This window comes from Phyllobates terribilis, unplaced genomic scaffold (genome assembly GCF_046119375.1).
Source record: "Phyllobates terribilis strain yellow unplaced genomic scaffold, ASM4611937v1 Scaffold_14__1_contigs__length_39327217, whole genome shotgun sequence".
NCBI lineage: Eukaryota > Metazoa > Chordata > Amphibia > Anura > Dendrobatidae > Phyllobates > Phyllobates terribilis.
The window spans coordinates 22808885-22880973 of NW_027362774.1; positions in this window are offsets into that span (position 1 = coordinate 22808885).

Sequence of the window (72089 nt, forward strand, 5' to 3'; positions counted from 1 at the left end):
AGGAGCAGTATTATAGTAGTTATATTATTGTACATAGGGGCAGTATTATAGTAGTTATATTATTGTACATAGGGGGCAGTATTATAGTAGTTATATTCTTGTACATAGGAGCAGTATTATAGTAGTTATATTCTTGTACATAGGGGACAGTATTATAGTAATTATATTCTTGTACATAGGAGCAGTATTATAGTAGTTATATTCTTGTATATAGGAGCAGTATTATAGTAGTTATATTCTTGTACATGGGAGGCAGTATTAAAGTAGTTATATTGTTGTACATAGGAGCAGTATTATAGTAGTTATATTCTTGTTCATAGGAGCAGTATTATAGTAGTTATATTCTTGTACATAGGGGCAGTATTATAGTAGTTATATTCTTGAACATAGGGGGCAGTATTATAGTAGTTATATTCTTGTACATAGGAGCAGTATTATAGTAGTTATATTCTTGTGCATAGCAGCAGTATTATAGTAGTTATATTCTTGTACATAGGGGGCAGTATTATAGTAGTTATATTCTTGTACATAGGAGAAGTATTATAGTAGTTATATTCTTGTACATAGCAGCAGTATTATAGTAGTTATATTCTTGTACATAGCAGCAGTATTATAGTAGTTATATTCTTGTACATAGCAGCAGTATTATAGTAGTTATATTCTTGTACATAGGGGGCAGTATTATAGTAGTTATATTCTTGTACATAGGAGAAGTATTATAGTAGTTATATTCTTGTACATAGGGGGCAGTATTATAGTAGTTATATTCTTGTACATAGGAGCAGTATTATAGTAGTTATATTCTTGTACATTGGAGCAGTATTATAGTAGTTATATTCTTGTACATAGGAGCAGTTTTATAGTAGTTATATTCTTGCACATAGGGGGCAGTATTTTAGTAGTTATCTTCTTCTACATAGGGGCAGTATTATAGTAGTTATATTCTTGTACATAGGGGCAGTATTATAGTAGTTATATTCTTGTACATTGGAGGCAGTATTATAGTAGTTATATTCTTGTACATAGGGGCAGTATTATAGTAGTTATATTCTTGTACATAGGGGCAGTATTATAGTAGTTATATTCTTGTACATAGGGGCAGTATTATAGTAGTTATATTCTTGTACATAGGGGCAGTATTATAGTAGTTATATTCTTGTACATAGGGGCAGTATTATAGTAGTTATATTCTTGTACATAGGAGGCAGTATTATAGTAGTTATATTCTTGTACATAGGGGCAGTATTATAGTAGTTAAAGTCTTGTAGATAGGGGCAGTATTATAGTAGTTATATTCTTGTACATAGGGGCAGTATTATAGTAGTTATATTCTTGTACATAGGGGCAGTATTATAGTAGTTATATTCTTGTACATAGGGGCAGTATTATAGTAGTTATATTCTTGTACATAGGGGCAGTATTATAGTACTTATATTCTTGTACATAGGAGGCAGTATTATAGTACTTATATTCTTGTACATAGGGGCAGTATTATAGTAGTTATATTCTAGTACATAGGGGCTGTATTATAGTAGTTATATTCTTGTACATAGGGGACAGTATTATAGCAATTATATTCTTGTACATAGGGGACAGTATTATAGTAGATATATTCTTGTACATAGGGGCAGTATTATAGTAGTTATATTCTTGTACATAGGAGCAGTATTATAGTAGTTATATTCTTGTACAAAGGGGACAGTATTATAGTAGATATATTCTTGTACATAGGGGCAGTATTATAGTAGTTATATTCTTGTACATAGGAGCAGTATTATAGTAATTATATTCTTGTACATTGGAGCAGTATTATAGTAGTTATATTCTTGTATATAGGAGCAGTATTATAGTAGTTATATTCTTGTACATAGGAGGCAGTATTAAAGTAGCTATATTCTTGTACATAGGAGCAGTATTATAGTAGTTATATTCTTGTACATAGGAGCAGTATTATAGTAGTTATATTCTTGTACATAGGAGCAGTATTATAGTTGTTATATTCTTGTACATAGGGGCAGTATTATAGTAGTTATATTCTTGAACATAGGGGGCAGTATTATAGTAGTTATATTCTTGTACATAGGAGCAGTATTATAGTAGTAATATTCTTGTACATTGGAGCAGTATTATAGTAGTTATATTCTTGTACATAGCAGAAGTTTTATAGTAGTTATATTCTTGTACATAGCAGCAGTATTATAGTAGTTATATTCTTGTACATAGCAGCAGTATTATAGTAGTTATATTCTTGTACATAGGGGGCAGTATTATAGTAGTTATATTCTTGTACATAGGAGAAGTATTATAGTAGCTATATTCTTGTACATAGCAGCAGTATTATAGTAGTTATATTCTTGTACATAGGGTGCAGTATTATAGTAGTTATATTCTTGTACATAGGAGCAGTATTATAGTAGTTATATTCTTGTACATTGGAGCAGTATTATAGTAGTTATATTCTTGTACATAGGAGCAGTATTATAGTAGTTATATTCTTGTACATAGGGGGCAGTATTATAGTAGTTATATTCTTGTACATAGGGGCAGTATTATAGTAGTTATATTCTTGTACATAGGGGCAGTATTATAGTAGTTATATTCTTGTACATAGGGGCAGTATTATAGTAGTTATATTCTTGTACATAGGAGCAGTATTATAGTAGTTATATTATTGTACATAGGGGCAGTATTATAGTAGTTATATTATTGTACATAGGGGGCAGTATTATAGTAGTTATATTCTTGTACATAGGAGCAGTATTATAGTAGTTATATTCTTGTACATAGGGGACAGTATTATAGTAATTATATTCTTGTACATAGGAGCAGTATTATAGTAGTTATATTCTTGTATATAGGAGCAGTATTATAGTAGTTATATTCTTGTACATGGGAGGCAGTATTAAAGTAGTTATATTCTTGTACATAGGAGCAGTATTATAGTAGTTATATTCTTGTACATAGTAGCAGTATTATAGTAGTTATATTCTTGTACATAGGAGCAGTATTATAGTAGTTATATTCTTGTACATAGGGGCAGTATTATAGTAGTTATATTCTTGAACATAGGGGGCAGTATTATAGTAGTTATATTCTTGTACATAGGAGCAGTATTATAGTAGTTATATTCTTGTACATTGGAGCAGTATTATACTAGTTATATTCTTGTACATAGCAGCAGTATTATAGTAGTTATATTCTTGTACATAGCAGCAGTATTATAGTAGTTATATTCTTGTACATAGCAGGAGTATTATAGTAGTTATATTCTTGTACATAGGGGGCAGTATTATAGTAGTTATATTCTTGTACATAGGAGAAGTATTATAGTAATTATATTCTTGCACATAGGGGGCAGTATTATAGTAGTTATATTCTTGTACATAGGGGCAGTATTATAGTAGTTATATTCTTGTACATAGGGTCAGTATTATAGTAGTTATATTCTTGTACATAGGGGCAGTATTATAGTAGTTATATTCTTGTACATAGGAGCAGTATTATAGTAGTTATATTATTGTACATAGGGGCAGTATTATAGTAGTTATATTATTGTACATAGGGGGCAGTATTATAGTAGTTATATTCTTGTACATAGGAGCAGTATTATAGTAGTTATATTCTTGTACATAGGGGACAGTATTATAGTAATTATATTCTTGTACATAGGAGCAGTATTATAGTAGTTATATTCTTGTACATAGCAGCAGTATTATAGTAGTTATATTCTTGTACATAGGGGGCAGTATTATAGTAGTTATATTCTTGTACATAGGAGCAGTATTATAGTAGTTATATTCTTGTACATTGGAGCAGTATTATAGTAGTTATATTCTTGTACATAGGAGCAGTTTTATAGTAGTTATATTCTTGCACATAGGGGGCAGTATTTTAGTAGTTATCTTCTTCTACATAGGGGCAGTATTATAGTAGTTATATTCTTGTACATAGGGGCAGTATTATAGTAGTTATATTCTTGTACATAGGGGGCAGTATTATAGTAGTTATATTCTTGTACATAGGGGCAGTATTATAGTAGTTATATTCTTGTACATAGGGGCAGTATTATAGTAGTTATATTCTTGTACATATCGGCAGTATTATAGTAGTTATATTCTTGTACATAGGAGCAGTATTATAGTAGTTATATTATTGTACATAGGGGCAGTATTATAGTAGTTATATTCTTGTACATAGGGGGCAGTATTATAGTAGTTATATACTTGTACATAGGAGCAGTATTATAGTAGTTATATTCTTGTACATAGGGGACAGTATTATAGTAATTATATTCTTGTACATAGGAGCAGTATTATAGTAGTTATATTCTTGTATATAGGAGCAGTATTATAGTAGTTATATTCTTGTACATGGGAGGCAGTATTAAAGTAGTTATATTCTTGTACATAGGAGCAGTATTATAGTAGTTATATTCTTGTACATAGGGGCAGTATTATAGTAGTTATATTCTTGAACATAGGGGGCAGTATTATAGTAGTTATATTCTTGTACATAGGAGCAGTATTATAGTAGTTATATTCTTGTACATTGGAGCAGCATTATAGTAGTTATATTCTTGTACATAGCAGCAGTATTATAGTAGTTATATTCTTGTACATAGGAGCAGTATTATAGTAGTTATATTCTTGTACATAGCAGGAGTATTATAGTAGTTATATTCTTGTACATAGGGGGCACTATTATAGTAGTTATATTCTTGTACATAGGAGAAGTATTATAGTAGTTATATTCTTGCACATAGGGGGCAGTATTATAGTAGTTATATTCTTGTACATAGGGGCAGTATTATAGTAGTTATATTCTTGTACATAGGGGCAGTATTATAGTAGTTATATTCTTGTACATAGGGGCAGTATTATAGTAGTTATATTCTTGTACATAGGAGCAGTATTATAGTAGTTATATTATTGTACATAGGGGCAGTATTATAGTAGTTATATTATTGTACATAGGGGGCAGTATTATAGTAGTTATATTCTTGTACATAGGAGCAGTATTATGGTAGTTATATTCTTGTACATAGGGGACAGTATTATAGTAATTATATTCTTGTACATAGGAGCAGTATTATAGTAGTTATATTCTTGTACATAGCAGCAGTATTATAGTAGTTATATTCTTGTACATAGGGGGCAGTATTATAGTAGTTATATTCTTGTACATAGGAGCAGTATTATAGTAGTTATATTCTTGTACATTGGAGCAGTATTATAGTAGTTATATTCTTGTACATAGGAGCAGTTTTATAGTAGTTATATGCTTGCACATAGGGGGCAGTATTTTAGTAGTTATCTTCTTCTACATAGGGGCAGTATTATAGTAGTTATATTCTTGTACATAGGGGCAGTATTATAGTAGTTATATTCTTGTACATAGGAGGCAGTATTATAGTAGTTATATTCTTGTACATAGGGGCAGTATTATAGTAGTTATATTCTTGTACATAGGGGCAGTATTATAGTAGTTATATTCTTGTACATAGGGGCAGTATTATAGTAGTTATATTCTTGTACATAGGGGCATTATTATAGTAGTTATATTCTTGTACATAGGGGCAGTATTATAGTAGTTATATTCTTGTACATAGGAGGCAGTATTATAGTAGTTATATTCTTGTACATAGGGGCAGTATTATAGTAGTTATATTCTTGTACATAGGGGCAGTATTATAGTAGTTATATTCTTGTACATAGGGGCAGTATTATAGTAGTTATATTCTTGTACATAGGGGCAGTATTATAGTAGTTATATTCTTGTACATAGGGGCAGTATTATAGTAGTTATATTCTTGTACATAGGGGCAGTATTATAGTAGTTATATTCTTGTACATAGGGGCAGTATTATAGTAGTTATATTCTTGTACATAGGAGGCAGTATTATAGTAGTTATATTCTTGTACATAGGGGCAGTATTATAGTAGTTATATTCTTGTACATAGGGGCTGTATTATAGTAGTTATATTCTTGTACATAGGGGCAGTATTACAGTAGTTATATTCTTGTACATAGGGGCAGTATTATAGTAGTTATATTCTTATATATAGGGGCAGTATTATAGTAGTTATATTCTTGTACATAGGAGGCAGTATTATAGTAGTTATATTCTTGTACATAGGGGCAGTATTATAGTAGTTATATTCTTGTACATGGGGGCAGTATTATAGTAGTTATATTCTTGTACATAGGGGCAGTATTATAGTAGTTATATTCTTGTACATAGGAGGCAGTATTATAGTAGTTATATTCTTGTACATAGGGGCAGTATTATAGTAGTTATATTCTTGTACATAGGGGCAGTATTATAGTAGTTATATTCTTGTACATAGGAGGCAGTATTATAGTTGTTATATTCTTGTACATAGGGCAGTATTATAGTAGAGTTATATTCTTGTACATAGGGGACAGTATTATAGCAATTATATTCTTGTACATAGGGGACAGTATTATAGTAGATATATTCTTGTACATAGGGGCAGTATTATAGTAGTTATATTCTTGTACATAGGAGCAGTATTATAGTAGTTATATTCTTGTACGAAGGGGACAGTATTATAGTAGATATATTCTTGTACATAGGGGCAGTATTATAGTAGTTATATTCTTGTACATAGGAGCAGTATTATAGTGATTATATTCTTGTACATAGGGAGCAGTATTATAGTAGTTATATTCTTGTATATAGGAGCAGTATTATAGTAGTTATATTCTTGTACATAGGAGGCAGTATTAAAGTAGCTATATTCTTGTACATAGGAGCAGTATTATAGTAGTTATATTCTTGTACATAGGAGCAGTATTATAGTAGTTATATTCTTGTACATAGGAGCAGTATTATAGTAGTTATATTCTTGTACATAGGGGCAGTATTATAGTAGTTATATTCTTGAACATAGGGGGCAGTATTATAGTAGTTATATTCTTGTACATAGGAGCAGTATTATAGTAGTTATATTCTTGTACATTGGAGCAGTATTATAGTAGTTATATTCTTGTACATAGCAGCAGTATTATAGTAGTTATATTCTTGTACATAGCAGCAGTATTATAGTAGTTATATTCTTGTACATAGCAGCAGTATTATAGTAGTTATATTCTTGTACATAGGGGGCAGTATTATAGTAGTTATATTCTTGTACATAGGAGAAGTATTATAGTAGTTATATTCTTGTACATAGGGGGCAGTATTATAGTAGTTATATTCTTGTACATAGGAGCAGTATTATAGTAGTTATATTCTTGTACATTGGAGCAGTATTATAGTAGTTATATTCTTGTACATAGGGGCAGTTTTATAGTAGTTATATTCTTACACATAGGGGGCAGTATTTTAGTAGTTATCTTCTTCTACATAGGGGCAGTATTATAGTAGTTATATTCTTGTACATAGGGGCTGTATTATAGTAGTTATATTCTTGTACATAGGAGGCAGTATTATAGTAGTTATATTCTTGTACATAGGGGCAGTATTATAGTAGTTATATTCTTGTACATAGGGGCAGTATTATAGTAGTTATATTCTTGTACATAGGGGCAGTATTATAGTAGTTATATTCTTGTACATAGGGGCAGTATTATAGTAGTTATATTCTTGTACATAGGGGCAGTATTATAGTAGTTATATTCTTGTACATAGGAGGCAGTATTATAGTAGTTATATTCTTGTACATAGGGGCAGTATTATAATAGTTATAGTCTTGTACATAGAGGCAGTATTATAGTAGTTATATTCTTGTACATAGGGGCAGTATTATAGTAGTTATATTCTTGTACATAGGGGCAGTATTATAGTAGTTATATTCTTGTACATAGGGGCAGTATTATAGTAGTTATATTCTTGTACATAAGTGCAGTATTATAGTAGTTATATTCTTGTACATAGGGGCAGTATTATAGTACTTATATTCTTGTACATAGGAGGCAGTATTATAGTAGTTATATTCTTGTACATAGGGGCAGTATTATAGTAGTTATATTCTTGTACATAGGGGCTGTATTATAGTAGTTATATTCTTGTACATAGGGGCAGTATTATAGTAGTTATATTCTTGTACATAGGGGCAGTATTATAGTAGTTATATTCTTGTACATAGGGGCAGTATTATAGTAGTTATATTCTTGTACATAGGAGGCAGTATTATAGTAGTTATATTCTTGTACATAGCGGCAGTATTATAGTAGTTATATTCTTGTACATAGGGGCAGTATTATAGTAGTTATATTCTTGTACATAGGGGCAGTATTATAGTAGTTACATTCTTGTACATAGGGGCAGTATTATAGTAGTTATATTCTTGTACATAGGGGCAGTATTATAGTAGTTATATTCTTGTACATAGGAGGCAGTATTATAGTAGTGATATTCTTGTACATAGGGGCAGTATTATAGTAGAGTTATATTCTTGTACATAGGGGACTGTATTATAGCAATTATATTCTTGTACATAGGGGACAGTATTATAGTAAATATATTCTTGTACATAGGGGCAGTATTATAGTAGTTATATTCTTGTACATAGGAGCAGTATTATAGTAGTTATATTCTTGTACAAAGGGGACAGTATTATAGTAGATATATTCTTGTACATAGGGGCAGTATTATAGTAGTTATATTCTTGTACATAGGAGCAGTATTATAGTAATTATATTCTTGTACATAGGGAGCAGTATTATAGTAGTTATATTCTTGTACATAGGAGCAGTATTATAGTAGTTATATTCTTGTACATAGGAGGCAGTATTAAAGTAGCTATATTCTTGTACATAGGAGCAGTATTATAGTAGTTATATTCTTGTACATAGGAGCAGTATTATAGTAGTTATATTCTTGGACATATGAGCAGTATTATAGTAGTTATATTCTTGTACATAGGAGCAGTATTATAGTAGTTATATTCTTGTACATAGGGGCAGTATTATAGTAGTTATATTCTTGAACATAGGGGGCAGTATTATAGTAGTTATATTCTTGTACATAGGAGCAGTATTATAGTAGTTATATTCTTGTACATTGGAGCAGTATTATAGTAGTTATATTCTTGTACATAGCAGCAGTATTATAGTAGTTATATTCTTGTACATAGCAGCAGTATTATAGTAGTTATATTCTTGTACATAGCAGGAGTATTATAGTAGTTATATTCTTGTACATAGGGGGCAGTATTATAGTAGTTATATTCTTGTACATAGGAGAAGTATTATAGTAGTTATATTCTTGCACATAGGGGGCAGTATTATAGTAGTTATATTCTTGTACATAGGGGCAGTATTATAGTAGTTATATTCTTGTACATAGGGGCAGTATTATAGTAGTTATATTCTTGTACATAGGGGCAGTATTATAGTAGTTATATTCTTGTACATAGGAGCAGTATTATAGTAGTTATATTATTGTACATAGGGGCAGTATTATAGTAGTTATATTATTGTACATAGGGGGCAGTATTATAGTAGTTATATTCTTGTACATAGGAGCAGTATTATAGTAGTTATATTCTTGTACATAGGGGACAGTATTATAGTAATTATATTCTTGTACATAGGAGCAGTATTATAGTAGTTATATTCTTGTACATAGCAGCAGTATTATAGTAGTTATATTCTTGTACATAGGGGGCAGTATTATAGTAGTTATATTCTTGTACATAGGAGCAGTATTATAGTAGTTATATTCTTGTACATTGGAGCAGCATTATAGTAGTTATATTCTTGTACATAGCAGCAGTTTTATAGTAGTTATATTCTTGTACATAGCAGCAGTATTATAGTAGTTATATTCTTGTACATAGCAGCAGTATTATAGTAGTTATATTCTTGTACATAGGGGGCAGTATTATAGTAGTTATATTCTTGTACATAGGAGAAGTATTATAGTAGTTATATTCTTGTACATAGCAGCAGTATTATAGTAGTTATATTCTTGTACATAGGGGGCAGTATTATAGTAGTTATATTCTTGTACATAGGAGCAGTATTATAGTAGTTATATTCTTGTACATTGGAGCAGTATTATAGTAGTTATATTCTTGTACATAGGAGCAGTATTATAGTAGTTATATTCTTGCACATAGGGGGCAGTATTATAGTAGTTATATTCTTGTACATAGGGGCAGTATTATAGTAGTTATATTCTTGTACATAGGGGCAGTATTATAGTAGTTATATTCTTGTACATAGGGGCAGTATTATAGTAGTTATATTCTTGTACATAGGAGCAGTATTATAGTAGTTATATTATTGTACATAGGGGCAGTATTATAGTAGTTATATTCTTGTACATAGGGGACAGTATTATAGTAATTATATTCTTGTACATAGGAGCAGTATTATAGTAGTTATATTCTTGTATATAGGAGCAGTATTATAGTAGTTATATTCTTGTACATGGGAGGCAGTATTAAAGTAGTTATATTCTTGTACATAGGAGCAGTATTATAGTAGTTATATTCTTGTACATAGTAGCAGTATTATAGTAGTTATATTCTTGTACATAGGAGCAGTATTATAGTAGTTATATTCTTGTACATAGGGGCAGTATTATAGTAGTTATATTCTTGAACATAGGGGGCAGTATTATAGTAGTTATATTCTTGTACATAGGAGCAGTATTATAGTAGTTATATTCTTGTACATTGGAGCAGTATTATAGTAGTTATATTCTTGTACATAGCAGCAGTATTATAGTAGTTATATTCTTGTACATAGCAGCAGTATTATAGTAGTTATATTCTTGTACATAGCAGCAGTATTATAGTAGTTATATTCTTGTACATAGGGGGCAGTATTATAGTAGTTATATTCTTGTACATAGGAGAAGTATTATAGTAGTTATATTCTTGTACATAGCAGCAGTATTATAGTAGTTATATTCTTGTACATAGGGGGCAGTATTATAGTAGTTATATTCTTGTACATAGGAGCAGTATTATAGTAGTTATATTCTTGTACATTGGAGCAGTATTATAGTAGTTATATTCTTGTACATAGGAGCAGTTTTATAGTAGTTATATTCTTGCACATAGGGGGCAGTATTTTAGTAGTTATATTCTTGTACATAGGGGCAGTATTATAGTAGTTATATTCTTGTACATAGGAGCAATATTATAGTAGTTATATTGTTGTACATAGGGGCAGTATTATAGTAGTTATATTCTTGTACATAGGGGCAGTATTATAGTAGTTATATTCTTGTACATAGGGGCAGTATTATAGTAGTTATATTCTTGTACATAGGGGCAGTATTATAGTAGTTATATTCTTGTACATAGGGGCAGTATTATAGTAGTTATATTCTTGTACATAGGAGGCAGTATTATAGTAGTTATATTCTTGTACATAGGGGCAGTATTATAGTAGTTATATTCTTGTACATAGGAGCAGTATTATAGTAGTTATATTCTTGTACATATGAGCAGTATTATAGTAGTTATATTCTTGTACATAGGAGCAGTATTATAGTAGTTATATTCTTGTACATAGGGGCAGTATTATAGTAGTTATATTCTTGAACATAGGGGGCAGTATTATAGTAGTTATATTCTTGTACATAGGAGCAGTATTATAGTAGTTATATTCTTGTACATTGGAGCAGTATTATAGTAGTTATATTCTTGTACATAGCAGCAGTATTATAGTAGTTATATTCTTGTACATAGCAGCAGTATTATAGTAGTTATATTCTTGTACATAGCAGGAGTATTATAGTAGTTATATTCTTGTACATAGGGGGCAGTATTATAGTAGTTATATTCTTGTACATAGGAGAAGTATTATAGTAGTTATATTCTTGCACATAGGGGGCAGTATTATAGTAGTTATATTCTTGTACATAGGGGCAGTATTATAGTAGTTATATTCTTGTACATAGGGGCAGTATTATAGTAGTTATATTCTTGTACATAGGGGCAGTATTATAGTAGTTATATTCTTGTACATAGGAGCAGTATTTTAGTAGTTATATTATTGTACATAGGGGCAGTATTATAGTAGTTATATTATTGTACATAGGGGGCAGTATTATAGTAGTTATATTCTTGTACATAGGAGCAGTATTATAGTAGTTATATTCTTGTACATAGGGGACAGTATTATAGTAATTATATTCTTGTACATAGGAGCAGTATTATAGTAGTTATATTCTTGTACATAGCAGCAGTATTATAGTAGTTATATTCTTGTACATAGGGGGCAGTATTATAGTAGTTATATTCTTGTGCATAGGAGCAGTATTATAGTAGTTATATTCTTGTACATTGGAGCAGTATTATAGTAGTTATATTCTTGTACATAGCAGCAGTTTTATAGTAGTTATATTCTTGTACATAGCAGCAGTATTATAGTAGTTATATTCTTGTACATAGCAGCAGTATTATAGTAGTTATATTCTTGTACATAGGGGGCAGTATTATAGTAGTTATATTCTTGTACATAGGAGAAGTATTATAGTAGTTATATTCTTGTACATAGCAGCAGTATTATAGTAGTTATATTCTTGTACATAGGGGGCAGTATTATAGTAGTTATATTCTTGTACATAGGAGCAGTATTATAGTAGTTATATTCTTGTACATTGGAGCAGTATTATAGTAGTTATATTCTTGTACATAGGAGCAGTATTATAGTAGTTATATTCTTGTACATAGGGGGCAGTATTATAGTAGTTATATTTTTGTACATAGGGGCAGTATTATAGTAGTTATATTCTTGTACATAGGGGCAGTATTTTAGTAGTTATATTCTTGTACATAGGGGCAGTATTATAGTAGTTATATTCTTGTACATAGGAGCAGTATTATAGTAGTTATATTTTTGTACATAGGGGCAGTATTATAGTAGTTATATTCTTGTACATAGGGGACAGTATTATAGTAATTATATTCTTGTACATAGGAGCAGTATTATAGTAGTTATATTCTTGTATATAGGAGCAGTATTATAGTAGTTATATTCTTGTACATGGGAGGCAGTATTAAAGTAGTTATATTCTTGTACATAGGAGCAGTATTATAGTAGTTATATTCTTGTACATAGTAGCAGTATTATAGTAGTTATATTCTTGTACATAGGAGCAGTATTATAGTAGTTATATTCTTGTACATAGGGGCAGTATTATAGTAGTTATATTCTTGAACATAGGGGGCAGTATTATAGTAGTTATATTCTTGTACATAGGAGCAGTATTATAGTAGTTATATTCTTGTACATTGGAGCAGTATTATAGTAGTTATATTCTTGTACATAGCAGCAGTATTATAGTAGTTATATTCTTGTACATAGCAGCAGTATTATAGTAGTTATATTCTTGTACATAGCAGCAGTATTATAGTAGTTATATTCTTGTACATAGGGGGCAGTATTATAGTAGTTATATTCTTGTACATAGGAGAAGTATTATAGTAGTTATATTCTTGTACATAGCAGCAGTATTATAGTAGTTATATTCTTGTACATAGGGGGCAGTATTATAGTAGTTATATTCTTGTACATAGGAGCAGTATTATAGTAGTTATATTCTTGTACATTGCAGCAGTATTATAGTAGTTATATTCTTGTACATAGGTGCAGTTTTATAGTAGTTATATTCTTGCACATAGGGGGCAGTATTTTAGTAGTTATATTCTTGTACATAGGGGCAGTATTATAGTAGTTATATTCTTGTACATAGGGGCAGTATTATAGTAGTTATATTCTTGTACATAGGAGCAGTATTATAGTAGTTATATTCTTGTACATAGGGGCAGTATTATAGTAGTTATATTCTTGTACATAGGGGCAGTATTATAGTAGTTATATTCTTGTACATAGGGGCAGTATTATAGTAGTTATATTCTTGTACATAGGGGCAGTATTATAGTAGTTATATTCTTGTACATAGGGGCAGTATTATAGTAGTTATATTCTTGTACATAGGGGCAGTATTATAGTAGTTATATTCTTGTACATAGGGGCAGTATTATAGTAGTTATATTCTTGAACATAGGGGGCAGTATTATAGTAGTTATATTCTTGTACATAGGAGCAGTATTATAGTAGTTATATTCTTGTACATTGGAGCAGTATTATAGTAGTTATATTCTTGTACATAGCAGCAGTATTATAGTAGTTATATTCTTGTACATAGCAGCAGTATTATAGTAGTTATATTCTTGTACATAGCAGCAGTATTATAGTAGTTATATTCTTGTACATAGGGGGCAGTATTATAGTAGTTATATTCTTGTACATATGAGAAGTATTATAGTAGTTATATTCTTGTACATAGCAGCAGTATTATAGTAGTTATATTCTTGTACATAGGGGGCAGTATTATAGTAGTTATATTCTTGTACATAGGAGCAGTATTATAGTAGTTATATTCTTGCACATTGGAGCAGTATTATAGTAGTTATATTCTTGTACATAGGAGCAGTTTTATAGTAGTTATATTCTTGCACATAGGGGGCAGTATTTTAGTAGTTATATTCTTGTAGATAGGGGCAGTATTATAGTAGTTATATTCTTGTACATAGGGGCAGTATTATAGTAGTTATATTCTTGTACATAGGAGGCAGTATTATAGTAGTTATATTCTTGTACATAGGGGCAGTATTATAGTAGTTATATTCTTGTACATAGGGGCAGTATTATAGTAGTTATATTCTTGTACATAGGGGCAGTATTATAGAAGTTATATTCTTGTACATAGGGGCAGTATTATAGTAGTTATATTCTTGTACATAGGGGCAGTATTATAGTAGTTATATTCTTGTACATAGGAGGCAGTATTATAGTAGTTATATTCTTGTACATAGGGGCAGTATTATAGTAGTTATATTCTTGTACATAGGGGCAGTATTATAGTAGTTATATTCTTGTACATAGGAGCAGTATTATAGTAGTTATATTCTTGTACATATGGGCAGTATTATAGTAGTTATATTCTTGTACATAGGGGCAGTATTATAGTAGTTATATTCTTGTACATAGGGGCAGTATTATAGTAGTTATATTCTTGTACATAGGGGCAGTATTATAGTAGTTATATTCTTGTACATAGGGGCAATATTATAGTAGTTATATTCTTGTACATAGGAGGCAGTATTATAGTAGTTATATTCTTGTACATAGGGGCAGTATTATAGTAGTTATATTCTTGTACATAGGGGCAGTATTATAGTAGTTATATTCTTGTACATAGGGGCAGTATTATAGTAGTTATATTCTTGTACATAGGGGCAGTATTATAGTAGTTATATTCTTGTACATAGGGGCAGTATTATAGTAGTTATATTCTTGTACATAGGGGCAGTATTATAGTAGTTATATTCTTGTACATAGGGGCAGTATTATAGTAGTTATATTCTTGAACTTAGGGGGTGGGTGGCCAAGATTGCCAAAGTAATTGTGAAGACAGATTCGTGGTAGCCTCTTATATTGCTAGCTTTACATCCAGCTCGTTATACTATATTTATAAACAAGACAGATTACGACCTCCTACATAAATGAACCATTTGTTGTTTGGTGTCCATTAGTTATAATATATGAATGGATGTAAGAAAAAAAATCCTCATGTGCACCTATTAAGTTATATAGAAGACACAAGGAAGAAGCCAGAAGACAGCCGTCTATGTATGACAAGGCTGGCATTACAAGTTTCCCCGCAGCTGGCCGCCTGGCTAGGTTCAGCTTGCCCCAACTCACAGTTAATTGTGAAGAAGCTAATGATTAGATTATTGCTCTGGTTGAATCCTTTTTTAAAGGAATTATCTTGATAAAACCCATTTATTGAGTTTATCCACATGCCCAATAACAATGTGATACTAGAGGATTTGTGTTTCCATTATTACTATTCTTCGTACTGCAAACCAGAGAACACTTGGTCGGTTTCTCATGAACTTGGTTGAATTCCCAGGATACATAAAGGAAAAACGTAATTTATAGAAAAAAAAAGTTCTAGATTAATACAATAGCAGCTCATGGAGGTAATAGAGGTTAATAGAGTTTGGGAATTCAAAATATGTTTGTGTTAAACCCAAGGCCATACAGACCTGCAGAGAAGCAGAAGAATACCTATTCTGTATGTGTGTGGGTTACAAGTATTAGAACAAATTGTTTCAGCTTTCATGTTATTCTACATGATAAACGTGCCTAGTTTCAGGCAACTTCATTTCAAAATATGTCTAGAAAATTACATGAAAAAAACAATTCCAGTCACTACTGATATCTACATAAACGGAGAAGTCAACAGACAAGGTAAAGACTTTACAAAAACAGATTTCTGAGAAATACCTTTTAGTTTTCTTATTTTTCACATCAGTCATGAGTAAGAAAGGATAACGTAAAATGACAAATGCTCTGTGCACATTTCATAACCTGTACTTAGCGGAATATAATAATAATAATCAATTATTATTATTATTATTATTATCAATTAAGTATTATAACACTCCCCCTTATGTACAAGATTATAACTATTATAATACTGCCCCATGTACAAGAATATAACTACTATAATACTGCCCCTACGTACAAGAATATAACTACTATAATACTGCCCCTACGTACAAGAATATAACTACTATAATACTGCTCCTATGTACAAGAATACTATAATACTGCTCCTATGTACAAGAATATAACTACTATAATACTGCTCCCTATGTACAAGAATATAACTACTATAATACTGCCCCTATGTACAGAATATAACTACTATAATACTGCACCCTATGTATAAGAATATAACTACTATAATACTGCCCCCTATGTACAAGAATATAACTACTATAATACTGCCTCCTATGTACAAGATGTAACGGGTCTGGGAGGCGGAACCTCTGAGCTACTATACAAGGGGGCGGTCCTTGTAAGGAAGCGGGTGGCGACCAGGCAGGCAGTCACAGCAGGTGACCGGGACAGTCTCTGGGTGTACGGGCAGGAGGTCACGGCAAGTGACCGGGACAGTCTCTGGATGAACGGGCTGGAGGTCACGGCAAGTGACCGGGGCAGTCTCTGGGTGAACGGGCTGGAGGTCACGGCAAGTGACCGGGGCAGTCTCTGGGTGAACGGGCTGGAGGTCACGGCAAGTGACCGGGGCAGTCTCTAGGTAAAGGGTAGGTACGACCTGTGATGGCTGAACCTCCAGGTAGGCTAGCAAGGCAGATGGAGGATGTGTGCTCCCAGGTGAGCAAGCGAGAGTCTCTGGAATAGCAGGTGGTCACAGCACGTGACGGCGAAGCCTCCAGGTAGGCAAGCAGGCAGGTAGCGGAGAAGCGCTCCCAGGTGAGCGGGCAAGAGTCTCTGGAATAGCTGGTGGTCACAGCACGTGACGGCGGAGCCTCCGGGCAGGCAAGCAGGCAGGTAGCGGAGAAGCGCTCCCAGGTGAGCGGGCAAGAGTCTCTGGAATAGCTGGTGGTCACAGCACGTGATGGCGGAGCCTCCGGGCAGGCAAGCAGGCAGGTAGCGGAGGAGCGCTCCCAGGTGAGCGGGCAAGCTGGTCCATAGACAGACTGACAGGAGTAGAAAGGCAGACCGTCGGACCTCAGGCTAGCAAGCAGGCAGGTAGCTGATGTGCGCTCCCAGGTGAGCGGGCAAGCTGGTCCTTAGACAGACTGACAGGAGTTGTAAGGCAGACCGTCGGACCTCAGGCTAGCAAGCAGGTAGCAGGAATAACAGGCAGGAAACAGACAGCAAACTGGCAGGAATCTGGCAGGAATCAGGCAGGTAACTGGCAGGTAACTGGCAACGGGACCTGAGGGCTGAAGCAGAGTAGAACAGTGCAACAACATTGCTCGGGCACCTCCATTTTGGAGGAGGTGCCTTATATATGGTGAAGTCCTCCGGCCATTGGCCGGGGACTCCTTAGGACGGCGCGCGCGGCCCCTTTAAGAGGAAGGGAGAGCGCGCGCGCGCGCCCTAAGCACAGTGGCCGGGAAGGAGCGCGCGCTGCCAGCAGAGCGGGAGGAGGACGCCGGGCACGGAGCAGGGAGGTGAGGGGAACAGCGTCCCTGCCTAGCAGAGGGCAGGGACGCCGGCGCTACAGTACCCCCCCCTTTAGGCCCCCCCTTTTTTAGGCCAGACAGAAATTTAGCAAGGATAAGAGGGGCATGGATGTTCTCCCGGGGCTCCCACGTTCTCTCCTCAGGACCAAACCCCTTCCAATCTACTAGAAAAAAGGTCTTTCCTCTTACCCTTTTGGTGGCAAGAATGTTCTCTACCTCAAACTCGTCCTCAGCAGAAACCGGAGCAGGAGGCGTACCTGTAGACTTGGAAAAAGAGTTAAGTACCACAGGTTTGAGGAGAGATACATGGAAGGAGTTAGGGATCCGTAAGTTGGCCGGGAGTTTCAATTTATAGGCCACCGGGTTGATCTGACTGATGACCTCCAGGGGGCCGATGAACCGAGGCCCTAACTTGTAAGAAGGTATCTTGAGTCGGACATATTTAGATGAGAGCCAGAATTTATCTCCGGGACGAAATTGTGGAGGATCCAGGCGTTTTTTGTCAGCGTGTCTTTTCATCCGTTCGGACGACTGAAGGAGTGCGGATCGGGTACTCTCCCAAATGGAGGAAAATTTGCCAACGAGAGATTCCGCAGCCGGGTTGTCCACAGAGGTGGAGACAGGAAAAGGAATCCGAGGATGCTGACCGAAGACTACAAAAAACGGGGATTTGGAGGAGGATTCGCTCTCGTGATTGTTATAAGAGAACTCGGCCCATGGTAGGAGATCCACCCAGTCTGAATGATGGGCATTAACGAAGTGCCGGAGGTAACTGGTCAGGTTCTGATTGATCCGCTCCACTTGACCATTGGACTGTGGGTGGTAAGCGGAAGAGAAGTCCAGGGTGACGTCTAGCAGTTTACAAGTGGCTCTCCAGAAGCGTGAGGTGAACTGTACCCCACGATCCGACACGATGTGGAGGGGCAGGCCATGAAGACGGAAGATGTGACGAATAAAGTCTTTAGCTAGCTCGGGTGCAGACGGGAGGCCTGGCAGGGGAACGAAATGAGCCATCTTGGAGAAGCGGTCAGCGACCACCCAAATGACCGTACAACCGGCAGAGACTGGGAGGTCTGTTATAAAGTCCATTGCTATATGCTGCCAGGGGGCAGCAGGTACTGGGAGCGGAAGGAGGCGACCGGCTGGCAGATGTCTCGGAACCTTGTTGCGGGCGCAGGACACACAGGCAGAAACAAAGTCTATTACGTCCTTGTGCAGGGTAGGCCACCAGTAGTGCCGGGTAATAAGCTGGAGGGTCTTTTTCTGACCGGCATGGCCAGCCAGTTTAGACGAGTGACCCCAGTGAAGGATCTTCTCCCGATCAGGTACTGATACGAACGTCTTTCCGGGAGGGAGACGATTTAGACTCACGGGAGCCACCTGCATTACTCTGGCGGGATCGATGATGTGTTTCGGATCTTCCTCGAGATCAGACACCAGAAAGGATCGAGACAAGGCGTCCGCCTTGACGTTTTTGTCAGCCGGGCGAAAATGAAGAACAAAATCAAAGCGAGCAAAAAACAAGGACCACCGGGCTTGGCGCGGGTTAAGTCTCTGGGCATGCTGGAGATAAGCCAAGTTCTTGTGGTCAGTGTAAATTATTACCGGGTGAAGAGCCCCCTCGAGCAGGTAACGCCACTCCTCCAATGCCAGTTTGATGGCCAATAACTCTCGGTCTCCTATGGAATAATTGCGCTCTGAGGAGGAGAAGAGTTTAGAGAAGAAGCCGCAAGTTACCATCCTCCCGGAAGATGATTTTTGAGTAAGTACCGCTCCGGCTCCAGAGGAGGAGGCGTCAACTTCCAGGAAGAACTGCTTGTTGCCGTCCGGGCGATGCAGCACCGGGGCGGAAGAGAAGGCCTGTTTTAAGGAAAGAAAGGCCTCCTCTGCTTCGGGCGGCCACTCTTTGGGATTAGTACCCTTACGGGTGAGCGCGGAAATTGGGGCAGTCCGGGAAGAGAAGTGTGGTATGAAGAGGCGGTAGTAGTTGGCGAAGCCCAGGAACCGCTGAATGGCCTTCAACCCCTCCGGTCGAGGCCATTTCTCGATGGCAGACAGTTTCTCTGGATCCATTCGTAGGCCGGTCTGAGAAATAATGTAGCCCAAAAACGGAAGCGAGGTCTGCTCAAAGAGGCACTTCTCGTATTTAGCGAAGAGGTGATTCTGCCTGAGCCTGAGCAGGACCTGACGAACGTCCCTCCGGTGAGTCTGGAGATCCGGAGAGAAGACCAAGATGTCGTCCAGGTACACCACTACGCAGGAGTAGAGAAGATCCCGGAAGATGTCATTGACCAACTCTTGAAAGACGGCAGGAGCGTTACAGAGACCAAAGGGCATTACCAGATATTCATAGTGGCCGTCCCGGGTGTTGAATGCCGTCTTCCATTCATCCCCCTGACGGATACGAACCAGGTTGTACGCCCCACGGAGGTCCAGTTTGGTGAAGATTCTAGCCCCTCTCAGACGATCAAATAACTCCGGAATGAGCGGAAGGGGGTACTTATTCTTCACCGTGATTTGGTTAAGGCCTCTATAGTCTATACAGGGACGGAGAGAGCCGTCCTTCTTTTTTACGAAGAAGAAGCCTGCTCCCGCCGGGGAGGTAGATTTCCGGATGAATCCCCTGGCCAGATTCTCCTCAATATATTCGGACATCGACCGGGTCTCAGCAGCGGATAATGGATAAATACGCCCACGGGGAGGAGTAGTACCGGGTAACAGGTCGATAGGGCAGTCGTATGGTCTATGAGGGGGTAGTGTCTCTGCTTCCTTTTTATTAAAGACATCAGCATAAGACCAATAAGGAATCGGAAGTCCAGGTAGATTAGCTGGGGTAGGAGAAGGACGGACGGGATGGACGGGAACCAGACAGGTCTTATGGCAGTCCTGTCCCCAGCGAAGGACTTCTCCGGTCTGCCAGTCAAGCACGGGTGCATGTCTCTGGAGCCAAGGTAGACCTAGCAAGAGGGCGTGAGAGAGTCCAGGCAGAACATGAAAGGAGATACTCTCAGAATGCAGCATTCCCACCTGTAGAGTAATGGATTCGGTGATGAGTTGGATGGGGCGTGGTAAGAGACCCCCATCCACGGCAGCAACAGACAAGGGTACAGCCAGAGGTTTGGTGGGGATGCGGTATTTCTCTACCAGGGACTGTGAAATAAGATTCCCGGCTGCTCCAGAGTCCAGTTGGGCTAGTTCGAAATAACGTTTCTCCCCGCAGACGATTGAAACTGACAGCAGCAGAGATGGAGAGGATTTATTCTTGTCTAGGTCGACCTCTCTGAGCGAACCTAGACACAGGCATTTCCCGACCTCTCTGGGCAGGCACGGATCCGGTGCTCCTTACTGCCACAGTAGAAGCAGCTCCCCTCGGCATGGCGTAAGTCCTGACGGGTTTTGACCATCTTGGTCTGGTCGACCTGCATAGACTCAGGAGAGTGTACCTGGGGAGAGACGGAGGGAGTGACGGGTTTCTGAAAGGTAGGAGCTAGACGTGGAAACCTCCTCTCACGGGTGACCTCTTTGGCACGCTCCTGGAACCGTAGGTCAATCCGGGTGGCAAGAGTTATTAGGTCATCGAGAGTGGTAGGAATGTCCCGACCGGCAAGTTCATCTTTAATACGGCCGGACAGACCCTCCCAGAAGACGGATACCAGAGCGTCGTTATCCCAGGCCAGCTCCGAGGCAAGGGTACGGAACCGTATGGCATATTGGCCCACGGTGAGACTTCCCTGACGGAGGCGTAGCAGAGATGATGCGGATGAGGTCTTCCGTCCGGGTTCGTCGAAGACTTTCCGGAAAGCCGTGAGGAAGGCAGGCAAGTCGGACACCAGGGGGTCTCCTCTCTCCCATAGAGGATTTAGCCAGGCCAGGGCCTCCCCGGTGAGATGGGACATGATGAAGGCAATTTTGGCCCGGTCGGAGTTAAACTGGTGGGACAATAGTTCAAAGTGCAGGGTGCACTGATTTATGAAGCCCCGAGCCTGGGCGGAGTCGCCTCCGAAGCGAGGAGGTGCAGAAAGCCGGGGTCCGGGGTAGGATACCATGGTATTGGTGGGCAGCGGAGCTGCCGGGTTGCGAGTCATGGCACTGGCGGAGGTTGCTGGTGGAGCAGTCAGAGTATCCAGGCGAGAATTGACATTCCGCAGGTGACCCAGGATGGACTCCTGTTGGGAACTCTGACGGGACAGTTCATGACAGAGGTCCGAGAGCGAGGGAGCTTGGGTGCCACCGGGTTCCATGGCCCGAGCAAACTGTAACGGGTCTGGGAGGCGGAACCTCTGAGCTACTATACAAGGGGGCGGTCCTTGTAAGGGAGCGGGTGGCGACCAGGCAGGCAGTCACAGCAGGTGACCGGGACAGTCTCTGGGTGTACGGGCAGGAGGTCACGGCAAGTGACCGGGACAGTCTCTGGATGAACGGGCTGGAGGTCACGGCAAGTGACCGGGGCAGTCTCTGGGTGAACGGGCTGGAGGTCACGGCAAGTGACCGGGGCAGTCTCTGGGTGAACGGGCTGGAGGTCACGGCAAGTGACCGGGGCAGTCTCTAGGTAAAGGGTAGGTACGACCTGTGATGGCTGAACCTCCAGGTAGGCTAGCAAGGCAGATGGAGGATGTGTGCTCCCAGGTGAGCAAGCGAGAGTCTCTGGAATAGCAGGTGGTCACAGCACGTGACGGCGAAGCCTCCAGGTAGGCAAGCAGGCAGGTAGCGGAGAAGCGCTCCCAGGTGAGCGGGCAAGAGTCTCTGGAATAGCTGGTGGTCACAGCACGTGACGGCGGAGCCTCCGGGCAGGCAAGCAGGCAGGTAGCGGAGAAGCGCTCCCAGGTGAGCGGGCAAGAGTCTCTGGAATAGCTGGTGGTCACAGCACGTGACGGCGGAGCCTCCGGGCAGGCAAGCAGGCAGGTAGCGGAGGAGCGCTCCCAGGTGAGCGGGCAAGCTGGTCCATAGACAGACTGACAGGAGTAGAAAGGCAGACCGTCGGACCTCAGGCTAGCAAGCAGGCAGGTAGCTGATGTGCGCTCCCAGGTGAGTGGGCAAGCTGGTCCTTAGACAGACTGACAGGAGTTGTAAGGCAGACCGTCGGACCTCAGGCTAGCAAGCAGGTAGCAGGAATAACAGGCAGGAAACAGACAGCAAACTGGCAGGACTCTGGCAGGAATCAGGCAGGTAACTGGCAGGTAACTGGCAGGTAACTGGCAACGGGACCTGAGGGCTGAAGCAGAGTAGAACAGTGCAACAACATTGCTCGGGCACCTCCATTTTGGAGGAGGTGCCTTATATATGGTGAAGTCCTCCGGCCATTGGCCGGGGACTCCTTAGGACGGCGCGCGCGGCCCCTTTAAGAGGAAGGGAGAGCGCGCGCGCCCTAAGCACAGTGGCCGGGAAGGAGCGCGCGCTGCCAGCAGAGCGGGAGGAGGACGCCGGGCAGGGAGCAGGGAGGTGAGGGGAACAGCGTCCCTGCCTAGCAGAGGGCAGGGACGCCGGCGCTACACAAGAATATAACTACTATAATACTGCTCCTATGTACAAGAATATAACTACTATAATACTGCTTCTATGTATAAGAATATAACTACTATAATACTGCCCCCATGTACAAGAATATAACTACTATAATACTGCCCCTATGTACAGAATATAACTACTATAATACTGCTTCTATGTATAAGAATATAACTACTATAATACTGCCCCCTATGTACAAGAATATAACAACTATAATACTGCTCCCTATGTACAAGAATATAACTACTATAATACTGTCCCCTATGTACAAGAATATAACTACTATAATACTGCTCCTATGTACAAGAATATAACTACTATAATACTGCCCCCTATGTACAAGAATATAACTACTATAATACTGCCCCCTATGTACAATAATATAACTACTATAATACTGCTCCTATGTACAATAATATAACTACTATAATACTGCTCCTATGTACAAGAATATAACTACTATAATACTGCCCCTATGTACAAGAATATAACTACTATAATACTGCCCCTATGTACAAGAATATAACTACTATAATACTGCTCCTATGTACAAGAATATAACTACTATAATACTGCCCCTATGTACAATAATATAACTACTATAATACTGCTCCTATGTACAAGAATATAACTACTATAATACTGCCCCTATGTACAAGAATATAACTACTATAATACTGCTCCTATGTACAAGAAAATAACTACTATAATACTGCCCCTATGTACAAGAATATAACTACTATAATACTGCTACCTATGTACAAGAATATAACTACTATAATACTGCTCCTATATACAAGAATATAACTACTATAATACTGCCCCTATGTACAAGAATATAACTACTATAATACTGTCGCTATGTACAAGAATATAACTACTATAATACTGCTCCTATGTACAAGAATATAACTGCTATAATACTGCCCCTATGTACAAGAATATAACTTCTATAATACTGCTCCTATGTACAAGAATATAACTACTAGAATACTGCTCCTATGTACAAGAATATAACTACTATAATACTGCCCCTATGTACAAGAATATAACTACTATAATACTGCCCCTATGTACAAGAATATAACTACTATAATACTGCTCCTATGTACAAGAATATAACTACTATAATACTGCCCCTATGTACAATAATATAACTACTATAATACTGCTCCTATGTACAAGAATATAACTACTATAATACTGCCCCTATGTACAAGAATATAACTACTATAATACTGCTCCTATGTACAAGAAAATAACTACTATAATACTGCCCCTATGTACAAGAATATAACTACTATAATACTGCTACCTATGTACAAGAATATAACTACTATAATACTGCTCCTATATACAAGAATATAACTACTATAATACTGCCCCTATGTACAAGAATATAACTACTATAATACTGCCGCTATGTACAAGAATATAACTACTATAATACTGCTCCTATGTACAAGAATATAACTGCTATAATACTGCCCCTATGTACAAGAATATAACTTCTATAATACTGCTCCTATGTACAAGAATATAACTACTAGAATACTGCCCCTATGTACAAGAATATAACTACTATAATACTGTTCCTATGTACAAGAATATAACTACTATAATACTGCCCCTATGTACAAGAATATGACTACTATAATACTGCCCCTATGTACAAGAATATAACTACTTGCTAGAGATGGGGTGCACCTTACGAAGACTGGAAAACATGTATTTGGAAGTCGCCTTGCTGCACTCATCAGAAGAGCTTTAAACTAGAACAATGTGGGAAGGGAAGAAAAAGGCCAGAAAAAGCCATACAGCTGACAAATACTATTGAGATCTCTGCTACTGGAAGTGGAAAGAAAGAACAAAGACAAAACAATTTAAATAATTAAAATATGGGAGGAAGAGAAACCAATCACAAACTAAAATGTTTTTATACAAATGCACAAAGCATGGGCAACAAACAAGGAGAATTGGAACTACTAATGCAGGAAAATGAATATGATGTCATTGGAATCACTGAAACTTGGTGGGACGATACACATGATTGGAATAAAAGGCTAAAAGGATACAACTTATTTGCAAGAAACAGAATTGATAAACGAGGAGGAGGTGTCGCATTGTATGTTAGAAAAGCGTATATCTGCACAGAGATTGAAGCTTCAGAGACTGGGAGTTCTGTGGAAACTGTTTGGGTAAGAATACAAGGAGAGAACAACGGAAAGGACACCATTGTAGGCATTTACTACAGGCCACCTGGGCAAGCTGAAGATATGGATGAACTCTTTATGCATCAAATGACCAAGTTCTCCAAAAAATATGACGTAGTGGTCATGGGAGATTTCAACTATCCAGACATTTGTTGGGAATCTCTCTCAAGTAAAACTAACAGGTCAAGCAAATTCTTATCCTCTCTTGCTGACAACTTTATCTTCCAAAAGGTAGGAGAGAAAACAAGGGGATCTGCTACTTTGGATCTGATCCTTATAAACAGGGAGGAAATGGTTGAGGAGGTAAAGGTGGCTGGGACCCTAGGAGGCAGCGATCATGCTATTATAGAATTTTGGATAACTAGAGGAGGAAGACATGTGAAGACTCAAACTTCAAGGTTAGATTTTAGAAAGGCAGATTTTAAGAGACTCAGAAAGAGAATAGGAGGGATCCAATGGCTGGATGTCCTTAAGGACAAAAATGTCCAGGAAGGATGGGAAATTTTTAAAAAATGAGATTCTCAAAGCACAATCGTTAACAATCCCGAAAAGTAGGAAGAATGGGAAGCATTTAAGGAAACCAGGATGGATGAACACAGAACTTAAACACATGCTAAAAAGAAAGAAAGAAATGTTTATTAAATGGAAAGAGGGAGGCATATCTAAAGAAGATTATAATGCAGTCTGCAGATCCTGCAGGGCACGTATCAGGTTAGCTAAAGCTGACAATGAATTAAGGCTTGCAAGAGATGTCAAAAGCAATAAAAAAGGATTTTGGGGGTATGTCAAAAGTAAAAGAAAAGTCAAAGATGCTATAGGATTTTTACAGGATGAAAATGGAGAAATGGTAAGAGAGGATGTTGAGAAGGCCGAACTTTTTAATTCCTATTTTGCATCTGTTTTCTCTCAGAAAGAAAATGTAATATCAACTGATCTTCACTGTCCTTTTAAAGGAATAGAAGAATCAAAGTTATCTGTAAACAGAGAGATTGTGAGGGAACATTTAGCTAACATAAATGAGTTCAAGTCTCCAGGTCCAGATGAATTACACCCCAGAGTACTGAAGGAGATCGTAGAAGAAATTTTAGAACCACTCTCCATAATCTTTGAAAATTCTTGGAGAACAGGAGAAGTCCCAGAAGACTGGAGAAGAGCAAATGTTGTTCCTATCTTCAAAAAGGGGAAGAAGGTGGACCCAGGGAACTATAGGCCGGTGAGTCTGACTTCTATACCAGGAAAGATCTTTGAACAAATTATTAAACAACATGTATGTAAGTACATGGATAAGAATGAAGTGATTAACCAGAGTCAGCATGGGTTTGTAACTAACAAGTCATGTCAGACTAACTTAATTTCCTTCTATGACAGAATCACTGACTCGGTGTATCAGGGAAATGCTGTAGATATAGTATATCTTGACTTCAGCAAAGCATTTGACAAAGTATCTCACACCATCCTTATTGAAAAAATTACCAAGTATGCAATGGACCAGGCAACTGTTAGGTGGATTCATAACTGGCTTAGTGATCGGACTCAAAGAGTGGTCGTAAATGGCTTCACATCCAGCTGGATGAATGTCTCAAGTGGGGTACCACAGGGCTCCGTCCTGGGACCTGTATTGTTCAACATCTTTATCAATGATTTAGATGAAGGAATTGAGGGTAGACTGATTAAATTTGCTGATGACACAAAGCTAGGAGGGATAGCTAATACTAGAGAAGAGAGAGAGAGGATTCAAAAAGACCTAAATAAACTGGAGCAGTGGGCAGCAACCAACAGAATGGTTTTTAACAGGGAAAAATGCAAAGTACTACATCTGGGCAATAAAAATGAAAAAAAGCATATACAGAATGGGAGGAATAGAGCTAAGCAACAGTACATGTGAAAAAGACTTAGGTATATTAATAGATCATAGACTGAACATGAGTCAACAGTGTGATGCAGCAGCAAAAAAGGCAAATACAATTCTGGGATGTATTAACAGAAGCATACAGTCTAGATCACGTGAAGTCATTATCGGTCTTTACTCCTCTTTGGTCAGACCTCATCTGGAATACTGTGTACAGTTTTGGGCACCACATTTTAAAAAAGACATAGACAAACTGGAGCAAGTTCAGAGAAGAGCGACCAGAATGGTGACTGGTCTGCAAACCATGTCCTATGAGGAACGGTTGCAGGATTTGGGAATGTTTAGCTTGAAAAAAAGAAGACTGAGAGGAGACTTAATAGCTGTCTACAAATATTTCAAGGGCTGTCACATTGTAGAAGGATCATCTTTATTCTCATTTGCACAAGGAAAGACTAGAAGCAATGGGATGAAACTAAATGGGAGGAGACACAGATTAGATATTAGAAAAAACTTTTTGACAGTTAGGGTGATTAATGAGTGGAACAGGCTGCCACGAGAGGTGGTGAGTTCCCCTTCAATGGACGTCTTCAAACAGAGGCTGGACAGACATCTGTCTGAGATGATTTAGTGAATCCTGCTTTGAGCAGGGGGTAGGACCAGATGACCCAGGAGGTCCCCTCCAACTCTACCATTCTATGATTCTATGATACTATAATACTGCTCCCTATGTACAATAATATAACTACTATAATGCTGCCCCCTATGTACAATAATATAACTACTATAATGCTGCCCCCTATGTACAAAAACATAACTACTATAATACTGCCCCCTATGTACAAGAATATAACTACTATAATGCTGCCCCCTATGTACAAAAATATAACTACTATAATACTGCCCCCATGTATAAGAATATAACTACTATAATACTGCCCCCCATGTACAAGAATATAACTACTATAATACTGCTCCCTATGTACAATAATATAACTACTATAATGCTGCCCCCTATGTACAAGAATATAACTACTATAATGCTGCCCCCATGTACAAGAGTATAACTACTATAATACTGCCCCTATGTACAAGAATATTACTACTATAATACTGCCCCCCATGTACAAGAATATTAATACTATAATACTGCCCCCTATGTACAAAAATATAAATACTATAATACTGCCCGTATGTACAAGAATATAACTACTATAATACTGCCCCCCATGTACAAGAATATAACTACTATAATACTGCCCCCCATGTATAAGAATATAACTACTATAATACTGCCCCTATACACAAGAATATAACTATTATAATACTGCCCCATGTACAAGAATATAACTACTATAATACTACCCCCCATGTACAAGAATATAACTACTATAATACTGCTCACTATGTACAATAATATAACTACTATAATGCTGCCCCCTATGTACAAGAATATAACTACTATAATCCTGCTCGTATGTGCAAGAATATAACTATTATAATACTGCCCCATGTACAAGAATATAACTACTATAATACTACCCCTATATACAAGAATATAACTACTATAATACTGCCCCTATGTACAAAAATATAACTACTATAATACTGCCCCCTATGTACAAGAATATAACTACTATAATACTGCCCCCCATGTACAAGAATATAACTACTATAATACTGCCCCCATGTATAAGAATATAACTACTATAATACTGCCCCCCATGTACAAGAATATAACTACTATAATACTGCTCCCTATGTACAATAATATAACTACTATAATACTGCCCCTATGTACAAGAATATAACTACTATAATACTGCCCCCCATGTACAAGAATATAACCACTATAATACTGCCCCCATGTACAAAAATATAACTACTAGTGTTGAGCGGGTGCTCGGGCCGAGCTCGCCGTGATACTCGGGTGCTCGACCCGAGCAACGAGCCCAATGTTAGTCTATGCTCGACCCGAGCATTTTTGCGGTGGCACCCCCGGCAGTCTTTTAAAAGCCTAACAAGTGCCCAAAAAGGTAGTGACAGTGCTCAAATGACATAGGGACAGCATGGGGATCGCCCCAGGAAGCATTTCTGACCCCCAGGTCACTGTTGTCAACAACGTGGTCAGAGGTATTAAGCCACTTTTACAGGCTCATAATAAAACGTTCAAAAAAGAAAGTGAAACTTTTTTCCTGTGAAATATGTTAAGGAATTTCTTTTCCTGGGTAAAGACTTGGGTATAAGGTAAAATAAACAACCAAAAACAAAAATACTCCTCCACACCTTGGGCTATGTTCACAAGTAGCATTTTTTATGCGTTTTTGCACTTTTGTATTGCTTTCAACTGTGACAGATGCATTCACCGGGAAATGTCATTTTAACATTTTATAACCTTATCATGTGCTGTGTGACACATGCATACAGTGCTGAAAAGACATGGGGACAGCATGGGGAAGACCCCTGGAAGCATCTCTGACTCCCAGGTCACTGCCTAAAAGTGTGCCCATCAGAAGTGATCCTTGCCGCATCAGAAGATGCAGACTTGCAACTATCCCCGTGCAAGTCCTTGTCCCAGGGCAGTGTTCAATTGTACCTCCCCTAATCCTTGCAATGCAAGGGCAAATATGCAGCCAACCACCCACCCACCCGCAGGCTGCAGTACCATACTGCTAGCTTGCACTTGAAATGGGGCCTGTTAGTTTTGAGGAGGCCAAAGCTGGCCACTACCTCATGGCTGCTTCGGCAGCGAGGTATCCATACTCAGTCCCCAGCCGCCCGGCGGCCTGGTGTCCACGCTCGGTCCCCAGCCGCCAGGGGGTGGCCGGGTGTCCACACTCAGTCCCCAGCCGCCCCGCGGCCGGGTGTCCACACACGTTCCATAAACGGTCCCCAGCCGCCCCGATTTCTCCGCGGAACATCCCCACTAGAGATGAGCGTTGTTCGACTCGAACTGTTCGCCAATCTCAAATTCGAGCTGTTTTGGGCGGTGTTCGAGCCGTTCGGCGAGCACGAACGATTTGAGAAAAATTCGGCTGTTCGAGGTTATGTTCGATAACTGTTCGTGCACCAAAATCATAACTGGATTTTTTCTCAGTAACGATAAAAATTAATGTTAATACGCAGTTTGAGTGTACAGCGGGGCGGGGGGAGGGGCAGGGGATGGATCTCTGCAAGAATAATGAAGATCTCCATTTTTTTTTCTCTTTCCCGCATTTACAGTGGGGAGGTGCAATCTGTCAGCCTATCAGCAGCGCACACACGGAGCGAAGTGCTTTTTTTCACACAAGCAAGGGCATGTGTCATTGGCAGTGTATGTCACATGTCCTTGCCCTATAAGACCCAGCCATTTTCCCCGTCGCCACCATTTTCTCACTGCTGCAGCTGCGTGTTAGACGGCACCGCTGTTGCTGTGTGCGCTATACCTTGTTAATTTCAAGCCAATTTTCGCACAAATCTACAGATAGCTTGGGAGTAGGGAATAGTTGTGATTGCAGTCCTTTTAAGGACTACGTTACATCATTTCCTACGACTTTTATCAGGCAGGTCTGTGCTCTTAAATAGATAGGTTGGGAGTAAAGACTAATTGTAATTGCAGTCCTTTTCAGGACTAAGTTACATCAGTTCCTATCAGTTTTTTCCAGGCAGGTCTGTGCCAGTGCTGTGCAAGTTTTTTTCACAGCATTTGGCTGAATCTAGCAAAGCTAATCCTTTTTGGCCTATTGCAGAGTGTGTTAGTCAGTGGAGTAGCCTATCTGTGTTGCAAGATATACCACCTGTGTACAGAATACCAATTTTTTTACTGCACCTAGTGAAGTAAAACCTTTTGGGCATAGCATCATTCTATTAGTCCATCTATACTGACCTCCATCAGGTTGCAAATTAAAAATATTTTTTTGTCTGCATCTAGCTCTGAAAAAATATTTAGCCTTCTAGCAGTGTGTGGGACTTGTTCTATTAGTCCATCTATACTAACCTCCATCAGGTTGCAAATTGAATATAATTTTTTTCTGCATCTAGCTCTGAAAAAATATTTGTCCTTCTAGCAGTGTGTGGGACTTGTTCTATTAGTCCATCTATACTGACCTCCATCAGGTTGCAAATTCAAAATAATTTTTTGTCTGCATCTAGCTCTGAAAAAATATTTGGCCTTCTAGCAGTGTGTGGGACTTGTTCTATTAGTCCATCTATACTGACCTCCATCAGGTTGCAAATTAAAAATAATTTTTATCTGCATCTAGCTCTGAAAAAATATTTGGCCTTCTAGCAGTGTGTGGGACTTGTTCTATTAGTCCATCTATACTGACCTCCATCAGGTTGCAAATTAAAAATATTTTTTTGTCTGCATCTAGCTCTGAAAAAATATTTGTCCTTCTAGCAGTGTGTGCGACTTGTTCTATTAGTCCATCTATACTGACCTCCATCAGGTTGCAAATTGAATATAATTTTTTTCTGCATCTAGCTCTGAAAAAATATTTGGCCTTCTAGCAGTGTGTGGGACTTGTTCTACTAGTCCATCTATACTGACCTCCATCAGGTTGCAAATTCAAAATAATTTTTTGTCTGCATCTAGCTCTGAAAAAATATTTGGCCTTCTAGCAGTGTGTGGGACTTGTTCTATTAGTCCATCTATACTGATCTCCATCAGGTTGCAAATTGAATATAATTTTTTTCTGCATCTAGCTCTGAAAAAATATTTGTCCTTCTAGCAGTGTGTGGGACTTGTTCTATTAGTCCATCTATACTGACCTCCATCAGGTTGCAAATTCAAAATAATTTTTTGTCTGCATCTAGCTCTGAAAAAATATTTGGCCTTCTAGCAGTGTGTGGGACTTGTTCTATTAGTCCATCTATACTGACCTCCATCAGGTTGCAAATTGAATATAATTTTTTTCTGCATCTAGCTCTGAAAAAATATTTGTCCTTCTAGCAGTGTGTGGGACTTGTTCTACTAGTCCATCTATACTGACCTCCATCAGGTTGCAAATTGAATATATTTTTTTTCTGCATCTAGCTCTGAAAAAATATTTGGCCTTCTAGCAGTGTGTGGGACTTGTTCTATTAGTCCATCTATACTGACCTCCATCAGGTTGCAAACTGAATATAATTTTTTTCTGCATCTACCTCTGAAAAAATATTTGGGCTTCTAGCAGTGTGTGGGACTTGTTCTATTAGTCCATCTATACTGACCTCCATCAGGTTGCAAATTCAAAATAATTTTTTTCTGCATCTAGCTCTGAAAAAATATTTGTCCTTCTAGCAGTGTGTGGGACTTGTTCTACTAGTCCAGCTATACTGACCTCCATCAGGTTGCAAATTGAATATAATTTTTTTCTGCATCTAGCTCTGAAAAAATATTTGTCCTTCTAGCAGTGTGTGGGACTTGTTCTACTAGTCCATCTATACTGACCTCCATCAGGTTGCAAATTGAATATATTTTTTTTCTGCATCTAGCTCTGAAAAAATATTTGGCCTTCTAGCAGTGTGTGGGACTTGTTCTATTAGTCCATCTATACTGACCTCCATCAGGTTGCAAACTGAATATAATTTTTTTCTGCATCTACCTCTGAAAAAATATTTGGGCTTCTAGCAGTGTGTGGGACTTGTTCTATTAGTCCATCTATACTGACCTCCATCAGGTTGCAAATTCAAAATAATTTTTTTTCTGCATCTAGCTCTGAAAAAATATTTGTCCTTCTAGCAGTGTGTGGGACTTGTTCTACTAGTCCAGCTATACTGACCTCCATCAGGTTGCAAATTGAATATAATTTTTTTCTGCATCTAGCTCTGAAAAAATATTTGTCCTTCTAGCAGTGTGTGGGACTTGTTCTACTAGTCCATCTATACTGACCTCCATCAGGTTGCAAATTCAAAATAATTTTTTGTCTGCATCTAGCTCTGAAAAAATATTTGGCCTTCTAGCAGTGTGTGGGACTTGTTCTATTAGTCCATCTATACTGACCTCCATCAGGTTGCAAACTGAATATAATTTTTTTCTGCATCTACCTCTGAAAAAATATTTGGGCTTCTAGCAGTGTGTGGGACTTGTTTTATTAGTCCATCTATACTGACCTCCATCAGGTTGCAAACTGAATATAATTTTTTTCTGCATCTACCTCTGAAAAAATATTTGGGCTTCTAGCAGTGTGTGGGACTTGTTCTATTAGTCCATCTATACTGACCTCCATCAGGTTGCAAATTAAAAATAATTTTTTGTCTGCATCTAGCTCTGAAAAAATATTTGGCCTTCTAGCAGTGTGTGGGACTTGTTCTATTAGTCCATCTATACTGACCTCCATCAGGTTGCAAATTAAATATAATTTTTTTCTGCATCTAGCTCTGAAAAAATATTTGTCCTTCTAGCAGTGTGTGTGACTTGTTCTACTAGTCCATCTATACTGACCTCCATCAGGTTGCAAATTCAAAATAATTTTTTTTCTGCATCTAGCTCTGAAAAAATATTTGTCCTTCTAGCAGTGTGTGGGACTTGTTCTACTAGTCCAGCTATACTGACCTCCATCAGGTTGCAAATTAAAAATAATTTTTATCTGCATCTAGCTCTGAAAAAATATTTGTCCTTCTAGCAGTGTGTGGGACTTGTTCTATTAGTCCATCTATACTGACCTCCATCAGGTTGCAAACTGAATATAATTTTTTTCTGCATCTACCTCTGAAAAAATATTTGGCCTTCTAGCAGTGTGTGGGACTTTCTCTATTAGTCCATCTATACTGACCTCCATCAGGTTGCAAATTAAAAACAATTTTTATCTGCATCTAACTCTGAAAAAATATTTGGGCTTCTAGCTGTGTGTGGGACTTATTCTATTAGTCCATCTATACTGACCTCCATCAGGTTGCAAACTGAATATAATTTTTTTCTGCATCTAGCTCTGAAAAAATATTTGGCCTTCTAGCAGTGTGTGGGACTTTCTCTATTAGTCCATCTATACTGACCTCCATCAGGTTGCAAATTAAAAATAATTTATATCTGCATCTAGCTCTGAAAAAATATTTGGCCTTCTAGCAGTGTGTGGGACTTTCTCTATTAGTCCATCTATACTGACCTCCATCAGGTTGCAAATTAAAAATAATTTTTTGTCTGCATCTAGCTCTGAAAAAATATTTGGCCTTCTAGCAGTGTGTGGGACTTTCTCTATTAGTCCATCTATACTGACCTCCATCAGGTTGCAAACTGAATATATTTTTTTTCTGCATCTACCTCTGAAAAAATATTTGGGCTTCTAGCTGTGTGTAGGACTTGTTCTATTAGTCCATCTATACTGACCTCCATCAGGTTGCAAACTGAATACAATTTTTTTCTGCATCTACCTCTGAAAAAATATTTGGGCTTCTAGCTGTGTGTGGGACTTGTTCTATTAGTCCATCTATACTGACCTCCATCAGGTTGCAAATTGAATATAATTTTTTTCTGCATCTAACCCAGCCAATAGTTTTGGCCTAATACCACAGTTTGGCCACTCAGCTCTGCTCAGTTCCCATCCATTGTTTTTTTGTGCAAACAACTCCAGAGTTGTGAATTAGTTAACCACCAAAATGAGTGGAAAAAGGCCTGCTGCTGGTGGAAAGGGGAATAGGCGTGTTGGGAAGGGGAAAAAAGGTTGTGTCCATGGGGTAGGTGTTAAAGCAACAGTAACATCTGCAGAAGAAAGACCATCTTCCAGCCAAACTAAAATGTCTACTTCTTTTAGCGGACAATGTGATAAGATCCCTTTCTTACGGCCACGCCAATCGCTACAAATTCCAGATGAGGCACAAAAACAGCAGGTGCTTCAACGGATATCAAGTGTTCCTTTAAGTGGGCTCTCCTCCACATCAACTTCAACATCACAAATACTCCAGTCCTCAAAGGTGTCACCCCAATCGCACTTGCTTCCTCACAGCTCCCAAATCTCCAGCTCCCCGTCTGAGTATGAGGTAGAACAGATGGTTGAGTCTGCAGAGCTGTTTACTCATACTATAGCCTGGGAATCAGAGGTCGACTCCAGCGCTTCTGTGAATCCAGACGAGGAAATGATCTGCACTGATGCCCAGAATCTTTATGAGTCGGATCCAGTACCAGACGCTGAAGGTTCTGACCATAATGTAGACCCTCGTTCCCAAACTGTAACTCCTGTTGGTGGAGACAATGAGGAAGACGATGATGAGACTCAAATACCTGATTGGAGCGACAACTTTAGTTTTTTGTCAGGGCAGGAACAGGTTGGCTCTGAGGACGACGGGTGTGATAACGCACAGGGTGATGATGATGAGGTTGGAGATCCCACTTACTGTCAACCCACAGTCAGCCAAGAGATGAGGTCAGCAGAGGAGGTGGAGGAGAATGCTAGTGATGACGAGGTCAGGTTGCGCCTTCCTGGACAGAGACGTAGTACTGGAAGCACGTCAACAACTGCATCCTCAAACACAACTCTGCCTCTCACCACAAGTCGTGGTGGCTCTTCAGGTCGCATGGGTGCTAAGCCTTGCATAGCCTGGGCATTTTTTCAGATTGATAAAGATGACCCAACTCCTGTTATCTGTAACATTTGTCAGCAAAAGCTAAGTAGAGGCCAAAAAATACATAGTTTGAGTACTTCATGCATGAACCGGCACATGGACATGAAGCATAAGTTGCAGTGGGAAGCTCACTGTGCTACAATGTGGCCTAGCCGGCCGGGCCAACCACCGTCTGCCATATCTTGTGCATCCGCGGCCTCTTCATCCTCTGTGACTGGGGGGACAGCGGTCACACCTGTTTTGGGGCGCAGACCTGCCACCTCTTTACCCGCAACAGCCAGCGTGATTGGCAGGTCATCATTTTCTTTGGAGGTGGTAACACCAGCTGGTGTTGAGCGCTGTCTGACATAGATAGCACCACCTTTGGATCAAGGCAACTTAACATGTCCGCCTGCATCTTCCTCACAGACCGGCAGTTTGCCGGGGACACCCTTATCAACCCCGTCTAAGCACAATAGCCAGCCCTCGGTCCCTCAGATGTGGACAAGTAAAAGACCATTTCCTCCTAGCCATGAGAAAGCTAAGAGGTTGTGTAGCACCCCGAGGGCTCGGCTGCTACAGGGGTATTGCACCTCGAACCAGAGGTGTGGTATTCCACTCCCGGGTAAGGATGGAGTGTGGACTAGAACTCAGTTAGCTGCATGCACCACATACATCCCATTTCCGGGGGACAGATCAACGGTACTTCCACCAGATAGATGTGCAGGTACGACAGCGTCTGTCCCTGGCTGGAGTGGGAGGGGGGGAGGAATATCCCAGTGGTGCAGGAGCAGAGAGGGGAGGGACTCTGGGCATAGGAAGGAGCCCATTGGTGGCTAGTCACCTGGGCTCGGGTGTCAGAGGGAGTATAAAAGGTGGGCACCATCTTAGGAGTTCAGTTCAGTCAGACAGAAGAAGAGGAGAAGAGTAGTGACAGGGAGCAGCAGCCCTGTCTGGGTGCTGCTCCTGAAGGGAGCAAGAGAGAGAAAGACAAGAGGAAAGGAAAAAGGAACCAGGAAGGAATGGAACCTGGAGAAAGGCCCAGAGACATGAAGGAAGAGGGAACCCGAACACGCTAGGAGTCAGCGGGTGAAGGGTTGGCAGATCAGGGTACCGGATCCCGAACTGGTGGAGGCCACTTATCCTCAGCCAGGAACCGGAGGTCGTGGCCACGTCTTGGCGCGACCACTCACTACACTCACCTCGAAGGCACGCCACATAGGGTCAGGGAAACCGGAGATAGGTTTCGCCACCAGAAGGCCCGAGGAAGCTGGACATGGGTGGGTCCCTAGTGGGGACGGCCAGAGAAAGGAACGGAGAAAGGAGTTCAAGGTCACACTCTGGAACTGCCTGCGGGTTGGTCGAGCCCCGTACCTGGTGGACGCAGCACGGCTCGGGTCGTCATCACCTGCAGGACTGACACTGATAACATCTGTGAGTAAAGCATTGAAAACTGCAATCAGTCTCTGTGTTCCATCGCACTACCAGCACTAAAGGTACCGGGATGCCCTTTCTATCACTCCCTTCACCCGCACCAGCTGCCCTGAGGCCATACCTCTCCCGTTGGGGGTTATACCACCATTGCTGCACACATACCACTGGCCTCAGCGGACTGTTCTGCAGCGGCGGCCTTGCGACCGCAAATCAACGGGTGGCGTAGTCGACACTTAAACAACATCTACAAAGACTGCCACACACTTAGTTTGACCACCCTGGGCACGGACCGGGTCCCCGCCACTCGGAGACTACTACCCCCATCGGATCCGGCTCCAGGTATTCCCCCGCGCACACGTGCGCCGCACTACAGCACTGGCCCAGGGGGCGCGTCAACTTTGGCGTAGTCGGCAGGATCTCATGCCCGTAACCACCGGGTACTGCGTGCCTGAAAAAGAGACTTTTTACTTACCTGTGGTGAAGTTTCCCGCCGTCCGGAGTCGTTTCCCGCCATCCGGAGCCGATTCCCGCCATCCGACGCCATCTTCTGCCTTCTTCCCGCCATCCGTGGAGTTTTCCCGCCATTGGGCGCCATCTTGAGGACGCCGCGCGGGAAGAAGAGGGGTGTGGACTCCGAAAGCCCGCGAGAACTGAAGCACCGCCTCACGTCCGGACGTTGCGTAAGGTCCTGGAAGGAGCCCAGTGACGCCGACGTCACAGGAGCGCGACGGAAGGTCCTCAACCCTGACGATCCACTGCGGAGCCGCGGCCTACGGAAGAGGATCATCGCAAGGTAGGCCACGGTCCACTAGGGGGGAGGAGGATGTCGGATACGGAGGAGAGCTTCACCGCCACAGCCGCCATACCAGATTGCAGAGCTGCTAGCGGTGCTCCAGAAGGAAGAACCGGAGTACGCGCAGGCCGCGCTGGAAGAGCTGAACAGGAGGATGATCTGGGCGCAACGAGACGTGCTTGCCGGGTGGAAGGAGGAGTTGACCCGGCGCACGCTGACCTGCCAACCGGAGGTGCAGCCACCATCCAGCACCGCGTCGATCCCGAGAGGCAGCAGAAGCGGACCGGAGGCCGGGGACGACGCCGCGGGGGAGGCCGCAACGACAAGTAAGGGGAACGCCGTTACTCCGGGCCCTGAGGCCGCGGACCTGCCCCTACCTCCCGCCGCGGGACCCGAAGCTCTGGGTGCCGCACCGCCCACCGTACCTCCACCACCAGTAGTCAGCCCTCCAGCAGCAAGCTCTGCAGCGGAGCCTCGCCCTGAACCGTGCTCCCCAACACCGGGCACGATCAGAAAGTCACCGGCCTGGTTAAAAGGCCGAGTGCCCGCGGGCGCTGCACCCCAGCCGGGGCCCCCAGTCGTGCCATCATTGGGGAAAGACCTGTATGAGCAGCACACCTGCCCGGATGGGACACCATTCGTCTGGCCGCCTGAGTACACCAACCCCCGCTCCAGGAAGAGTCATCCCGTAGGAGCAAGGGCCCCAGATGAACCGCTAATCCCAGCTCCGGAGCCCGTGGACCTCTCTTCACCCCGCTGGAGGACGCCCAATTCGAGGGGGACCCCACTGGAGAAGACCTGATGGGGTTCACTCAGGAGACCCGGGCGGGCGCCGCCCGGCGCTATGAGACCTGCCGCCAACAACTGGCAACGTTTGAGCGGGAGCGGAGAGAGAGGAAAGTGAAGGAGGAGTGGCTCCACATTAAAAACGTGGAACAGAAGACAAGGACCTGCCAGGACCCCCCCCGTACAGCTCACGGTCCCCGAGTCACCGGGACTGTTGTTAAGTTTCACATGGCATGTGGCTGGGGCATCATCCAAGACCCGAAGACCATAAGCCAGGTGTTTGTAAACAGGAGCGACGTAGAGTCCCACCTAGCGGAGGGGCACAGTGGACGGGACCTGATGCCTGGAGATACCGTCACCTATACCAGGCATGAGGGAGTGAAGGGGTGGTACGCCCTTCATGTCCACCGGGTCAAGGAAGAAGAGGAGCAATCGTACCAGGAGGAGGAGAAGAAAGAGGGCCCGGACGGGTCTGAACCTGAGGAAGAGGAAGGAGCGTGTGGAGAACACCGTAAATCGTAAACGGTAAAAGAGGAGATGTAAATAGTTACCCGACCGGGTATAAGGACTGTTGTGGGACTGTTTCCACTACGAGTGTGGTCCCCGTTGGGACAGAAAGAGAACTGTTGCCTATTTTTGCCCTAATCCCTAACCTGACCGAGGACTGAGAGCGGTCATCCCTTCCCTCTACCAGGCCGAAGACTGAGAGCGGCCAGATCCCAAGATCCCAAGAACCCGAGAATTCAAGAATGTTTTATTTGAGAATGCCTTAATGTGAAATTTGATATGATGCCAAAGTTTTACATAGTGTTTTTGTAAAAGAGTTCCGGTGGCATTAGCCAGCTGTTGAGAAAACCTCCCATAAAGGGATGGATGAAAGTTGATGTGTTTTATGTGTACGTACACTTTAAAAATTGTTTTTACTCTATTTCAGCCCGAGGACGTGCTGTGGTTTACCAGGGGGGGAAGTAGCACACCGAGGGCTCGGCTGCTACAGGGGTATTGCACCTCGAACCAGAGGTGTGGTATTCCACTCCCGGGTAAGGATGGAGTGTGGACTAGAACTCAGTTAGCTGCATGCACCACATACATCCCATTTCCGGGGGACAGATCAACGGTACTCCCACCAGATAGATGTGCAGGTACGACAGCGTCTGTCCCTGGCTGGAGTGGGAGGGGGGGAGGAATATCCCAGTGGTGCAGGAGCAGAGAGGGGAGGGACTCTGGGCATAGGAAGGAGCCCATTGGTGGCTAGTCACCTGGGCTCGGGTGTCAGAGGGAGTATAAAAGGTGGGCACCATCTTAGGAGTTCAGTTCAGTCAGACAGAAGAAGAGGAGAAGAGTAGTGACAGGGAGCAGCAGCCCTGTCTGGGTGCTGCTCCTGAAGGGAGCAAGAGAGAGAAAGACAAGAGGAAAGGAACAAGGAACCAGGAAGGATTGGAACCTGGAGAAAGGCCCAGAGACATGAAGGAAGAGGGAACCCGAACACGCTAGGAGTCAGCGGGTGAAGGGTTGGCAGATCAGGGTACCGGATCCCGAACTGGTGGAGGCCACTTATCCTCAGCCAGGAACCGGAGGTCGTGGCCACGTCTTGGCGCGACCACTCACTACACTCACCTCGAAGGCACGCCACATAGGGTCAGGGAAACCGGAGATAGGTTTCGCCACCAGAAGGCCCAAGGAAGCTGGACATGGGTGGGTCCCTAGTGGGGACGGCCAGAGAAAGGAACGGAGAAAAAAGTTCAAGGTCACACTCTGGAACTGCCTGGGGGTTGGTCGAGCCCCGTACCTGGTGGACGCAGCACGGCTCGGGTCGTCATCACCTGCAGGACTGACACTGATAACATCTGTGAGTAAAGCATTGAAAACTGCAATCAGTCTCTGTGTTCCATCGCACTACCAGCACTAAAGGTACCGGGACGCCCTTTCTATCACTCCCTTCACCCGCACCAGCTGCCCTGAGGCCATACCTCTCCCGTTGGGGGTTATACCACCATTGCTGCACACATACCACCGGCCTCAGCGGACTGTTCTGCAGCGGCGGCCTTGCGACCGCAAATCAACGGGTGGCGTAGTCGACACTTAAACAACATCTACAAAGACTGCCACACACTTAGTTTGACCACCCTGGGCACGGACCGGGTCCCCGCCACTCGGAGACTACTACCCCCATCGGATCCGGCTCCGGGTATTCCCCCGCGCACACGTGCGCCGCACTACAGCACTGGCCCAGGGGGCGCGTCAGTTGTATTTCACCATCTGCAAGCTCTTGGCTACAGAAATGCTGCCTTTCCGCCTGGTGGACACAGAGGATTTTCGAGACCTTATGTCCGTCGCAGTGCCCCAGTACCAGATGCCCAGTCGGCACTACTTCTCAAAGAAAGGTGTGCCTGCGCTCCACCAGCATGTCACACACAACATCACCGCTTCTTTGAGAAACTCTGTGTGTGACAGGGTGCATTTCACCACAGACACTTGGACGAGTAGGCATGGACAGGGGCGTTACATGTTGCTGACTGGGCACTGGGTAACTATGGTGACAGCAGGACAAGGGGCTGCTGTCCAAGTCTTGCCGTCCCCACAAGTTGTGCGTCAATCCTCTTTATCTCAAAGTTCCTCCACTGCTTCTGCCTCCTCAACCTCCTCTCGGTCTTCCACCTGCACCCAAAGCCTGTCTGGTCATGCCACAAGCTTTCTAACTGCGCAGAAGGGATCCTGCACACCTCCTTACTATGCTGGCAGTAGGGCTCAACGTCATCAGGTGGTTTTTACTTTGAAATGTCTGGGAAATGTGAGTCACACAGCTGAGGAGTTGTGGTCAGTTCTGGAGAACCAATTTCATGAATGGTTGTCTCCACTGGACCTGAAACCAGGGAAGACCGTGTGCGACAATGCTGCAAACCTGGGTGCGGCCCTTCGCCGGGGCAATGTCACACACGTGCCTTGTATGGCTCACGTGTTGAACCTGGTTGTCCAGCAATTTTTAGCCCACTATCCCGGACTAGATGGCCTTCTGCAGAGGGCACGGTCGCTGTGTGCTCACTTCCGCCGTTCGCATCCCGCAGCTCAGCGACTTACATCTCTACAGAAGTCGTTGGGCCTGCAACTTCACCGGCTAAAATGCGATGTGCCTACCCGGTGGAATTCAACTCTGCACATGTTGCAGCGACTGTGGCAGCACCGACAAGCCCTGGTGCAATACGTTCTGACGTATAGCCTGGGCCAACGAGATCCAGAGGTGGGGCAAATCACACTGGAGGAGTGGTCTCAGATCAGGGACCTATGCACCCTTCTGCACAGTTTTGAAATGGCGACGAAGATGTTTAGTGCTGACGATGCCATTATCAGCATGACTATTCCGGTGATTTACATGCTGGAGCACATGTTAAACAGAATTCGGAGTCAGGTGGTGGCACAAGAGGAGGTGGAGGAAGTAGAGGAGGAGGAGTTGTATGCGGAAGGGCTAACATCTGCAAGGTCCAGACGGTCGGCAGCACCAAGGCGGCAGGCATGTGAGGGTGGGGGAGATGATTTTACCAGGGCGCATGGTAGCAGCCAAACTAGTGAGGAAGGTGCAGGAGCCCAGGAAGAAGTGGAGGACGAACTGATGGAAGACTCATCAGATGAGGGAGACCTTGATCACATTTCTGTTGTGCGAGGTTGGGGGGAGAGGACAGAGGAAGGAAGCATGATTGTTACCTCGCCACCAACACAACAGGGACTTGGTGCTCCTGGATGCGCAACACACATGAGTGCCTTCTTGCTGCACTACCTGCAACATGACCCTCGAATTGGGAGAATTAGAAATAATCCTGACTACTGGGTTGCCACACTGTTAGATCCCAGGTACAAAAGTAAATTTGCAGAAATTATTCCTGCCATAGAAAGGGATGCACGCATGCAGGAGTATCAGCAGAGACTGTTGCAGAATCTTACATGTGCTTTTCCACAAAACACCAGTGGTGCACGTACTGAATCTCACAGTTAAAACTTGCCAACCGTGGGACCGTCGAGTGTTCAGCACTCAAACCGTAACAGAAACACAGTATCTGCTGGTAACATCAATTTTGCGGAATCATTTCACCACTTTTTTAGCCCATCCTTTGCAAGGCCACAGGAGACAAGAAGTCTGACATATAGTCAACGCCTAGAGACGATGGTACAGGAGTATCTCCAAGTAAACATTGAAGCCATGACTGTGTCACTGGACCCTTGCTCTTTTTGGGCTTCCAATCTGGATAAATGGCCGGAGCTCGCCACTTACGCCTTGGAGATCTTGTCATGCCCCGCAGCCAGCGTTCTGTCTGAACGTGTGTTCAGCGCTGCTGGTGGTGTGCTGACAGATAAGCGCACGCGGCTCTCCACTGATAATGTAGACAGACTTATGTTTATAAAGATGAACAAATCATGGATCCGAAACGACTTTTCTACCCCTGTGTCATCCTGGGGAGAGTAAAAGCTTGATGATTGGTTAAAATCACCTCACCAACCATTTTAAGTTTTCAAATTACTAATCATGTTTATCTGTATCTTGGCTGGAAAATAATTTGGGCTTTGTAGCAGTGTGCAGTACTGATTCTATTAGGCCATCTATACTAAGCTCCACCAGATTTAAAATTACTAATCATGTTTATCTGTATCTTGGCTGGAAAATAATTTGGGCTTTGTAGCAGTGTGCAGTACTGATTCTATTAGGCCATCTATACTAAGCTCCACCAGATTTAAAATTAATAATAATTTTTAGCTGCATCTACCCCGGAAAATAATTTTAGGGCTCCGAGATGCGCAAGACACATAAGTGCCTTCTTGCTGCACTACCTGCAACATGACCCTCAGATTGTCAGAATTCGAAGTAATCCTGACTACTGGGTTGCCACACTCTTAGATCCCCCACACTCTTCGATCAACCTTTTCATTTTAATAAAGACCAAAAAAATGGTCATTTTTGAAATTATAAGCATTAGCAGGTTATTAGAAACTGAAATCAAACAGTTTTCAACTCAAAACTTTATTCTAGGTGATGTTACATTTGCACATAGGACCCCTTCTTCGAAAGGAGCTTCTGAACTCTCTCGTCCATTGAATTTGTCAGGTTTTGGATGGTTTCTGCTTCAATTGTTTTGCATGAGGACAGAATACCCTCCCAGAGCTGTTGCTTAGATGTGAACTGCCTCCCGCCATCATAGACACTCCTTTTGATAATGCTCCAGAGGTTCTGAATGGGGTAGAGGTCAGGGGAGCATGGGGGTCACACCATAAGTTTGTCCCCTTTTATGCCCATATCAGCCAGAGATGCAGATGTGTTATGTGCAGCATGAGACGGTGCATTATCATGCATAAAAATGATCTTGCTGTGGAATACACGGTTCTTCTTCTTGAACCATGGCAGGAAGTGCTGTTTGAGAAACTCCACATACATTATGGAGTTCATCTTTACCCCTTCAGGGATCCTAAAGGGGCCGACAATCTCTCTCCCCATGATTCCAGCCCAAAACATTACTCCACCTCCTCCTTGTTGGCGCTGTAACCGTGTTTGCGTGGGGTGTCCATCAACCAGCCATCCTCCACTCCATCCATCTGGACCATCGAGCGTTGCACGGCACTCATCCGTGAACAAAACAGTTTTGAAATCAGTCTTCATGTAATGTTTGGCCCACTGGAGCCATTTCTGCTTGTGTGAAGTGGATAGAGGAGGTCGACAGGATGGCTTACGCACAGCTGCAAACCTCTGAAGGACCCTGCATCTTGTTGTTCGGGGGACGTTGGAGGCAACAGCAGCTTCAAAAACTTGTCTGCTGCTATGACAAGGCTTTTTTGCCGCTGTTCTTTTAACCTGACGTAATTGCCTGTAGGAAAGAGTCCTCAATTTGCCCTTATCAGCATGCACACGTGTGTACTGTGAATCAACTACATACTTCTTGATTGCCAAGACACTTCATCCTGATCATCGCACAATGTTGATTGTAGTCATGCCTTGACCTAAACACTCCACAATTTGTTGCTTCTCAGCAGCCGACACATCCTTTTTCTTTCCCATTTTGGCAGAAAATGCAGGCTGCTTAATAGTGGTGTAATGCATGCAGGTGTCGGGTCCTGATCCACACTCCATCCTTACCTGAGAGTGAGATATCACACCTTTGGGTGAGGTGCAATACCTCTGTAGCAACCGAGCCCTCAGGGTGCTACAGTTCAATTTATCTTCAGCCTAGGTGACGTATTGCGATACAGGGCCGTGATTTTGGCTATAAAAGGGTCCCCTAGACCCCTACCCAAAACTTTTTAAAAGAATAATATATGGCGTGCCAGGAGACTCTATGGAATGCTTTCTCAGCATCCAACGAGAGAATCTAATTACAAATTTTTAACTGCATCTAGCCCAGGAAATACTTTGTGCCTAGTAGCAGTGTCTGCTAGTCAGCGGATTATCCCGGCTGTTAAGCAAGCTACACCACCTGTAGTTTGGACATTTTTTCAAAGGAAATGCTTCGGGACCACGGGATACTCAGTGAAGAGCATCAGGAGGCACCCCAAGGCATAGAGGCTGGGACTGGCAGTAGGATGCCTTGCGGTGGACAGCCGAGCTCGATCCTTATAAAAGCTTTTTAACTGTAGCAGCTTTAGTGGACGCTACTGGAGCTGGAATTACGCGGCTGCTGGCATGAGACTTGCCCTCCAATAGATCCTTGTAAATGGATTTAAAGTGTATTCATTCAAATTAGAGAGACAATTTAAATTAAAAAGCTTAGAGCTGCCTCCACCACAGGGGGGCTCGCTCGACCCACTAGCGGACAGGCACCAGTATTGGGAGAGGGGGGCTGGCCGTCAGGGTTCACCGCGGCTCTGGCACAAACCCGGCGACACGGAGGTGGCACGGGCAGGAGCGGACTGGCCGTGTCGGCTTCTCACTTTTTGGATTTTAGAAGGGCATGACATGCCTATATCTGTGTCTCCCCCTCCTTTTACTCCTCCACCTCTTTTCTTTTCGCATGACTATATGTACTTGTCACTTTTCCATGTGTTAGTTATGTCTTCTGAGCAGTTTGTCAGCTTTTGGACACCTTTGAAGGTGTTTTCTATGTGTTTCTATGTGTTTTTGTTTGCCTGCCATTGGTTTTAACGGTGTTCGAAGGTGTTCGACGAACAGTTCGACGAACCGAACCGAACTCGAACACTATGGGGGTGGCTCAACACTAATCCCCACAGACTTTTCTTAGCCCGGCCTACTTTAGGGCAGCATTGGACGAGCCCACCAGAGAACCAGACTCCTCCGGTGGGCCCTGGCTTCTCCATCAGGGCAGTTGAGAGTGCCAAGGTGAGGAGCATGATGATGATAGAAGTTAGCATCTGCTTTGTTTTCTTGGAATGCAAGCGCATGTATGTAGTAGGGGCTATGCCTGAGGTGGTCAGCGTTTTGGTGCATATCCTACCTCCTCCGAGGATTGCTGGATGTTTTCCTGCTACTATCCCAGTTCTATGACTCCTGTTAAAACAAAGCTTCAGGTGATAAATGATGGATGAGGTGGTGGCAAAGGAAAAAGAGCAGGAGGAACAGGGACCATTCACATCAATATCAGGCCAGTCAACCACATATGTTTTGTAGGATATGTTTCTGGAACAAAAGGAGCGGTTCGGCTACACAGTTATAGGGCATACAGTGAGTGCAATGCCTACCAAACATTTCGAGGCACTCCAATGCCCCTTGGAAGTGACATAGAGGTCAGAGGGTCTTAACTAAACCGTTTTTTCCATTTATAGCAACTGGGTCTCCTGTACACTGTTGGCCTAAGCAGTGAAGGGAAGGCTTTTCAAAAATTATGTGGAACTGCAAAGCCCCTTGAAACAGACGTGGATTACAGCGTACTAAAAACCTTCTACCCATTATTGGGGAGTGGGTCTTCCTTAGTTTTCGCCTTTGCATTGAAAAGCAAAAGCTGACTAAAATTAGGAGGAAATGCAATGCCCGTTGGAAGAGTCGTGGAGGTTAGAGGTAATTAAAAACAACATTTCAATGCCCCTCGGAAGAGACGTGGAGGCCACAGTAGCTTAACAAGAAGGTTTTAATGCCCCTTGGAAGAGACATGGAGGTCGCAGTAGCATAACAAGACGCTTTTAATGCCCCTTGGAAAAGTGGTGGAGGTCGCAGTAGCTTAGCAAGACGGTTTTAATGCCCCTCAGAAGAGACGTGGAGGTCAGAGTGGTATAACAAGACGCTTTTAATGCCCCTCAGAAGAGACGTGGAGGTCAAAGTGGAATAACAACACGCTTTTAATGCCCCTCAGAAGAGACGTGGAGGTCAGAGTGGTATAACAACACGCTTTTAATGCCCCTCAGAAGAGACGTGGAGGTCAGAGTGGTATAACAACACGCTTTTAATGCCCCTCAGAAGAGACGTGGAGGTCAGAGTGGTATAACAACACGCTTTTAATGCCCCTCAGAAGAGACGTGGAGGTCAGAGTGGTATAACAACATGCTTTTAATGCCCCTCAGAAGAGACGTGGAGGTCAGAGTGGTATAACAACACGCTTTTAATGCCCCTCAGAAGAGACGTGGAGGTCAGAGTGGTATAACAACACGCTTTTAATGCCCCTTGGAAGAGACGTGGAGGTCAGGGTGGTATAACAACACGCTTTTAATGCCCCTCAGAAGAGACGTGGAGGTCAGAGTGGTATAACAACACGCTTTTAATGCCCCTTGGAAGAGACGTGGAGGTCAGAGTGGTATAACAACACGCTTTTAATGCCCCTTGGAAAAGTGGTGGAGGTCGCAGTAGTTTAGCAAGACGGTTTTAATGCCCCTCGGAAGAGACATGGAGGTCGCAGTAGCTTAACAAGACGCTTTTAATGCCCCTCAGAAGAGACGTGGAGGTCAGAGTGGTATAACACGCTTTTAATGCCCCTCAGAAGAGACGTGGAGGTCAGCGTGGTATAACAACACGCTTTTAATGCCCCTCAGAAGAGACGTGGAGGTCAGAGTGGTATAACAACACGCTTTTAATGCCCCTCAGAAGAGACGTGGAGGTCAGAGTGGTATAACAACACGCTTTTAATGCCCCTCAGAAGAGACGTGGAGGTCAGAGTGGTATAACAACACGCTTTTAATGCCCCTTGAAAAAGAAGTGGAGGTCAGAGTGGTATAACAACACGCTTTTAATGCCCCTTGGAAGAGACGTGGAGGTCAGAGTGGTATAACAACATGCTTTTAATGCCCCTCAGAAGAGACGTGGAGGTCCCAGTAGCTTAACAAGAAGCTCTTAATGCCCCTCGGAAAAGTGGTGGAGGTCCCAGTAGCTTAACAAGACGCTTTTAATGCCCCTCAAAAGAGACGTGGAGGTCGGAGTGGTATAACAAGACGCTTTTAATGCCCCTTGGAAAAGTGGTGGAGGTCGCAGTAGTTTAGCAAGATGGTTTTAATGCCCCTCGGAAGAGACATTGAGGTCGCAGTAGCTTAACAAGACGCTTTTAATGCCCCTCAGAAGAGACGTGGAGGTCAGAGTGGTATAACAACATGCTTTTAATGCTCCTCAGAAGAGACGTGGAGGTCTTAGTGGTATAACAACACGCTTTTAATGCCCCTTGGAAGAGACGTGGAGGTCAGAGTGGTATAACAACACGCATTTAATGCCCCTCAGAAGAGACGTGGAGGTCAGAGTGGTATAACAACACGCTTTTAATGCCCCTCAGAAGAGACGTGGAGGTCAGAGTGGTATAACAAGACGCTTTTAATGCCCCTCAGAAGAGACGTGGAGGTCAGAGTGGTATAACAACACGCTTTTAATGCCCCTCAGAAGAGACGCGGAGGTCAGAGTGGTATAACAACACGCTTTTAATGCCCCTCAGAAGAGACGTGGAGGTCAGAGTGGTATAACAACACGCTTTTAATGCCCCTTGGAAGAGACGTGGAGGTCAGGGTGGTATAACAACACGCTTTTAATGCCCCTCAGAAGAGACGTGGAGGTCAGAGTGGTATAACAACACGCTTTTAATGCCCCTTGGAAGAGACGTGGAGGTCAGAGTGGTATAACAACACGCTTTTAATGCCCCTTGGAAAAGTGGTGGAGGTCGCAGTAGTTTAGCAAGACGGTTTTAATGCCCCTCGGAAGAGACATGGAGGTCGCAGTAGCTTAACAAGACGCTTTTAATGCCCCTCAGAAGAGACGTGGAGGTCAGAGTGGTATAACACGCTTTTAATGCCCCTCAGAAGAGACGTGGAGGTCAGCGTGGTATAACAACACGCTTTTAATGCCCCTCAGAAGAGACGTGGAGGTCAGAGTGGTATAACAACACGCTTTTAATGCCCCTCAGAAGAGACGTGGAGGTCAGAGTGGTATAACAACACGCTTTTAATGCCCCTCAGAAGAGACGTGGAGGTCAGAGTGGTATAACAACACGCTTTTAATGCCCCTTGAAAAAGAAGTGGAGGTCAGAGTGGTATAACAACACGCTTTTAATGCCCCTTGGAAGAGACGTGGAGGTCAGAGTGGTATAACAACATGCTTTTAATGCCCCTCAGAAGAGACGTGGAGGTCCCAGTAGCTTAACAAGAAGCTCTTAATGCCCCTCGGAAAAGTGGTGGAGGTCCCAGTAGCTTAACAAGACGCTTTTAATGCCCCTCAAAAGAGACGTGGAGGTCGGAGTGGTATAACAAGACGCTTTTAATGCCCCTTGGAAAAGTGGTGGAGGTCGCAGTAGTTTAGCAAGATGGTTTTAATGCCCCTCGGAAGAGACATTGAGGTCGCAGTAGCTTAACAAGACGCTTTTAATGCCCCTCAGAAGAGACGTGGAGGTCAGAGTGGTATAACAACATGCTTTTAATGCTCCTCAGAAGAGACGTGGAGGTCTTAGTGGTATAACAACACGCTTTTAATGCCCCTTGGAAGAGACGTGGAGGTCAGAGTGGTATAACAACACGCATTTAATGCCCCTCAGAAGAGACGTGGAGGTCAGAGTGGTATAACAACACGCTTTTAATGCCCCTCAGAAGAGACGTGGAGGTCAGAGTGGTATAACAAGACGCTTTTAATGCCCCTCAGAAGAGACGTGGAGGTCAGAGTGGTATAACAACACGCTTTTAATGCCCCTCAGAAGAGACGTGGAGGTCAGAGTGGTATAACAACACGCTTTTAATGCCCCTCAGAAGAGACGTGGAGGTCAGAGTGGTATAACAACACGCTTTTAATGCCCCTTGGAAGAGACGTGGAGGTCAGGGTGGTATAACAACACGCTTTTAATGCCCCTCAGAAGAGACGTGGAGGTCAGAGTGGTATAACAACACGCTTTTAATGCCCCTTGGAAGAGACGTGGAGGTCAGAGTGGTATAACAACACGGTTTTAATGCCCCTTGGAAAAGTGGTGGAGGTCGCAGTAGTTTAGCAAGACGGTTTTAATGCCCCTCGGAAGAGACATGGAGGTCGCAGTAGCTTAACAAGACGCTTTTAATGCCCCTCAGAAGAGACGTGGAGGTCAGAGTGGTATAACACGCTTTTAATGCCCCTCAGAAGAGACGTGGAGGTCAGAGTGGTATAACAACACGCTTTTAATGCCCCTCAGAAGAGACGTGGAGGTCAGAGTGGTATAACAACACGCTTTTAATGCCCCTCAGAAGAGACGTGGAGGTCAGAGTGGTATAACAACTCGCTTTTAATGCCCCTCAGAAGAGACGTGGAGGTCAGAGTGGTATAACAACACGCTTTTAATGCCCCTTGGAAAAGAAGTGGAGGTCAGAGTGGTATAACAACACGCTTTTAATGCCCCTTGGAAGAGACGTGGAGGTCAGAGTGGTGTAACAACATGCTTTTAATGCCCCTCAGAAGAGACGTGGAGGTCCCAGTAGCTTAACAAGAAGCTCTTAATGCCCCTCGGAAAAGTGGTGGAGGTCCCAGTAGCTTAACAAGACGCTTTTAATGCCCCTCAAAAGAGACGTGGAGGTCGGAGTGGTATAACAAGACGCTTTTAATGCCCCTTGGAAAAGTGGTGGAGGTCGCAGTAGTTTAGCAAGATGGTTTTAATGCCCCTCGGAAGAGACATTGAGGTCGCAGTAGCTTAACAAGACGCTTTTAATGCCCCTCAGAAGAGACGTGGAGGTCAGAGTGGTATAACAACATGCTTTTAATGCTCCTCAGAAGAGACGTGGAGGTCTTAGTGGTATAACAGCACGCTTTTAATGCCCCTTGGAAGAGACGTGGAGGTCAGAGTGGTATAACAACACGCTTTTAATGCCCCTCAGAAGAGACGTGGAGGTCAGAGTGGTATAACAACACGCTTTTAATGCCCCTTGGAAGAGACGTGGAGGTCAGAGTCGTATAACAATACGCTTTTAATGCCCCTCAGAAGAGACGTGGAGGTCCCAGTAGCTTAACAAGACGCTTTTAATGCCCCTCGGAAAAGTGGTGGAGGTCCCAGTAGCTTAACAAGACGATTTTAATGCCCCTCAGAAGAGACGTGGAGGTCAGAATGGTATAACAAGGCGCTTTTAATGCCCCTCAGAAGAGACGTGGAGGTCAGAGTGGTATAACAAGATGCTTTTAATGCCCCTCAGAAGAGACGTGGAGGTCAGAGTGGTATAACAAGACGCTTTTAATGCCCCTCAGAAGAGACGTGGAGGTCAGAGCGGTATAACAACACGCTTTTAATGCCCCTCAGAAGAGACGTGGAGGTCAGAGTGGTATAACAACACGCTTTTAATGCCCCTTGGAAGAGACGTGGAGGTCAGAGTGGTATAACAACACGCTTTTAATGCCCCTCAGAAGAGACGTGGAGGTCAGAGTGGTATAACAACACGCTTTTAATGCTCCTTGGAAGAGACGTGGAGGTCAGAGTGGTATAACAACACGCTTTTAATGCCCCTCAGAAGAGACGTGGAGGTCAGAGTGGTATAACAACAAGCTTTTAATGCCCCTCAGAAGAGACGTGGAGGTCCCAGTAGCTTAACAAGACTCTTTTAATGCCCCTTGGAAAAGTGGTGGAGGTTCCAGTAGCTTAACAAGACGCTTTTAATGCCCCTCAGAAGAGACGTGGAGGTCCCAGTAGCTTAACAAGACACTTTTAATGCCCCTCGGAAAAGTGGTGGAGGTCCCAGTAGCTTAACAAGACGATTTTAATGCCCCTCAGAAGAGACGTGGAGGTCAGAGTGATATAACAAGACGCTTTTAATGCCCCTCAGAAGAGACGTGGAGGTCAGATTGGTATAACAAGACGCTTTTAATGCTCCTCAGAATAGACATGGAGGTCAGAGTGGTATAACAACACGCTTTTAATGCCCCTCAGAAGAGACGTGGAGGTCAGAGTGGTATAACAACACGCTTTTAATGCCCCTTGGAAGAGACGTCGAGGTCAGAGTGGTATAACAACACGCTTTTAATGCCCCTCAGAAGAGATGTGGAGGTCCCAGTAGCTTAACAAGACGCTTTTAATGCCCCTTGGAAAAGTGGTGGAGGTCCCAGTAGCTTAACAAGACGCTTTTAATGCCCCTCAGAAGAGACGTGGAGGTCCCAGTAGCTTAACAAGACGCTTTTAATGCCCCTCGGAAAAGTGGTGGAGGTCCCAGTAGCTTAACAAGACGCTTTTAATGCCCCTCAGAAGAGACATGGAGGTCCCAGTAGCTTAACAAGACGCTTTTAATGCCCCTCGGAAAAGTGGTGGAGGTCGCAGTAGCTTAACAAGATGCTTTTAATGCCCCTTACAAGAGCCATACAGTACAGCATCTTAAAAACATTATTCCCATAATTGGGGAGTGTGTCTCCCATAGTCTTTGCTTATGCCTTCCAAGCAAAAGCTGCCAAAAATTAGGATGGAGGAACTTGCAATGCCCCTTGCAAGAGCCATACAGTACAGCATCTTAAAAATATTATTCCCATTATTGGGGAGTGGGTCTCCCACAGTCTTTGCTTATGCCTTCCAAGCACAAGCTGACAAAAATAAGGACGGAGGAACTTTCAATAATGGCAACACGGACCACGGTCACCCTGGTGGTATAGTGGTGGTGAAGGCTGAGGATAAGGAGAAGAACATAAAACAGACGAAATGAGGAAGCGTATAGCCTTGTGTGGGTGTGAAGTGGTGCATGTGAATACACCTCCCGAAAAAACACAGTGGATTTGACTTGATGTTACTCTGCTGTCATTTGGTCGTGATGAGAAGTCTGGCCCAATCCAGCCCTTGTTCATTTTGATAAGGGTCAGCTTGTCAGCATTGTCAGTTGACAGGCGAGTGCACTTATCAGTTATAATTCCCCCAGCGGCACTAAAAACACGCTCCGATAGCACGCTAGCGGCAGGGCAGGCCAGGACCTCCAAGGCGTACAGAGCGAGTTCATTCCAAGTGTCTTGCTTGGATACCCAATAATGAAAAGGCACAGAGGAATCACGGAGGACGCTGGTATGGTCGGCAAGGTACTCCCTCACCATCTTTTGCAACTTTACACTCCTTGTGAGAGTACCCCGCGCCACAGGGCCTGTAAGCTGGACGGGTCTCAGAAAACTGTCCCAGAACGTTGACAGTGTTCCCCTGCCTCTGCTGGATTGGAGTTGCCTCTCTCTCTCTTGTACGCCTTGGTTGGTCAACGAACTGTGAACTCTGCCGCTAGCGTGTTCAGATGGGAACTTTTTTAACAGTTCTGCAGCAAGGGCCTTCTGGTACTGCCCCATTTTTGTAGACTTCTCCACCTCAGGAATAAGAGAGTGAAAGTTCTCCTTGTAGCGGGGGTCTAAAAGTGTCACCAACCAGTAATGACTGTCACCCAACATTTTGACAACGCGAGGGTCACGGTTAAGGCAGCGTAACATAAAGTCAGCCATGCGTGCTAGACTGGTAACGGGCAAGACTTCCGTGTCCTCACCAAGATGACGACTGACCATGCTCTCCTCCTCCTCCTCCTCCCCCCTGTCCTCAGGCCACCCACACTGAACCAACGGTATGACAGTTGTACAGGTACTACCGTCTACAGCGCATGACACAAGCTCCTGTTCTTCTTCCTCCTCCTCCTCCTCTCCCTCATTGTCCCCCAATGCATGTTGGGATGAGATGAGGCTGGGCTGTGTGTAATCGACCGCTACGGCTTCTTAATCCATCTCATCATACTCTGGTTGCAATGCCTCCTCTTTAATTCTCTGCAGAGAGCGTTGCAAAAGACAGACAAGTGGGATGCTGAGGCTAATGATGGTGTCATCGCCACTCACCATCTTGGTGGACTCCTCAAAGTTTGTCAGGATGGTACAGATGTCAGATATCCAGGTCCACTCCTGAGGTCTTATGTGTGGAGTCTGACCTGAATATTGGCGGCCTTGTTGCAGCTGGTACTCCACAACTGCTCTCTTCTGCACACAAATCCTTTGCAACATGTGGAGGGTAGAGTTCCAACGTGTGGGGACATCACACACCAGTCGGTGTGACGGAAACTGCAAATGATGCTGCAACACAGCAAGGGCGGCGGAAGCTGTAGCCGACTTGCGAAAATGAGCTGACAGGCGGCGTACTTTGACGAGCAGATCTGGCAACTCGGGGTACGATTTAAGAAACCGCTGAACCACGAGGTTAAGCACATGAGCCAGGCATGGTACATGTGTGATCTCGCCTCGCCTCAGAGCCGCCACCAGGTTACAGCCATTGTCACACACGACCATGCCTGGATGTAGGTTCAGCGGTCTCAGCCACAGATCTGCCTGCTCTTTCACAGCTGTCCACAACTCACAAGCAGTGTGAGGTTTATCACCTAAGCCTATGAGTTTCAGCACAGCCTGTAGCCGCTTGGCAGAGGCAGTACTGCAGTGCTTCCAGCTTGTAACTGACGTGTTGATATCTGAGATGGAGGCTGAACATGAGGAGGAGGAGGATGATGCACAGGAGCTGTACACTGTGGGGGCAACTCTGACTGACATAGGGCCCGCAATCCTCGGTGTGGGGAGGATGTGTTCCGTCCCAAGGTCCGACTGGGTCCCGGCTTCCACTATGTTTACCCAGTGTGCCGTCAGGGAGATGTACCGTCCCTGGCCACAAGCACTTGTCCTCGTGTCCGTTGTCAGGTGGACTCTCCCAGTAACTGCGTTGTTGAGGGCACGGCAGATGTTTTGGGACACGTGCTTGTGTAGTGCGGGGATGGCACACCGGGCAAAATAGTGTCGGCTGGGGACAGAGTACCGAGGGACGGCCACCGCCATAAGGTTGCGGAAGGATTCCGTCTTCACCAGGCAAGCAGTCGTGAAATGTGCGAATTTAGGACTGTGGCCTGTGGGGCATTAGCTGCGAATTTCCACTTTCGTTCAAAGGTCTGGGATATGGACAATTGAACGCTGCGGTGGGACGTGGACTGGACGTTGATGCTGTTTCTTGAGAAACTGCCATAACAAGTGAAGACTGAGAGGAGGGGGCATCTTTGCATGCAGTATGGACAGGAGATTACCTTGCACGCACAACAGGGGGTTCTCTTACATGCACAACAGCGGAAGAAGCAGTGGTGACACCCGCTGACACTGGTCGTGGACCATGGGGTTCGCCCCACAAAGTCGCGTGCTTTGCTGCCATGTGCCTGATCATGCTGGTGGTGGTCAGGCTGGTAGTTTTGTAACCCCTGCTGATGCTGGCATGGCAGGTGGTACAAATGGCTTTTTTGGGGTTATCAGCAGAGTCTTTAAAAAAATTCCAGACTCTGGAAGACCTACCGCTTGTACTGGCAACGTCCCTCGTGTTGGTGTTACGGGGAACGGTTGCCCGACTTTTGTCTGCGGCTACCACACTGCTTCTTCCTGCCTGTTGGGGTACTCTGCCTCCCTCCCCCTGTGTGCTGCTGGCCTCACTCTGCATGTCCTCCTGCCACGTTGGGTCAGTTACTAGATCATCCACCACCTCCTCCTCTTCCACTTGCGCACCACGATCCTCCTCCTCACTTCCTGGCAATTGTGTCTCGTCATCGTCCACCTCTTGTGACAAATTGCCAGTGTCGACTTCCTGCGGCCGTGCCTGTTCAAATATTTGTGCATCGCTACATGGGATCTCCTCTTCCACCACTTCAAGCGGAGCAGGCGAGGGGCACAAATCTGGAAATGGACCAGTGAACAGCTCTTCAGAGTGTCCAAGTGTGGGATCAGTTGCTGTCTGACGACACTCGGCATGGTGGGAGGAAGGAGCATCAGGGTGAGGAGGAGTATGCGGTCGAGACTCACGGCTACTAAGAGTCGACCGTGTGGAAGACAGGCCGGAGGTGGTGGTGCCCAGGTAACTGGAAGTATTATCTGCTATCCAATTAATAACCTGTTCACACTGATCAGTTCGCAATGCTGGTGTTGTTCTGTGCTTCCCTAGTAATTCGGTCAAGAAGTGGGAGCGAGAAGATGTGGCTGTTGGTTGTGGCACATTTTCACCTTGGCCACGGCCCCATCCTCTGCACGCACCATCACCAGAACGTCCACTTCCACGTCCCTTGCCACGCGCCTTGCCCATTGTAAAGGAAGTAAAATAGCTTACACTCACACTATCAATGGAAAAAGGGTAATAAAAAGGAGATTAGAACCGTGGAAGAGGAAAACCACAGTTCTGTTTCTCTGGCCTACACCCGACTCTTTTAAACAATCTGAATAATCAGGGAGAAAATATTACTGTTTTTCTTTACGGAAAAAATACCAAAAGATGAATAATAGAGAACAGCAAAACCACAGTTAAAATTTACTGGTGTATGTATACCAGACTTTCTTAAATATATATATATTTGCGGCTGAACAGTGAGCGAGACACTCAAATTGTTTTTTTTAGATACAAATGGCCCAAAAGTGGATAATACAGAGGTTTGAACCGTGGAACTGCAAAACCACACTTGTATTTCTCGGGCCTACACCAGACAACAGATATATTTGTGTCTGAACAATCAGGAGACACTATTTTTTTTTTACGGCAAAAAATGGCAAAAGCAGGATAATAGAGATTTTTTACCGTGGAACAGCAAAACCACAGTTATAATTTACTGGTGTATACCAGACTATTTTCAACAGATATATTTGTGTCTGAACAATCAGGAGACACTATTATTTATTTTTTTACGGCAAAAAATTGCGAAAAGCAGGATAATACAGAGATTTGACCCGTGGAACTGCAAAACCACACTTGTATTTCTCGGGCCTACACCAGACTATTTTCAACAGATATATTTGTGTCTGAACAATCAGGAGACACTATTATTTATTTTTTACAGCAAAAAATGCCAAAAGCAGGATAATAGATATTTTTTACCGTGGAACAGCAAAACCACAGTTATAATTTACTGGTGTATACCAGACTATTTTCAACAGATATATTTGTGTCTGAACAATCAGGAGACACTATTATTTATTTTTTACGCCAAAAAATGCCAAAAGCAGGATAATAGATATTTTTTACCGTGGAACAGCAAAACCACAGTTATAATTTACTGGTGTATACCAGACTAGTTTCAACAGATATATTTGTGTCTGAACAATCAGGAGACACTATTATTTATTTTTTACGGCAAAAAATGCCAAAAGCAGGATAATAGAGATTTTTTACCGTGGAACAGCAAAACCACAGTTATAATTTACTGGTGTATACCAGACTATTTTCAACAGATATATTTGTGTCTGAACAATCAGGAGACACTATTATTTATTTTTTACAGCAAAAAATGCCAAAAGTAGGATAATAGAGATTTTTTACCGTGGAACAGCAAAACCACAGTTATAATTTACTGGTGTATACCAGACTTTTATAAATATATATATATTTGCGGCTGAACAGTGAGCGACACACTCAAACCGTTTTTTTTTTAGATACAAAAAGCACAAAACTGGATAATACAGAGATTTCACCCATGGAACTGCAAAACCACACTTCTGTTTCTGTGGCCTATACCAGACTCTTTTCAACAGATATATTTGTGTCTGAAAAATCCGAGACACACTTTTTTTTTTTTTTGGGGGGGGGGACACCAATAGGTTAATAAGACGGGTATTTGTACAGTGTGAAGGAGGAAAAAAAAAGAGGATTTAGATGAAAAAAAAGTATTTTTCCTGGCCCCCGAGACCTGGAGCTAAGTCCAGCAATTTCAGAAACAGGAGCACACAGGACTGTAATGCAGTGTTTGCTGGTATAACCCCACTGCGTCTCCTATACAGCCTGCCTGCCTGCCTGCCTGATATCTGGGATGGATATTAGTCCTGAGAAGAACTGTTTGTTTGATCTGGCAGCCTTTACAGACCCTACACGAACTATTTCGCAGGATAAATCTCTCCCTAGCTCAGCAGCGCTGTCCCTACACTGTCTGATCCGGAGCGACTGTGTCCAAGATGGCGGCGACCGGTTTTAAATACTCGAGGTGACGCTGTGCGTCCAGCCAATCACTGTAATGCCCACAAACAACATGGCTGGGGCATTACAGTGACTGGCTGGCAATCCCTGCATGTTCATTGGCTCTGTAAAGAGCGCCAAACATGCAGGGCGGAGACCCGAGCTCCCGCCCGAATAACCCGGAAATGCTCGGTGCTCGCCGAACATCCCGAGTACCGAGCAGTGTCGAGCATGCTCGCTCAACACTAATAACTACTATAATACTGCCCCCTATGTACAAGAATATAACTACTATAATACTGCCCCCCATGTACAAGAATATAACTACTATAATACTGCCCCCTATGTACAAGAATATAACTACTATAATACTGCTCCTATGTACAAGAATATAACTACTATAATACTGCCCTGTATGTACAAGAATATAACTACTATAATACTGCCCCCTATGTACAAGAATATAACTACTATGATACTGCCCCCTATATTCAAGAATATAACTACTATAATACTGCCCCCTATGTACAAGAGCATAACTACTATAATACTGCTCCTATGTACAATAATATATCTACTATAATACTGCTCCTATGTACAAGAATATAACTACTATAATACTGCCCCCTTTGTACAAGAATATAACTACTATAATACTACTCCTATGTACAAAAATATAACTACTATAATACTACTCCTATGTACAAAAATATAACTACTATAATACTGCTCCTATGTACAAGAATATAACTACTATAATACTGACCCCTATGTACAAGAATATATCTACTATAATACTGCCCCTATGTACGAGAATATAACTACTATAATACTGCCCCTATGTACAAGAATGTAACTACTATAATACTGCTCCCTATGTACAAGAATATAACTACTATAATACTGCTCCCTATGTACAAGAATATAACTACTATAATACTGCCCCTATGTACAAGAATATAACTACTATAATACTGCCCCCTATGTACAAGAATATAGCTACTATAATACTGCCCTTATGTACAGGAATATAACTACTATAATACTGCCCTATATGTACGAGAATATAACTATTATAATACTACACCTACTGTATATACAAGAATATAACTACTATAATACTGCCCCGTGTACAAGAATATAACTACTATAATACTGCCCCATGTACAAGAATATAACTACTATAATACTACCCCATGTACAAGAATATACCTACTTTAATACTGCCCCTATGTACAAGAATATAACTACTATAATACTGCCCCCTATGTACAAGAATATAACTACTATAATACTGCTCCTATGTACAAGAATATAACTACTATAATACTGCCCCCTATGTAAAAGAATATAACTACTATAATACTGCTCCTATGTACAAGACTATAACTACTAGAATACTGCCCCTATATACAAGAACACAATTACTATAATATTGCTCCTATATACAAGAATATAGCTACTATAATACTTCCCCCTATGTGCAAGAATATAAATACAATAATACTGCTCCTATGTACAAGAATATAACTACTATAATACTACACCTACTGTATATACAAGAATATAACTACTATAATACTGCCCCATGTACAGGAATATAACTACTATAATACTACCCCTATATACAAGAATATAACTAATATAATACTGCTCCTATGTACAAGAATATAATTACTATAATACTGCCCCTATGTACAAGAATATAACTGCTATAATACTGCTCCTATGTACAAGAATATAACTACTATAATACTACCCCCTATGTACAAGAATATAACTACTATAACACTGCCCCCTATGTACAAGAATATAACTTCTATAATACTGCTCCTATGTACAAGAATATAACTACTATAATACTGCTCCTATGTGCAAGAATATAACTACTATAATACTGCTCCCTGTGTACAAGAATATAACTACTATAATACTGCTCCTATGTACAAGAATATAACTACTATAATACTGCTCCTATGTACAAGAATATAACTACTATAATACTGCTCCCTGTGTACAAGAATATAACTACTATAATACTGCCCCTATGTACAAGAATATAACTACTATAATACTGCTCCCTATGTACAAGAATATAACTACTATAATACTGCCCCCTATATACAAGAATATAACTACTATAATACTGCTCCTATATACAAGAATATAACTACTATAATACTGCTCCTATGTACAAGAATATAACTACTATAATACTGCTCCTATATACAAGAATATAACTACTATAATACTGCTCCCTATGTACAAGAATATAACTACTATATTACTGCTCCTATGTACAAGAATATAACTACTATAATACTGCCCCTATGTACAAGAATATAACTACTATAATACTGCTCCTATGTACAAGAATATAACTACTATAATACTGCATCAAATGTACCAACAATCTTAAATGTATTTTATTGGGATTTTAAATGATACCAACACAAAGTAGAGAGAGTTTGTAATGTGTAAAGGAAATGATACATTGTTTTCTAATTTTTTTAAAGCTATAAGTCTGAACATTGTGAGGTGCATTTGTATTCAGCCCCCTGTAGTCTGGTGCTCCTAAATAAAATCCCAGGTGACCAATTGCCTCCAGAAGTCAGAATTAGTAACTTGAGTCAATTTTGTGTCATTTCTTGTCAGTATAACTACAGTTGTTGTGTGAAGGCCTCAAAGATTTGTTTGAGAACATTAGGGATCAAACAGCATCATGAAAACCAATGAACACACCAGACAGGTCAGGGATAAAGTTGTGAAGTAGAAAAATAGCAGAGTTAGGTTACAAAAAAAATAGTCCAAGTTCTGAACATATCATGGAGCTCTGTTCAATTCATCCTCCAAAAATGGAAGGAGTATGGCACAACTGCAAACCTACCAAGACATGGCTGTCTATCTAAACTGACATCTGAAGTAAAAAGAAAGGAGAGCACTGATTAGAGAAGCATCCAAGAGACCCATGGCCTCTGTGGAGCAGTTGCAGAGATCCACAGCTCAGGTGGGAGAATCCGTCCATGGGACAACTATACTTCACAAATCTGCCCTTTATGGAAGAGTGGCAAAAAGAAAGACATTTTTGAAAACAAGTCATATGAAGTCTGTTTGCAGTTTGGAAAAAGCCATGTTGGAGACACAGCGAGCACGTGGAAGAAGGTGCTCTGGTCAGAAGAGAAGAAAGTAGAACTTTTTGGGTTAAATGCAAAATGCTATGTGTGGCAGAACGATAACACTGCACATCTCTCCCGAAAACATCATCCCCACCATCACACATGGTGGTGGCAGCATCCTGCTTTGGGAGGCTTTTCTTCAGCAGGGACAGGGAAACTGGTCAGAATTGTTTGGAAGACGGATGGAACTAAATACAGCGAAATCCTGGAGGAAAACCTGTTAGAGGCTGCAAACAACTTGAGAGTGGGGCATAGGTTCACCTTCACAGTCCAGCCCAAACATAAATCCCATTGACTTGGGCAAGACTTGAAAATTGCTATTCACAGACATCTCCATCCAAAAATGTCACCTCTATATGTGCAAAGCTGATAGAGACAGATCCCAAAAGACCTGCAGCAGTAATTGCAGTGAAAGGTGGTCAGCAAAGGTCAGCAAAGTATTGACTCAGGGGGGCTGAATACAAATACACGTCACAAGTTTCAGATCTACATTTTTTAAATATTTAGAAAACCATTTATAATTATCTTTACACTTTATAAATACTTGCTACTTTGCGTTGGTTTATCAAATAAAATTCCAATATAATATATTTAAGTTTGTGGGTGTAACATGAAGAATTTGGAAATGTTCACGGGGTATGAATACTTCTTGAAGCCACTGAATGTACAAGAATGGAACTACTACACTCTTCAACTGTGAATTTGCAACAACTTGAAGGAAAAAGTCATGGAATTATGGAAATCACAGGATGGATAGACATGTTAATGATATTCAAAGGATGAAAAATGAAAACAGGATTTTATAAGCATCTCAATATATTCTGTATATAGTATGAGCCGTGGGCAGAAATCCCCGCACTTACAGGTTATTAATGGTCATCTGAGTGATCTTCTGCTGCCACTGAATGTACTTGGGAAAATCATCAAATCCGCTGCTGGCAGATATGGCTGGCTGCTGGTATAATCACCGATGAATGACGTCCCTGATGTGCTTGATGGGACACAAGTCCAAAGACACTCAAGACATGGTAGCCATTGATCAGTAATTGCAAAAGGAACTGCCAGCAGCGGATCTTGATTATTTTCCCAAGTGCATTAAGAGGCATAACCTTCCTCATACAACAATTAATAACCTCATTGATAGCAGCCGAGGCTGGAAGTGCTGGGATTTCTGCACGTTGCTCTTACTCCAGACTGAAGAAATCCATAATCCAGATATGATGAAAATTCTGTCTCCGCCCTTTGATTTCCAGAATTCCATAACTTTTCCTTCTTGGTATTGTTATTAATTGTTGAAGAGCGTATAATACTGCCCCTAAGTTGCAGAATAAAACTAATATGATAGTATCTAAAGTTTATAGGCTGTTCCAGAATTTTAAGATGGTCATCAGTGTCACGGGTGTGTCAGGTTTGACAGTCATTCTGGATCCGGCTGTAGAAGGTCGCTGTGCTTGGCCTTGCAATTACCTTCTTGATCCTTTCATCATTCCTCCCTGTCTTGGACTCTAGGATCCAGCGGTGATCTCCACCTTCTGCTGCTAATTAACACACCCTTGCTGGATCTTTAAATACAGTTGCTCCAGAGAATCGCCGGTGATAGAGTATATTCCTCTATTCAGGTCTGGAGTTCTGGCAGTCGACTAGATTCTTCTTGGAGTTCCTTTGTGGACTGTAGTCGTGATCTATCTGGTGACTTCTCAAAGTTAAGTGTATCCCCTTCTCTGTTTCCCTTGTTTGTCTAGTTGCAGTGGGGGCTGACTTGTGCTCACCCCGTCCCCTCCCTACCTAGGATCTAGCTCTATGGTCAGCCAGGGCTAAGGTATCCTGCTCGGCGATATATGCGGAACCTATGTAGGGACAATAGGGGAGTTAGGGTGTTGTTAAATCTGCCTAGGGGTCTCCACTCTCCCTTTCCTTAGTTATTGGGCTACCCCCCTTTTCCTATCGTCGTATGCTGGGTCCTTCTCATACCTAGCATGACACCTTGGTCCTGCATGTGTAGCACCCTGAGGATTCGGCTGCTACAGGGGTATTGCACCTCAACCCAGAGGTGTGATATTCCACTCCCGGGTAAGGATGGAGTGTGGAACTGAGCTAGTAGGCTGCATGCACTACACACATCCCATTTCCGGGGAACAGACCGATGGTACTCCCACTAGAGAAATGTGCAGGTACGACAGAGTGTGTTCCTGGCTGGAGTGGGAGGGGGGTGGAACATCCCAGTAGTGTAGGGGCAGATAGGGGGAGCAGCCTGGGTAGTGCTAGGAGCTCATTGGGTGCTGGTCACCTGAGCTCACACATAGAGGGAGTATATAAGGTGGGCACCATCTTAGATCAGGGTCAGTCTGTGAGACGTCAGTCTGTGAGACGTCAGTCAGTCAGTCAGTCTGTCAGAGTGTAACCTGAGAAGCAGAGCAGAGGAGAAGAGAGAGAGACCCAGAGGCGCAGAGGGGACCCCAAGAACCCATAAGAGAGCTAATAGGGTGAAGGGTCGGCAACAGGGTACCGGATCCCAAGCTGGCAGAGGCTACAGCACACCTTAGCCAGGAACCGGAGGTCGTGGGCAGGATCTGCCACGATCACCCACTAAATCCACCCGGAAGGCAGACCAAGAATAGGGTCAGGGAGCCCAGAGGAGGCTTGACCAACAAGAGGCCCGAGGGAGCCGGACTTAGGTGGATCCCTGGTGGGAACGGCCAGAAGAAGGGAGAGACAGAAAGGAGCTCAGGACCACACTCCGGAGTTGCCTGGGAGTTGACCGAGTCCAGGACCTGGTGGACGCAGCACGGCTTGGGTGGTCACTGCTGTACACAGTGACCCGAGCAACACCAGTAAGTAAAACCCTGGAACTGCATTTTATGCCTCTGAGTCTCCTTGCTGCACCTTCACAACCACCATCCTCCACGGCTGACCCCCTGAGGCTATACCCCTCCCGTTGGGGGTTATACTACCTAAGCTGCACTCACATCATCAGCCTCAGTGGACCCTGCTGCAGCGGCGGCCGTATTGACCGCAAATCAACGGGTGGCGTAGTCGACACAAAAGAACATCTAGTAACATCATAAGGACTGCCACACACTGAGCTTGACACCCTGGGCACGGACCGGGTCACAGCCACTCGGAGACTACAACCCCCATCTGATCCGGCTCCGGGTAATCCCCTAACAGCACTGGCCCAGGGGGCGCGTCAATTTTGGCGTAGTCGGCAGGATAACGTGCCCGCAACAACCGGGTACTGCGTGCCTGAAGAAAAGTTCACCGTTACCTTAAAAAGAAGTCTCCCGCCGGTTCCGGAGGGTCCCCGCCAACGGACCCCATCACAGGTCGTTTCCCGCCGGTTGTCCGCCATTTGCAGCTTTTTCCCGCCATCCATGGAGTTTCCCGCCACTGGGAGACGATTCCCGCCATTTCCGAAGATTTCCCGCCTTGGGGGAGCGGACGCCATTATGGGCGTGCCAGAGGGTGGCAAAAGGCCACCTCCCATCGTGGGCCAGGTCGAAGAATGGCGCCAAAAGCGGAAACCGCGCCCACCAACAGAGACTGTGATGCTGGAAGTGTCCATCAGCGTAAGAGAACTGCCCCTGGAACTGACAATCACAAAGTTGCCCCGGGACCACCCTCAATGTGGGCGGAGACAGAACAAGAGAGCAAAGATGGGTGCAGCCTGGAGCAGTCTGGAGAGAGCGCACCCGGAGACAAGACGTCTGGAAGAGAGTCCAGAGAGAGCCTACCCGGAGATGGAGGGAGAGTCAGGCAGCACCGACCCAGTGGTCAGGAGCCTGTTGCAGGTCGCCACTCCAGAAGGCCTGCTGGAGATCCTAGCACAGCTCCCCCGAGACCGGGAGTGTGCACAGACCGCGTTGGAGGGCCTCGCACGGAGGATGGCCCGGGTGCAGCGAGAGACGTTGGCGGAGTGGAGCCGAGAGATGGCCCAGCAGACCGGCACCCGTCAGCGGAGCACGCCACCCGAGACGAGGAGACAGACCGCCTCTGAGGATGGCGCAGGAGGAATGAAGGCAGGAGACGGCGCCGAGAAGGGAGCTGAACGGACGGAGGCAGGTAAAGGGGACGTCTCTACCCCGAGCCGGGAAACCGCGTGCCTGCCCCAGCTCCCCGTCGCAGAGCCCGAAATTCCCCCTGCCGTGCCCGTCGCTGCATCGTCACCGCCGCCGACTAGGCCTCAACCGGAAACCGCGGCCGCGACCCCTGTGACGTCACACGCCTCGACCTCGAGCGTGGCCAAGCAGGAAATACCACCGGCCTGGTCGCAAGGCCTAGTACCTCCGGGCGCCGCAATACCAACAGCGCCCCCTACCTCCGCGGAGCCACCGGCCTGGTCGCAGGGCCGAATAACCCAGGGCGCCGCCGTTCTTACGGTGCCCTTTGCCTTTAAGGTGCCCCAAGCCTGGTCGCAAGGCCTGGTCGACCCGGGCGCAGCTACCATCAACGCGCCCTCAACATCTAGAGTGCTGCACCTGGGTGAAAATCTATTTGCCCAGCATACGTGCCCGGATGGGCAGCCCTTCATATGGCCCCAGGAGTACATTCAGCTGGAACTCCAGAGAGCAAGGCCCATGTGCGAGCCCCTGATTCCGGCTCCGAAGCCCGTAAAGAGGACCTCGCCCCCGCTGGAGGAGGCACAGTTCGAGTGGTACCCCACTGGAGAAGACCTCATGGGGTTCACTCAGGAGACTCGGGCGGCCGCAGCAGAGCGTGCAGAGTGCTGCCGCCAGCAGCTCGAAGTCTTCGAGAGGGAGCGGAGAGAGAGGCGGGTCCGGGAACAGCAAGCGCAGATAAGGAGCGCGGAGCAGAAGAGCCGGACCAGGAGGAATCCCCGTGCAGCTCATGGTCCCCCTTCCACCGGGACTGTGATAAAATTCAACATGCAGCACGGATGGGGCTTTATTAGAGACCATCAGACCCCCGGCGACGTCTTTGTAACCCGCAGAGACGTAGAAAGCCATCTGCCGGAGGGACACAGAGGTCGTGACCTGTATGTAGGGGACGAGGTCACCTTCACCCGGCACAAGTGTGCCAAAGGACCCTACGCCCTCCATGTGCATCGCCTGACGGAGGAGGAGCTGCGGTGTGAGGAGGAGCAAGAGGACCCGGACGGGTCTGAAGAATCTAAAGAAGGAGCAGGAGGACGCCGTCGTTGAAGTACGGTAGAGAGAGACTGTATAAAGTTACCCGTCAGGGTATAAGAACTGTTCTAGTTAAAATATAGTCCCCGTTGGGACCAGCAGATTGAACTGAAACCCGTGTGTCCCTATTCCCACTGACCGAGGACTGAGAGCGGTCATTCCTTTCCTAATACCTGGCCGAGGACTGAGAGCGGCCATATTCCCCTTGTATATAGTTGCGCTTCCTAAAGCGCCCCCTACCGGTTTTATAGGAAACTGTTTTCTTCAAGAGACTGTAGCACTTTACCCGGTCACAAGTTGCACCGTGACCGGAGGAACCAGAAACAAGAATGTTATATATGAAAAGTTTATTGCTGCTGATGATGTATATGATGTTTTATATGTTTTATATGTTTATGTTTATGAAAAAAAAAAAATTGTATGTTTTGGATGTTTTTTATATCTTACAGCCCGAGGACGTGCTGTGATTTACCAGGGGGGAATGTAGCACCCTGAGGATTCGGCTGCTACAGGGGTATTGCACCTCAACCCAGAGGTGTGATATTCCACTCCCGGGTAAGGATGGAGTGTGGAACTGAGCTAGTAGGCTGCATGCACTACACACATCCCATTTCCGGGGAACAGACCGATGGTACTCCCACTAGAGAAATGTGCAGGTACGACAGAGTCTGTTCCTGGCTGGAGTGGGAGGGGGGTGGAACATCCCAGTAGTGTAGGGGCAGATAGGGGGAGCAGCCTGGGTAGTGCTAGGAGCTCATTGGGTGCTGGTCACCTGAGCTCACACATAGAGGGAGTATATAAGGTGGGCACCATCTTAGATCAGGGTCAGTCTGTGAGACGTCAGTCTGTGAGACGTCAGTCAGTTAGTCAGTCTGTCAGAGTGTAACCTGAGAAGCAGAGCAGAGGAGAAGAGAGAGAGACCCAGAGGCGCAGAGGGGACCCCAAGAACCCATAAGAGAGCTAATAGGGTGAAGGGTCGGCAACAGGGTACCGGATCCCAAGCTGGCAGAGGCTACAGCACACCTTAGCCAGGAACCGGAGGTCGTGGGCAGGATCTGCTACGATCACCCACTAAATCCACCCGGAAGGCAGACCAAGAATAGGGTCAGGGAGCCCAGAGGAGGCTTGACCAAAAAGAGGCCCGAGGGAGCCGGACTTAGGTGGATCCCTGGTGGGAACGGCCAGAAGAAGGGAGAGACAGAAAGGAGCTCAGGACCACACTCCGGAGTTGCCTGGGAGTTGACCGAGTCCAGGACCTGGTGGACGCAGCACGGCTTGGGTGGTCACTGCTGTACACAGTGACCCGAGCAACACCAGTAAGTAAAACCCTGGAACTGCATTTTATGCCTCTGAGTCTCCTTGCTGCACCTTCACAACCACCATCCTCCACGGCTGACCCCCTGAGGCTATACCCCTCCCTTTGGGGGTTATACTACCTAAGCTGCACTCACATCATCAACCTCAGTGGATCCTGCTGCAGCGGCGGCCGTATTGACCGCAAATCAACGGGTGGCGTAGTCGACACAAAAGAACATCTAGTAACATCATAAGGACTGCCACACACTGAGCTTGACACCCTGGGCACGGGCCGGGTCACAGCCACTCGGAGACTACAACCCCCATCTGATCCGGCTCCGGGTAATCCCCTAACAGCACTGGCCCAGGGGGCGTGTCACATGCACACATGGCCAGGATTACACATTTTGTATCACTTTGCACACTTTATAAAAATGATGAATAAACCGATAATTTCAGGGCATTGTGATGGGATTTTTCTGTTTGCATTACCCCCCCCCCCCCCTTTATTTCAATCTCACTGCTTATAGTATCAGATAATAAAATGAATTAATGCATTGACCAGTTCTGTAACTCACAAGCGGCGCCTTCAGAATTTGCATCCTGTATACTTTTCTCAGCCTTGCTCCTTTCTTGTCATTTAATAAATAGATTGCTGTTCTGAAGTCAGGAGGAGAGCGGAGATCATGGCGAGTTTGTCCTACGTTTCAAGGTGCATCCCACTGAGATTTATTCTCTTGCCAAAAATATGCTCCGCTCCTGATAAACACCTTATGAAAAGTTTCCCTTTGATTCTGCTGTTTAATGGCGTCGGCCTCTCTGTAAATAACCTGTTTACATAGTTATCAGGGAAGCAAGAACATCCTCACAGATGTGCAGATCGAGCCGGGAGAGCAGCTCTCACGTCTGTCACTTAGAATGCTGATAAATATTATGTTTCTATGTCTTTTATTCAGGGAGACGCAGGACAGATGTGAAGGCCGTGATGAGGGAAATGGCGTGCATTGCTTATCTTGGGTGCATTTGAAGGGCATAAAAGAACAAAAAAAACATGGGGAGGAGCTGAAGCGTATAGGCAGACAGGGCATCGGGAGCGCACATGATAATTACTGTATTTTGTTTAGAAATGAATTTGAAAATATTCACCAAATTACTGTCGCACTCCTCCCATTAGCTTTACAAGGCTTATTTCTAACACAAGGTGATCTAGACACCTTCAAAATGTATTGTAAGATCAGTATGTAGCGCCCCGAGGGTTCGGCCGCTACAGGGGTATTGCACCTCTGCCAGAGGTGTGGTATTCCACTCCCGGGTAAGGATGGAGTGTGGACCAGGGCTCAGTTAGCTGCATACAGGACACTCACCCCATTTCCGAGGGACAGTTCAACGGTGCTCCCATTAGACAGTAATGTAGGCACGACAGACCATGTCCCTGCTGGAGTGGGGAGGGGGGAGGAATACCCGGTGATGTAGGAGCAGATAGGGGACGGTTCCTGAGCGTAGGAAGGAGCCCATTGGTTGCTGGTCACCTGAGCTCACACACTAGGGGAGGGTATATAAGGTGGGCACCATCTTAGTTCTGGGAGAAGAAGGTCAGTTCAAGCAGGAGGAGAAGAGAGAGAAGGAGTTCGGCCAGAGAGGGCTGACAGGGAGCTGTGGCTGAGTCTGGGCCCAGCTCCATGAGGCAGGCCTAGGGTGAAGGCCAGGAACAGAAAGGAACAAGAACAGAAAGGAACAAGAACAGAAAGGAACAGAAACAGAAAGGAACAGCAGAGAAAGAGAGGAAGAAACAGAAGGGCTCAGGAACAAGAAGGCAGAAGGGACCCTAAGAACCCACGAGAATACAGGGTGAAGGGTCAGGCAGATTAAGGGTACCGGATCCCAAGTTGGTGGAGGAGAAACAACCCTCAGCCAAAGACCGGAGGTCGCGATCATTTATTGGTGCGACACCTCATCAAACCTGCTAGGAAGGCACCATATAGGACAGCGGGGAACGGGGCCCACGTTTACCCGCGTAGATCCGCGGCAGCTGGACAAAAGTGGGTCACTGGTGAGGCAGGCCAGAGAAAGGATTGAAGGGGGTCCGGTGCCATGCTCCTGAACTGCCTGGGGGTTGACCGAGCCCCTCACCTGGTGGACACTGCACGGCTTGGGTGGTCACGGCTTGCGCAGAAGTGACCCGGAGCACTTGAACTGTGAGTAAAAGGCATTGGACTGTAGTACGTTGTCTGTGTACTCTTTCGCTCCTCCAGCACTAACGGCACTGGGACTCTCTGCACCATCACCCCCACCATCCACCACATTGCCCTGGGGTTACACTCTTCCCGTGGGGAGTTATATAATCTCAGCTGCACACACCATCAACCTCAGGGGACTGTCTTGCAGCTTCGGTTCCTAATAACCGCAATCCACGGGTGGCATAGTCGGACATCACTTAAAACTTATAGAGGGACTGCCACTGGTCTGACCACCCTGAGCCACGGAACCGGGCTGCCACTACTACCCCCATCGTCTCCCTATTGCCCGGCTCCGAGTGCCCCACGGCCCAGGGGGCGAGTCAAGTGCAGCATTAGTAATGTAATGTATGTACACAGTGACTGCACCAGCAGAATAGTGAGTGCAGCTCTGGGGTATAATACAGGATGTAACTCAGGATCAGTAATGTAATGTATGTACACAGTGACTGCACCAGCAGAATAGTGAGTGCAGCTCTGGAGTATAATACAGGATGTAACTCAGGATCAGTACAGGATCAGTAATGTAATGTATGTACACAGTAGTGTTGAGCCACCCCCGTAGTGTTCGAGTTCGGTTCGGTTCGTCGAACACCCGTATGTTCGTCGAACTGTTCGTCGAACACCGTTAAAACCAATGGCAGGCAAACAAAAACACATAGAAACACATAGAAAACACTTCAAAGGTGTCCAAAAGCTGACAAACTGCTCAGAAGACACATGCGAAAAGAAAAGAGGTGGAGGAGTAAAAGGAGGGGGAGACACAGATATAGGCATGTCATGCCCTTCTAAAATCAAGAAAGGCTGGAGTAAAAATTTAAAATCAGCCTACCAACACCCAGACGTCGTGACAAGAAAATTAAAAAAAGAAATATCTTTAGGTAGAATGGCGGTTCCATTCAGAACACTTTCCTTACAAGACGTAGTGGTATCCCTGTTGTGAGTTGTGCCAAAAACGGAACCCAATACATTCGGACTAATCCACCATTTGTCATATCCAAGGGGCAGGTCAGTAAACGACAACATCGACCGGAACCAAGTACAGTAGTATATACTGTACATCCTTTGACAAGGCAATCAGGCGGATCAAGAAGTTGGGAAGGGTCACCCTAATGGCCAAAACAGACATTGATGCGGCGTTCTGGTTACTTACTACCTGTGCCTCCGAATAGTGTCCACCTATTGGGCTGCTTCTGGGAAGGAGCATACTATATAGATCGCTGTTTGCCCATGGGGTGCTCCAGATCCTGCTCACTATTTGAGGCGTTTAGTTGCTTCCTCGAATGGGTTGTAATGGACGTTTCTAAGGGGGCACATATTATCCATTACCTCGACAACTTCTTATGCCTGGGCCCAAAAGATTCGCCACAGTGTGAATACACGCGGTAGTCCACCTGTGAGAAGGAGAGAGCTGGAGGGAGAGCGGACACCACAGAGCCGAGGGGTTAGATGGAGAACGGAAGAAGGAAAGAGGGCGAGGGAGGTAAGGGAGTACAGTGGAAGGCCGACCTGAGCTCCCCCACGTTCCTGCTGGGCGGGGAACACCCCTGGGAAGAAAAGCCGCTTGCGCATCCCTTTGAGGTTACGGGCGCGAGCGGGCAGAGGGACTACGCTGGAGTGCAAAGCCCACATGGCCAGTTCGCTCCTGCCCGTGCGACCTCCGTGTTGCTGGGTTTGTGCCAGAGCCGCGGTGGACCCTGACGGCCAGCCCCCCTCTCCCAATACTGGTGCCTGTCCGCTAGTGGGTCGAGCCCCCCCGCGGTGGGGGGGAGTAGCATCTGCAGAAGAAGGACCATCTTCCAGCCAAACTAAGATGTCTACTTCTTTTCGTGGACAATGTGATACGATCCCTTTCTTACGGACACGCCCATCGCTACAAATTCCAGA